This window comes from Perca flavescens, chromosome 16 (assembly GCF_004354835.1).
Source record: "Perca flavescens isolate YP-PL-M2 chromosome 16, PFLA_1.0, whole genome shotgun sequence".
Classification (NCBI taxonomy): Eukaryota; Metazoa; Chordata; class Actinopteri; order Perciformes; family Percidae; genus Perca; species Perca flavescens.
The window spans coordinates 13655832-13716779 of NC_041346.1; the positions used below are offsets into that span (position 1 = coordinate 13655832).

The 60948-nt window shown below is 40.3% G+C and overlaps 5 protein-coding genes across 6 annotated transcripts in view; 2 read left to right on the forward strand and 3 right to left on the reverse strand.

Moving 5' to 3' along the window:
* tnksa (tankyrase, TRF1-interacting ankyrin-related ADP-ribose polymerase a) overlaps nucleotides 1-3555 on the reverse strand; it is a 78121-nt gene extending 74566 nt beyond the window's left edge. Inside the window, exons 1-2 of the mRNA XM_028600948.1 lie at nucleotides 2955-3555; nucleotides 1-86 (exon numbers count right to left, since the gene is read on the reverse strand). The exon at nucleotides 1-86 is cut by the window's left edge and continues 30 nt beyond it. Coding sequence (XP_028456749.1) covers nucleotides 1-86; nucleotides 2955-3468 — 600 coding nt within the window. The 5' untranslated portion in view covers nucleotides 3469-3555. The remainder of the gene's footprint in view (nucleotides 87-2954) is intronic.
* A 4239-nt stretch (nucleotides 3556-7794) lies between these two features.
* LOC114571522 (claudin-23-like) lies at nucleotides 7795-8868 on the forward strand. The gene has a single exon (XM_028602492.1). The coding sequence runs from the start codon at nucleotides 7918-7920 to the stop codon at nucleotides 8746-8748; it is 831 nt and encodes a 276-aa protein (XP_028458293.1). The 5' UTR covers nucleotides 7795-7917; the 3' UTR covers nucleotides 8749-8868.
* Nucleotides 8869-21191: 12323 nt separating this feature from the next.
* Nucleotides 21192-49937, reverse strand: LOC114570638 (low-density lipoprotein receptor-related protein 2). 2 transcript variants are annotated; one of them, XM_028601029.1, is made up of 46 exons: nucleotides 49808-49937; nucleotides 48821-48943; nucleotides 48083-48331; nucleotides 46164-46277; nucleotides 45919-46038; nucleotides 45453-45578; nucleotides 44647-44850; nucleotides 43807-43975; nucleotides 43519-43687; nucleotides 42551-42773; nucleotides 42095-42214; nucleotides 41723-41941; nucleotides 40078-40386; nucleotides 39337-39555; nucleotides 38867-39013; nucleotides 38466-38714; nucleotides 38057-38278; nucleotides 37683-37931; nucleotides 37245-37391; nucleotides 36825-37073; nucleotides 36394-36540; nucleotides 35956-36222; nucleotides 35516-35731; nucleotides 35073-35255; nucleotides 34698-34820; nucleotides 34169-34336; nucleotides 33545-33760; nucleotides 33215-33444; nucleotides 32878-33007; nucleotides 32269-32462; nucleotides 31130-31316; nucleotides 30138-30350; nucleotides 29812-29995; nucleotides 29477-29678; nucleotides 29184-29348; nucleotides 28684-28929; nucleotides 28283-28510; nucleotides 27792-27926; nucleotides 27076-27277; nucleotides 26842-26967; nucleotides 26369-26476; nucleotides 24921-25157; nucleotides 22396-22672; nucleotides 22057-22159; nucleotides 21416-21462; nucleotides 21192-21321 (listed from the first exon to the last, which is right to left on the reverse strand). In XM_028601029.1, exons 1-46 carry the CDS (start codon nucleotides 49863-49865, stop codon nucleotides 21264-21266), a joined length of 8277 nt encoding a protein of 2758 aa, XP_028456830.1. In that variant the 5' UTR covers nucleotides 49866-49937; the 3' UTR covers nucleotides 21192-21263. The 2 variants fall into 2 exon arrangements, with proteins under 2 accessions (XP_028456830.1, XP_028456831.1); XM_028601030.1 differs by lacking the exon at nucleotides 21416-21462 and having other exon boundaries at nucleotides 21199-21321.
* A 3077-nt stretch (nucleotides 49938-53014) lies between these two features.
* On the forward strand, nucleotides 53015-54971 carry LOC114571320 (nodal homolog 2-A-like). The gene is made up of 3 exons (XM_028602220.1): nucleotides 53015-53321; nucleotides 53754-54544; nucleotides 54679-54971. Exons 1-3 carry the CDS (start codon nucleotides 53015-53017, stop codon nucleotides 54829-54831), a joined length of 1251 nt encoding a protein of 416 aa, XP_028458021.1. The 3' UTR covers nucleotides 54832-54971.
* A 2005-nt stretch (nucleotides 54972-56976) lies between these two features.
* LOC114571009 (eukaryotic translation initiation factor 4E-binding protein 1) lies at nucleotides 56977-60645 on the reverse strand. The gene is made up of 3 exons (XM_028601752.1): nucleotides 60310-60645; nucleotides 57444-57638; nucleotides 56977-57332 (listed from the first exon to the last, which is right to left on the reverse strand). The coding sequence occupies exons 1-3, from the start codon at nucleotides 60443-60445 to the stop codon at nucleotides 57307-57309; spliced, it is 357 nt and encodes a 118-aa protein (XP_028457553.1). The 5' UTR covers nucleotides 60446-60645; the 3' UTR covers nucleotides 56977-57306.
* Nucleotides 60646-60948: the final 303 nt, after the last annotated feature.

Sequence of the window (60948 nt, forward strand, 5' to 3'; positions counted from 1 at the left end):
AAGCGGGATCAGACCCCCATCATCCCGTGCGTGCACATTAGCGCCTGTCTGAAGCAGGTGGTCCACCACATCTTTCCGCCCAAAACCTGAGATAAGTTCAGAAAGAGTTGGCAGTGGAGAGAGGGGGGAAGGCGGGCAAAGAAAGAGAACCGAGGAAGAAGGATCAGAGAGATTGGTGTTACACGAATTGTACGGTGATGTCCAGTAGAAACTCTTGCACATAACCCTTTGTGCAGAGTTAAATCAAACTGCAACTTGGACAGAAGATTTGCGAGCAGTTTCCAGATATTGTGAAACTCTGAAGCAGTTATTTATGTTCATAAAAGTGGCTGATAAATTAAGGAGCAGCACAGCTTGAACACAAGGCTGTTGTATTTGTTTCCAGTTAAAAATGAATACTTAAATCCAAACTGTCTTTTGGCTTCTTTTTTCTTCCATTTATTAATGTTGTTCATTTGTTTTGTAAGGCGGTGTAAAGCTCCACGTACAAGTGGAGCTTGTTATGTCTTCACAACAAACGTGCCGTGGGATTCGAGAGAATCTATTCTTGTTAAAGTTGCTGAGGATTAGGAAGGCCTGAGATGTAAAACAGCCAAGCAAGTTTTTCTTCTTTTATCTTTTGTGGCTGCAGTGTGATAAAATAATTCAAAACAGTCAAGCTTGGAGCTGAAGAGAAGATGAGCACTTTTCATATCCATGAACAAGTACAGTGAAGATAAAAATGAAAAAAAGGAAATATTATATTGTCAAGATGATGGAGTCTTTTCTATGTGTCTTGCTTGTGGCAAAAAATGAAGTACAAACTTGGGTTAAACCAAAGGCAATTCATGTTTAGATATGACATTTGTTATGTTCCATTTATAGATAAGTCTCAGTTAAAACCACCTTGGCTGTTTCATCGCAGGCATGTTTGCAAACCTTTTGAAGCAGTTTGAGGAAACTCCGGTGGCCAACAAAAACACTTAATGATAATGGTCATCTGCCACAGACCGTAAACTGCCTGACAGAATATACAGGGTTTATGGGTCTGTTTTTAATATTCTGAACATTAAATGTGCATATACAATTTGCCCGAGGGGTTGTCGGGTATTTTAATTTAAGAAGATCGTAGACTTTAATATTTTTTAATGCAACTTTTTTTTTTTTTTTAATGCTAGTGATATTCTTGTATAAATATAGGGATTTGTCAGTGCTGTATGATGTCTTTCTGTTGGACTTGCATCCATGTCTTAACAGATGAAGCAACTGTCCAATTACTGTACAGATGCAATGCTAATTTTAACTAATAAAGTGAAATGTCAGCCCTTCCCTGATTTAAGGTTATTTTTAGGTATGTTTCTACCTAAATGTTGCACAGATCTTTCCACATTTTCAACAAATGAAAATTGCCAATCATCTTTCCATCTACTATTGTTAAGTGCAGTGTTTCCTCAATGTTGATTTTGTAGTGGCGGCCCACCATGGCAAAATTATTTTTTCAATGGTTTAAAAAAAAATACAAAATGTCTGAAAATATACATACACATGAATCTGACATATTATTATTAAAGATATGTATTTTTCATTTGGCCTATAGATAAGGTAGTCATCCACAGATACAGTTAAGCTTAAGGATTTACTGTGCCACATTTTAACATTAAAACATGATGTATAAATATATGAATATGCCAACATTTTTATTTATTTTAAAAGCTTATATATTAGTATTGTATGCGCCATGAAAAGGTATGTGCAAAGGCTTTAGGCCACCCTACACGTTATTGTAGGTCCAGTTTAATACGCAACTAAATTTTATACAATATATGTAGTAGGGGGTCCCTGCTCCGTCTATCTTTCAGTTAAGGGGTCCTTGGTCTAAAAAACGTTGAAGACCCCTGTTTTAAATTATCCTGCCAATGTAATGCACCTCCCGTTGGCTGCCACTCACATTGCAATTTAACAACAAGTAGAACTATTCAGAGGTTGTTGTTGTTCGGACAGACCTGCCCCCACTGCTAAATCCTAAAGGAAACGCTGAAGTGAATATTTTAAAAGAAAAGAAAAAAGAAACACAATTACAGTTGCAGCGCCAGTAACTCAAAGTGTGGAATTGCTCTGCCCACACTGTACTTAAAGGTGCTCTAAGCAATGTTGGGTGACGTTACTTCTTGTTGACGTTCGAAGTATTTTCAAACAAAATGAGGCTAGCTCGCCCCTCCCTCCTCCTCATCCCGTCCTCTCCCCCTCCCCAAAAATCCTTCTTGTCAGTTATTGGCTGGAACACTGTTTGTTATGTTTGGTGGTGCAGGTTGGTGCAGTTTGTTTTTGTTGCCGTTTGTAGAGCCTGGGCTGTCTACAGAGACTGCATTTTTTTTTTTACAGTGTGTTCATGGGACAGGCAGCTCACAGATTGTGAGAGGTTTGCTGTATGTGACAAAAAAATGTTGTAGCCTAAAAAACGCATGACATCGCTTAGAGCACCTTTAAGTATGTCCTTTTGAACTTTATTTTTTGGGATTCTGGTGTGACTGGCCTGTAGCTTTGGATGGCAGAAGTAAAAAAAAAAATGTTTCTTCTACACTGGTGGAATCTAGACTAGCACGTAAGAGGTCTGCTCAGGTTTTAAACAAAGTTTGAATAAGACAGATTGGAAATTTGTTTTTACAACAGAAATAAACCAATAATGAAATGTACCAATGGTAAATGCACCTGTGAAAAAGTGGGTGCAACAGGGTAACTTAACTGTTATGTTATATGAAAGGCTTTCTGAAAATGTTACTTTTCTTTGCTGGTGCATTTCATATATTTTCTGTTGATATTACTTTTATCATCCTAAAACTGTTTTACAGCTAATGGCTAATGTCAGCCAATGTTTATAAGCTGCGTTCTGGTTACTCCCACACCTTAAATGCACCTCGCCAGCTGCACAGTCTAACAATTTAGTCGGTTTAAACGGTGATTTCCGTTATGTTTACCTGCAGCGAAATGCAGGGGTGTCGATTTGCGTCCTGCCATGTCTTTGGCGTTCACATTCACCGCATTCACGACTTTCTTCACCCGTGAAACATCCCCGTTTCGACAGGCTTCAAACAGCTCCCTGAAAGCCCCGTTTGCACCACCACCACCACTGCCGCTGCTGCTGCTGCTGCTACTGCCGCTGCACGCGTCACCGCTGCCCGAGTCGGGCGTAGAGCCGGGGCTGGTCCCGCTACCCTCGGTGGTGGTCGGGGAGCTAGCACTGCTGCTAGTGCTGCTGCTGCTGCTGCTGGTGGTGAGGGCCAGAGCTGGGGAGGTGGTGGTGGTGGGAGAGGCAGGGGTTGCCTCACCGTCAGCAATGTCCTCGGCTCCGCGGGAAAGCGGGGTGGCATCATCGATGGGTGCAGGCGGAGAGCCAGGCGGGGTGACAGGGAGAGAGGAGCCGCGGGGCGGAGAGGACAGCAAGGAGCTTGGCTGCTGCTGCTGCTGAGATGAGCGACGAAGCGTCGCCATTTTCACAACACAACAGTCCCCACTAGCAACAAAAACACTGCTGACAATTTCCTGCCTAGGGAATTCAAACTTCCGCTCGGGCTTACGGGATGCGATATTACCGAATCCCACTATGGCCACGCCAAGACCCGCCCTTCAAACCCTAACCTTAACCACTCGAGGTGAAATGCCTAACCCCAACCAATCGAGCTTCTTCGTAGGGCGGGTCATGGCGTGGCCATAGTGGGATTCGTAATTTTGCTTACGGGATGGACGTTACAGGACATTACATCTCCAAAACTGTTCAATACTGGGATATCAGGACCATAGACAGTATATCAGGACTAACTTCATCAGTAACAGCATCTTTATGCAGGATTACAGACTAAAATACCATTTAAAATGTGTGGTTTCTTGCCAGGTTAGGGTTAGGGTGTCTGTGAAAATGTTTATATTGCAAAATGTTGTTTTTTTAATTTTTATTTTGGTGATTGAAATAAAATGATTTGGAGGTTAGGTAAAAGTTAAGGGAGGTTTGCATGTTTATTCTTCTTATTGAGTGGTCAGTTGGCCTGGCTGTACACAATATCGCCATCTAGTGGAGACTATTGGTAATAGCTTCAGAATACAGAAGTCAGCCTTTGTTATCTTTTTGCAGTTACATAAATAACATTTTGCAATGATCAGTGGCTAATTTACTGGTTTTTAGCTGTTGTATAATGTATGTAACCTATCTTCAAAAAAATGTTTCAATTGATAAACTAAATAAGCTTAAAGGAATGTATGTTTGATTGATTGACAGGTGACTCAGCCTACTGCCACATTGGTTTGGTCTTTATTGTTCCACCTCAGCTCCACTCAAGCTACACATTTTCATTCAGAAATCTGAGGGGTATATCACAGACTACTGTGTACTGTATGTCAGCATACAATCTATCTGTGGTATCACAGTATTAGTAAATGTGTAGTTTTCCTGAGATGCATGTTTTGTACTGCTTAAAGAAACCTGTGCACCCGTGTGAAGAACCTCCCCAAACATGATGAAAACTCCAGACACATGGCTGGGATTTAAGACAAGAACCTTCTCGCTATAAAGGCTTACAATTGTCACTGGACCACTTTATTCAGTTATAAAAGAAAGTGATTATTCTATGAGTTACTTTAATTGGACACCAGATAGCAGCAGACATGCTCCAAGAAAGTGTTACAGCATTCATCCTAAATCATTAGCATTGTAAGTCAATTTTTTTTAATTGACTTGCTTTGAATTACATTATTGAATTACATTTATTTTTTTCATGAACTTGATTAAACCATCTCCTCTTTGTGACTAGTTCCCTTTATTTACAATAATTAAAGTAAAAAAGCACAATACACAATTCATACTCATACACATCGTTGATAATGAGGGCTCAGGACCAAAAGAACTATGAGAAATCTATTACATTGCATCAGTGTTATGTAGATACCTGACAGCCAGCTCGTTTCCACGAATCATATCCAACATATAATAGCACCTTGTTATTGCATTAAGGAATGAATTGTGACATGGTCTGCAAAACAAATGCCATGACGAATGAAACTGTAGATGTAGATTGCATTAGAAAACATGCAGCATCATTGTGAAAAAAAAAAAAAAAAAACCTGGAACAAAGTTGGCTGTAACTCAGTCATGATATGTAACTTTTTAAAAGGGCAAACCTCCAGGGCTTTATCAATATATACGCAACAAAATGACATGTATACATGTAAAACATGATACAAAGAGTATAACATGTGATTAAAAAATATAGACAATATATAGTTTTCCAAAATTTAAAAGCAAACTCATGACCAATTTTTCAGATACTTGATTTAAAATAAAGGTAAGTAAAAGTTAAGTTTCTTGGAAAAACTTGTAAAACTGTTAAAAAGAGAGCTTTTCCAGATTTGTTTTAACTTTGTGGCTGGAAGGAGTGTTCAAAAAGCCAACATCTCTGCTTGAAGCCAAGAAGGTCAAACTGATTAGTCACTGGAAGTCATCATCGAGCCAATAAGCTACCAGACATATTATATTCATTTGATGCTTTGGCGCACTGTAATGTCTTTTGCATTTTAAAATACATCTAGGTGTGGCTGGGTTGGCTCAGTTGGTGGAGTGAGCGCACATATACATGGAGGTTTATGCCTCGACGCAGAGGTCCAGGGTTCGATGATGCATGTCTTCCTCCTCTCTCTCCCCTTTTTCACCTAGTTGTCCTGTCCATTGAAGGCGGAAAAGCTCAAAAAAATAATTAAAAAAAAATACATTTAGGCCATAGTAGTACTACTAGCAGTAGTGTTGGTGGTAACACCAAAAGGCCATACCGATAAGGAAATATACAGTGATTCACAACAGATCCTCTGTGGTTTCTGCATGCGTCCAAGTCTATAACAAGTAAATGACATGACAGCTGATCACCAGGTGATTCAGTTTGTAGAATTGATAAAACAGGACTGTGGTGTCACGGGATGAGTATGCAAAGTTCCGTCTGGCCGGTTGGTTGACATATTTCTCATACTTCCTTCAACTGCTCTTTGTGTGTCAAAGCTTGAACCTGGCCTATTTTCAGAACCAAAACAAAAGCAAAACAACCCCAACGCCCTCATGCAAAGTTTGAATGTGTACAGTCTACAACCATGTTTTGCTCATGTACATTTCACAGATTTAAAGATAAAGCATAGAGATATGATATATATTATAAAAAATTATGTAATTTTTATGGGGGAAAAAAACACTGGTAACTGCAGCTGCAGCTGCCAGTGTACTCAAGTATAAACTCAATGTCTCTTGCCTTCTCTAAAATAAGCAGTTTTTCATGTTGTCAGTCTTTCAAAATAAAAGTTATTTGGCTTTGGAGGAGGGACTGGCAAAGCGAGACTACTATTTTGGTGACGCCAGGCATAGCAGTATATCACACAAGTGTCACATCAGGGTACAACGCTAATGGGATGTTGATTACCACTAGAAGTTGAGAAGTGGTCAAAACAATTAAACAATGTAGTCTCTGGGCGTATCATCAGCTGTTCTCAGGTTGTTCAGTTCCTTAGAGACTTTAATCACTTTCTATGTTGTTGATAAAGTTGATGGTTTTGTGAGAGTCACACTCTCACCTTGCTTTCAGGGTTTGTACACAACGATCTTGTTCATGTTTGGGGTTTTGAGCATCAATGATATGCATCTCTGATGTTCACCTTCTAAAGAGACCTTATTAGGCATCTGTGAACAATCTTTAATGGGATTAACAGACTGATTTGAGAGGAAACCTCAGAAAGAGTAGTCAGAAAGAGACAGAACGTGAGATTAACCAAGCGATCAATAGAAACAGACAGATGTGCAGCTAGAAATATGTAGAAGGAAACAGGAAGAAAAGACCAACACAAAGAGAGGGAAGGTATTTGAGATTATTCCTGCAGAACTACATTCTTACCAAAAACATTTTCAAACTAAAGCCATCCTAATCTCTGAGTCTGACATAAAGATAATTAATTACCTGCTGGGCAATCTAAATGAGATCTTTGAAATGAAGACCCCCAAAACAAAAAATTGGTACAATTTATTTAAAAGAATTAGTCTTCTTTCCTATTTTCCTGAGCTGAGTCACTAATTAAAAACTATTAAGTCACAGTTTGGACTATAAAGTGACACACAAATCTTAGTGCTTGAGTGTGTGCCTTTACATTCTTATTGTATTGTATTAACTGCATCCCACCCCACACCATTTTATCAATTAGGCCTATATGCTGTGATTTATTTATTCCTGGAAAACAGAAATAATTTCCTATTTGTTTTGTCCTACATGTTTAAAGTTGACCAAGAGCTGAAAATTCCAAATATGTTTTGGTTTATTGATAACAAAAAATGTGGGAGAGCTTTGTTTCAAATATATTGTTTATGTGGTAGCATAGGCCTATACTCTATTATGCATAGGTTTTATTTCATTGGAGTCATATGAGTATCTTTTTTGAGTTAGTTATTGAAATAGTATGGTGACGGCAAAATTGTATTAAGCTACAGAAATCAAAAGTTTAAAAGAAAATGTGGGTGAATTAACAAAGGGGTGTTAATAGAGAACTTATTTTATTTTGAAACTTGAGCAAGCTAGTTCAACAGGCGCGACAAAAAAAAAAAATCTTAGATCTTTTTTTGTTCTTTATCACATATCAGGCATTTGCATGAGAAAAGCCTCGTCGAAACTCCGCTCTCCTCTTGTTGGCTGTTGCGGGTGAAGATGAATACGCTCTCAGCTCTGCTGCGCACGGCACGCCACACCTGTCCTATTTGGGACTTGGAGCAGACAGGTAGGGCTAAAGCCCCGCCCACTGCCAGGTTTCTGTCGGACTTGTTTTTTTAAGAGCAGCTATAAGGGCTTTCAAAACCCAGCCGCCCCAGTCTAAATAACTACACTGTGTGCGGGAGTAAGAACACACACATCCACAGCAGCAGCAACCATGCCGAGGCATGAATCTCAGGAGTGGATCCGGACATCAATGCGCACTCCGGGCATCTTGATCTTTGGGATGGTTTTGGCTCCATGCGGCTTGATCCTGAACCTGATCGCCACCGCGGCCCCGAACTGGAGGACCCTCAAAAACTTCCCCAACAACCCCCCCTCTAACTTCATCCAGCAAGGCATCTGGGACATCTGCTCGGGCTCTACAATCGTCACGGGAGTGACCTGCGGTCTGCAGGACACTTTATATTTCAGGAACCAGATCATCCAGGTCGCTCAGGGGTTGATGGTGGCCTCCCTCATCGTGGCTCTAATCGGACTGTGCGTGGCCATCCCGGGGGTCCGCTGCTGGACCGACAGGCCTAACTGGGTAGTGGCCGGGCTGGGCGGACTGTTGTTCTTGCTCTCAGGCGTCATGACCATCATACCAATCGCCTGGTACACCCACATCATCAATACCGTCACTACGGTCTCCCCTACCATAGCTGTGAGTGTCGGCTACTGCATCATCCTGGGCTACATCGGAGGGATATTTGAAATCCTTGCCGGCATCGTCATGGCCGTCGGGTTCTGCCGTTGCTGCGGAGGAAAGAACCGAGGAGAGAGGCGGATTGAGGAGGTCACGGGGCCCCGGTTCAGCCACCAAAGGCAGCCGCAGAGACGAGTTGAAGTGCCCAGTCTGCACCGGGCCAGGAGCAGCGTCATCAGCAGCGTCCCATACTCAAAGGACTCCATGGATGAGGATGTGTCCTTCCCCCGGGCCAAGAGAAACCCAACCCGGTCAGTCAACCCCTCATACAGCGGCAGACCCTATGATGCCGACCTATAAGCATATGCACCACATCTGGATCTCCATGGAGACACACAAAGATACCCACATGAAGGAAAAACGACTTAAAGACGGACATGAATATTTGCAAAAAGGACTAAGAGTGGGAAATATTCTAGAAAGAAGCAATGGTAATAATAATAATAAAAAACTGTATCTATCTATAATATTCTGGAGTATTATAGTAGCCTAAATATATATATATATATATATATATATAGACATAGGACATATCCCTACTGAGGCTACTCATAAAGTTAAATTATTTTGAGACCATGAAGGAATATTGTAGGAATATTTCAGTGGTACGAAGAGATATTCTATAATTTACTACTAAGTGAAGCAGAATCTCTTTAAAAGCCTCTTTGAGCATTAGTGTGTTTCATCAGGAACAATCGAAGGCATACATCTGTAATAGTGTTAAATGATGTGCAAGTGACAGAGCCAAGGCTGCAGTTTAATGCAGTTACAAATGAGACTCATTATGGCCTTTGCTGGGTTATGATTCATTCTAACATCATGATACAGGGCAGGTGTATGCTTCAAGCATTGCAGTAATGGCAAATATGGGAAAATGGAAGGAAAGTAAAGAATTCTGCATTGTTGTAAGAGTGAAACAGAGAGAAACCCTACATTGTTCATTAATAACCTGAAAAAATGATATTGAGTTGAAGTTAGCGGTCTTTTACATTCTGCAAATGATGATGACCTCTATTTTTTAAATAGTCCTCATCTTTAAGGAAGCTTTTGCATTTGTTCTGTGTACATGGGCAGTTTCCCCCCCAATTATAATGTAAATAGGCCTTTACTGTATTATAATGCACTTTACAGTTATGAGCAATATTGTAGGTCCTTCAAAGATGTCCGACCTCCTGAGGTGATCAATATTGTTGTTACTGCTCTGTGATAAAAATGCTGTTTATTAAATGGGCACTGTTTTCTAACAACAGATGACTGAGTCCTTTTCCTCAACTTAATATTACAAAATTCAGATTTGACTGCAGAAGTGCATGTAAAGAAAATAATAGTTTAATTAAAAGTGTATTTGATAAGTGGAAGTATCTGTGATTATGACAGCAGTGCAGTGAGGTTTAATGTAACTCAGCAGAAAGATTATAATACGGCCTCCAGAGCGAGAATGTTCACATTTTAGACAAGCAAATTAATGTGTTTTAGCATCTGCGACCAGAAGCCATTATGGACACTATTCCAACACACATGCAGACAGGTTACATTTCACTGTGATACTTTGCTTTCTTTGCCTCCCTGTCTGCTCCGTCTGTACCTCATACATACACACACAATGCTGCCCGACTGGTCTGAGAGGTTTCTTTCAGCACCTTGTCTAACAACATTACTACTTCTGTTCAAACTGGCTGAACATCTCAAACAAGGAGACACTGTAGTGAACAATTGTCTCTCTAGAGCCCCTGCTAATTATTTTGTTGTCAAGTTGGCTACAAGAAATCCTGACGCAGTTCTCCAGCAGAACCTGTTGAATGCATTGAAAGGTTAGCAGTTTTTATGCTGCTGCATCAGCTCCTACAGATGGAAAAACAAGAATGGAAACTAGAAAATCTTCAAGTGGAAATACTGTCACTATACTTGTGTTGAATCAACTCGAGAAATTGTACATTTAACGTCCATGTCAGCTGAAATGGAAAATCCTGCTGATTAGGAAATATGAAATATGAGAAGCTTTGGCTTTTGAGTAATACATTCATCTGTACATTGTATACACATTTACCATACTAGTCTTACTTTAATTCTTCACCCATGGTAACAATGAAACACACAAAAAGACAAAAACTTGCATTTGTTGGCTTCTGCATTTGAGCTAATTTCTAAAAGAGGATTTCAAGATGTGTTGTGTTTCACTCTAGTGTCCATTAAATGGCCACATAGAATGCAATGACTCACAAAAAGATGATCAACGATCAATCAGGGTGTGACAAAATATGTAAAATTTTATATACTGCCTCATCTTCCTGGGCTGGTGAGAAAGCTTTATTCTGTCTGTCCACCCACAACAAGCTGATCTTCACAAAAGTTTTATTGCACCATAAACTTCCACAACGTTGGGAGACTCAAGAGATGGATTAAAGAATTGTGCAAACTGATGGGGGGCAGCGCTGAGCTATCATTTTCTTGGTCGCAGTTGATCCACCTAGCCAAATTTTCTTTTGTCTCCCAAGTAGGTACACAATTTTTTTTTAAAGGCCCACATGCTCAAGTTTGTAAAAAAAAAGGCTTTCTGCATAAGGAATTCAGCCAAAATACTCCACAATGACATTATAAGGGTTATTTTATTATACTTTAGAAAGCTTCTTTAGAAAGCGTGATACAGCTCTGTTCACAGACAGAGAGTACTCCACATGGCTATTCTATATCACATAACACCAACTTCTAAAGTACAGTAGCCTACTTCAGTTTATTTTGCTCCACCTGTAAAACAAACATGCAACGTGTGCTTATAATAGAAAAGCACATGTTGACATAGTATCACCCTCATGGCAATTCTTTTATTTTCCTTGTAACTATATTTCCCCTTTTCTCTGATAAAGATCGTTAGTTAGCGTGTCAGTGTTCATGATTGCAAATCAGTAATTTTTCAGTCTCAGTTCCTGCTGAGTTTAGTAAACATTGAAGCTGATACTATGGTGCCACTGGATCCCAGAAAGAGGCTTAACAGGCAGCGATGCATGTTTGGGTCTATGTATAACACACACAGACTGACAGCTGTCTGTAGTGTTAATACCCTATAGCAGAAGAACATTAGTAATGGTTTTAAAAGTGACACACCTGTTACTTTCTATTATTCTTAATAATTGGATTACGTTAAAGATACTTATTACCAAATTGTCAAACACTAATGACACTTAAAGTGATGGTTCGGAGTAATTTCACCTTAGGGTCCTTTGCACCATGACCTCGAGCCAAACACCCCCCCAGAAGCTTTTTTCAGCTGGGTCTAACATTGGGAGAGTTAGCGTAGCAGCGTTATCAGCCGAATAGCTTAGCGCAGGGGCTAATGGACCCACGTTTGTATCTCGTAAATGACCCCACTAATAATGCCCGAAAAGATACCAAACTTCTACACTAGTACAAATAGGTTATGTACTCATAAAACGATGGATTGGAAAGTTTGTAAGTACACCAGAAGTTTATGAACACTTGCCTGCTCTCTTCTGCTCTCTGTTGCTTCTGCTGCTGCTGCTGCTGCAGTAAGACGAGTGCTTAGGGCCGTCTACAAATTACAACACCGAAAAGAGATGCAACAAAAATATTTTTTTAATTTAATTTTTTTTTTTTTTAACGAAGTGCTGTAGTATAACTAGCAGGAGACAAGTAATAACTGAGGTAAGTTTGGAGACATTATTTAATCATTAAATTAATAAATATTTTTGTTGTATCTCTTTTCAGTGTAGTAATTTGTAGACAGCCCTAAGCACTCGTCTAACTGCAGGTAGCAGCAGCAGCAACAGAGAGCAGAAGCCAGCAGGCAAGTGTTCATAAACGTCTGGTGTACTTACAAACTTTCCAATCCATCATTTTATGGGTAGATAACCTATTTGTACTAGTGTAGAAGTTTGGTATCATTTCGGGCATTATTAGTGGGGTCATTTACGAGATACAAACGTGGGTCCATTAGCCCCTGCGCTAATAAGCTATTCAGCTGATAACGCTACTCTACGTTAACTCTCCCAATGTTAGACCCAGGTGAAAAAAGCTTCTGGGGGTGTTTGGCTCGAGGTCATGGTGCAAAGGACCCTAGGGTGAAATTACTCCGAACCATCACTTTAAGCTGTAAACAAACTGATAGTAAACCGCTTAAGTGAGTAAGTATTGAAATAAAGTTGTTCTTGCCTTGTCTATCGTGTTGTATCCTGCAGAGCTGCAAATCATTGCATCAACGTTGCATCTTTACTTTCAAGCGATAACATGCAAAATCATTCCAGAGGATACATTATTAATACAAATCTGTGGCATTTATACAGTGCTTAAATACAACACATAGCTGGAAAAAAAGGTGTATGTGCAGTAAAGGTATTTTTGCCGTGAATTAATTGTAGTAAAGATTGATTCCGACAGTGAGTGGCTTTAACTGTACCAGGTCAAACATAAATGACAGGAGAGGAATTTTAAAATGAAGCAAAACAGGATCAGCGAAGGTGTGTGCAGTGCGTACACATTTAGTTTCGGGTTCTTGACATAGCTCATTCTCCTCTCCTCTTTGTTTTCTCTTGGCACTCAAGACATTTTTTTCTTTCAGGACCAGGGAGGGTCACCTGTAACCTTTAGATGACTCAAGATGGATTGTTGTTTAGTAGAGTTGAAAATCAAAAATGTAGTCATATTTTTGGTTGTTAACAGAGGACTTGGTTAGCTAAAATTGATTACTTTTGTCTCTTGGATAAAATGAGGCGTATATTTCAAAAAACTTGTCAAAAAGGTGATTTTTTTTTTTTATCTTGTCTGACTGATCACTTTCTACAGAGAATGACAAACTGTGCAGCCACTTACAATCAGTGTATGCTCAGTGCGGCCAACACACCTGTTTGTGCACACAATTTTTCATTTCACAGCCTCAAAAATGTGAGAGATTAAAGTGTGTTTCCACACGATTAGACCTTCATAAAAATTTCAGTGTGCATATCAACGCTCAGTATGTCCACGCAGCGTGCCAATACATGTCTGACTGAATTCATTATTGTGTAACCCAACAACACACGAAAGATTATTTGAAAAGTTATGTCACATAAAAGTTAGTAATTTAGTCACTGTACAAAAGAAACAGACACTACAGCAACAACAACAAAAAACACTTAATACTGGCTACATTCCCGAGAGAAACTGAGTTACTCAGTAAGGAGCAATCAAAGTCCTCATGAAAAGTTAAGGACTAGTCAAACATTGTTAAAATCCCTGGCTTAACCGTGTGTGAAATGGATGGCATTTTGGAGTGACAAGTTCAGTCACTATGGGGAAAGTCAAAAATATTCCCAACACACAAAAATGGTTGCATCTAGTGATGCTAATAATTTCTTTTTGGGCGTTGTTCATCAGCACTATGTAACCACAATACTTATTTAAGGCACATTAAATCCTACAAGGTACAATTTCAGTCAGCTTCTTTAATTTGGGCATGATTCAACACGTATGTGTGTGTGTGTGTGCTCATGTAGGATCTGGGGGTGGTAGCTCCTCCTGAGCCTCTCAGTGTTGGGCTGGTGTATCCGGTACCTTCTTCTTAACCTCAACAGTGAGAAAAGGCTGTTCACCGGATGGTTTGGATCTTTAATGATTCTCCTGGCCTTTTTCTTGCAGCGGCTGGTGTAAATATCCTTTAAGCAAGGTAGGGCACTGCCTAGTGTGTGTTCAGCTGATCTAACCTCTCTCTGCAGGGCCTTGCAGTCATGTTCGGTTCTGTTTCCATATCAGGCAGTGATGTTCCCTGTCAGGATGCTCCGTATGACTCAGGAGTAGAAATCCAACAGTATTTGAGGAGATACCCGGAATTTCCTTTAGGCGTCCAAGGTTTAACAGTCACTGCCTTTCCTTTTTTAACCACTTAGTCAGTATGCAGTTCCCACAGCACAGATGTCTTAAGCCCCAACAGTTTAAAGTCTCTGCTGTGTTCACAAGGTAAATACTCAACGCCTCAAATCCAGTTTAAATACCCAGTGTGATACACGTGCCTGTCGAGTCCAAGTCATCAAAGAAGAGTCTGAGTCAAGTCACCAAACCAGAGAACGGCAACCCGAGTCAGTCTCCAGTACTCCATCACTGCCTATTACACAAGAAAGTAGTCAAAAACTTCACCCAACTTCCGAGTCCAATTTCGTAACTCCTCGGGTCCAAGTCATAAGTGCGTGTGACAAGCCGAGTCCGGGTCCAGGACTCGAGTACTCACCGAGTCATCACTCAATCTCTGGACCATTATATGTGGAAATAAAGACACCATATGGCTGTCCACCTCATAACCTCGTTGCAGGTTTTAACATCCGACTGGGACCATTTTTGGGCCAGGGATACAGCATCACTGTCCGACCATTGGTGTGCTGGGATTACAGCCACCTTCTTCTGCCAGTTGTTTCCTTTTGACAACATACAAAAACACACAATTAATTTGTGAACATTTTCTGGTGAACAATAAAATAAACACTCTTCGACAGAAACTAGCCTGGCTCTGTCCAATGTTATCAAATACACTGATTTATTAGAAAAAAAAAATTACTTTATTCAGTTCAACTTTAAACAAACGGGACACAACATGTTAGAAAGCTTTAGAGGTTGCTCTGCATATTTTTTCACTTTACAGCCAGGCTAGCTGGCTTATGCTAAGCTAGGCCAACCCCCCTTTTTAACACACAGACGAGATTGACGTCATTCTCCTCATCTTACTCTTGAAGAAAAAAAAAAAAAAAAAAAAAAGCTATTCCCTTAACAACTAATGGAAAAGCTTTCAACAGAAAAGACACCACTGAAATATTTCAGTACCTCTTCGTCTTATTACGCTTCTGCTTCATCTTGGCGAGGATGAAAGCCAGGATCAGCCCCCCGATGAGGATGGCCAGCACACTCAGGGTCAGCGTCACACTCAAGGCCCCGTTGACCGTGTTCTCGCAGAATTGGCCCCGGTAGCCCAGCTCACAATCGCACACAAAACCGATGCCGCCACCCGGGGGAACCTTACAGGCACCATGGCCACTGCACTTAGTCTCTCCACAGGTCAGCAGGCTGTGGTCAATGCCTCGAGGTTCGGTAGGAGGTAAAGAGGTGGTCATCGTAGAGGAGGGAGGAGGAAACACTGGGCTGTTAAGGAAGGGAGCAATACAAGGAAGGAGAATGGGAGAGGAGAGATGAAAGGAAGGAGGCCACCCTAAAACACACACGACAAACAGACGAAACAGACCGTTGGAGGTCAAATTGTAATTGCAAACCTGCTGTGAGGAGCCTTATGCCTAGTCGTCTGGTTGTATGGTCCTAGCTTGGTTGGACTGAGCTTCTGGAAAAAGGACCATGCTTTGCTGGGGGGGAAAGACGTTTAATAAAAAAAATGAAGGTGATCAGATCTTTTACCATTGGCCAGTGATTCTTCCTGTGTGGAATTCATCACATTTCATGACCATCTTTCTGCGCCTTGCCAAACTTTACTTTGGCACACTTCACCTTTAATAAAGTTTGGGGACTAGTAGTTATCAAGTTACATGTTAATACTGTGCTGCCTTCAGGTCCGACAGAAATTCTTGAATTGCACGATTTGTAAGCAATACAAAATGTGGTAAACATATAGGACAGGGACAGTCTGGATTTTCTACAATCCTCAGTTGGCGAAATGTTCTCATCAGTGAGCATTAAGGTATCAAGTGATTTTAAAAGGGACATACCACGGAAAACTCACTTTTTCAGTACCTGTGCACAGGTATATGGAGCGCCTACTAACCCACCAACTGAGAAATAAGAAAACCCAGTCACTTTTTTTGTGGATTGCCTAGATCAGAAAACATGGGATTCACCGAGCCATTCAGATTTGGCTCCTCTTCCTATGTCACATCCAGGCTCAGTAGAATATACCACCCTCCATCTCAGTAGCTCCCACGGCTTGAGAACTACTGTTGAAAAGGTGCGCCATATTTTTCTAACAAGCCAATCAGAGCAGATGGGGCATTTGGGGAGGGGGGAGGTTTAAAGAGACAGGCGCTAAAACAGAGCAATTCAGACAGAATGAGAAAAAGAATGTGTTTTTTGAATATTAAAGCATATAAAAATGTCCTAGTAGAAACACAAAATACAACTATGAACCTGAAAATGAGCATATGTCTCCTTTAAATTAAAATGGATACCATTCACATTTGTAAAAATCCAGACTTTATCCTAATCATCCCCAAAAACATACTATGTTATACCAAATACTGTATTTTATAACATTTCTATTTTTATACATGTGAATAAACATTGTGGTTAAATAGGAGAGCTCCTCATCAATTTCCACTGCTCACATACAAACTGATCCGCTTGCTGTGTGGCGTCTCGCCCTCCAGTCTCCAGGTGCGTCATCAACAACATTAGGTATACAGAGACTGACTCAGGATATGTTAGAAAACCCAAAGGATGACTCCGGCTGAGCCTCATGACTCCTACTACAGACACATCAACCTTGTCCTAATGACAAAATAAATGCATGTTAAAAGACACAGTATGATTCAACCAAACCTAAAACAACGCATTCATCGGATGGATCTACCAAACAGTGCCATAGGCTATACGTTCTCTAGCATAGGAGGTGCATATGAAGAGTGACATAAAACCTTACTAGATAGACTTAAGACATTATGAACTTCAATTATCTAACTGTTTTTGTCTCGTCTGTGTTGTGTTTTACATATTTCTATACTGATATCGACCTGTGTCTGAAATAAAGTTGAATTGATTTGACTGTAATATAAATACACGTGTGGGAAAAGTCACCTCCAAGCTTTAAGATACAAGACTGACCATTATCCAAAAGGTAAACACATAAATTACAGCAAAATAGCACAGCTACATACTGAAATATGACAAAATGAAAAACATCTACTCACAGAGGAAAAGAATCCAGACGTGTCTTAAAATGCAAGCTGTGGAGTTTGGAGTCTGTGTGTGCGCCAAAGGTCCATGGGTCTTTGAAAAAAGAAAGAAATCTGAAGTTCCTCTTTCAGTGAGGGGAATCTGCAACAAAGGAAGGAGGGAAGAGGAAGAAAGTTGAGACCTGTGAATACCTCTTTTTATTCTTCCACAAGCACGCAGGCACACGAACACACGTCCAATCACGTCCTCCTCCCTCTGCCCTAGCTTTCAATGGGTTGAGTCATACTCTGGCTCACACCAAACATCCTTGACGTTTGTGTAGCAACTTTACATTTCATAAGGAGAGTTATAACAAATAGTATCCTTCAGTTAACCGCTGGCTGAGAACACGCAATGCTCCGGAAAAATAAACCTCATTTGTGTGGCACATTTCAGACGTTGATGTCATAAAATAAACACGTTTGACTCCAAAATTATAGACAAATAGGCCTACGTCTGACGATGAAAAATAAAGATTTGTATTTTAAATTGCATATACTTGCATACATTTTCCTAAAAATTGGAAGGTGAACAAAAACGCACACACCCTTATCCTGAGGACATACTAAATTACAGTAGGTGTGTTTGCCAGCCAAGCTGGGGTTAGGAAGGAGGAGGCAAGTTTAGAACAAGAGCAAACCCTGACATGTCTGTGTAAGATGCAGCATTTCATACCGTAAATCTGTTGTGCAACGGTCAGAAACTGCTTTATAGTGGATTTCTCAAACTTAACAAGCAAGATGGTTTGTTAACACAGAACTATCTGAAGCCGTCACTGAAAAATGTTTGTAAAAGGGTAGGCACTTTTTAAAAAAAAAAAAAAAAAAAATACCTGCCAGGTGATTGGATGAACCATCTATCTGTGGTACCGTCACACACACCTAAACCACGCCCCTAGCTCTTCACAGGACGCTGATTGACTTGGTAAGCTGGTAGACCAGACGCATAACATAAGTCTGACAAGATAGGTGTTCTTGTGATATGGGATCCTGCCATTCTGGCCTGATGTGAGAATCCAGCTGCCATGCAAGGTATGATTTGGTAGGCTTCCTAAGTGAAATAATCCTTTTGGGTACGATAAGAAGTTTGGTGATGCCTCTGATTTTTTTTCTCTTCTGCCATCCCCAAATTTTTTGTGTCAAATGTCTTACCAACTAGTAAATAGACTTCAGCGTGCGCCCCATGTACAGAGGCTAAAGTCCTTGCCGCAGCAGGTTCGATTCTGACCCGTGGCCCTTTCCTGCATGTCATTCCCCTTCTCTGTCTCCCCCTTACCTGTCTGCAGCTGTCCGGTCTAATAAAGGCCTAAAATGGCAGAAAAATCATGTAAGAACCACAAACTAAAAAAAAAAATCCACACACAAACATTAAATGCAGCTCTTAAAAAGGTGGTTTTGACATGTGATTTGAACATTAAGAACATGGTAGCAGCTAACACAGGCTACTCATGAGCCACTACGGTCAAGCAGAGATGAGGAGTGGATTACAGAGGTCTGGTAACCTCACTACTATCTATCTCTACAACCATTCCCCTCCCATTTTTTAATTTGTTGCAGATGCTGAAGTTTTTTTCCTCACATATGCAGATGTAGCCTACTCCCCAACATCAGTAAACAGACTTTAATGTGTTAAGCTCAAAGCACCGCAGTACATAAGTATGGCCACACAGAACTTCTAGTATAACTTGTCAAGCCTGTGTCCTCTGTTCTAGCACTGTCACACTCCAATACTTTATCTGATTAAGAAAACTTCATTGCGTATGTGCTCATTTGTAGTCCATCTCTAAAATATCCTGTACATGTTTGAGAAAAACAGATGTTCAGCAATTTTGACATAATTGTTAAAACCAAAAAGTTTGAATAACAAAAGGGACTTAAGGGCTTACCCGAATGAAGAAAGGAGCTCAGAGCAGAAGCGCTGCTTTGTATTGGACTGGTCCAGGACTTTGATCATAAAACCTCTGCATATACTTTTTCAAGGAAGACCAGGACATGGAGGGATTGCATATCCAGTGGAGGTTTGTAGGGAATCCCTATTTTGGTAAAACATGTTTAATGTGTATAATCAGTATATAAACATGCAATATATTATGTGTAATACACTAATGTGGTTGTTAGCATATGAAAGTGTCAATTTGTCAACTGAACTCCTTCTGGACATCCATAAGTGGAGGCTGGTGTATAAAAACATGAATGAGAATATTAGTAAAACAGTTATAATGAAAACACTTTACATTTATACTTTTTTTTTTTTTAATGCCCTTGTAGCTGCAGAACTACATTACAGTATATAATAAACTGCACTGCTTATAAATTACTATAGACAAAAGCACACACGACAAAAACAAAACCAAAATGTCACAAGGAAGCATTTGATTGAAACTGGTATCAGATTACAAAAGAGCTACCGACTAACATGGACAGCTCTGACATCATTTTGGCAGCACATGTTAACTGAAAGGAGAGCTCTAAGGGTGATCTGCTATAGCACACATACACCACAATGAACATAAAGGCATTAGCAGACAAGCACTGTTATGACAACACTGAAGCAGTGTCACCACCGTACACACACACACACACAGTTGAAGAAACATGAACATCAGAAGCTCCAAACAATGACATATAGGTAAAGACTGAAAGGCATAAAGTGGTGGCTGGGTTAGCTCAGTTGGTAGAGCAGGTGCACATAGAGGTGGATGCCTTGATGCAGAAGGTGCAGGGTCCGAGTCCGACCTGGACGATTTCCTGCATGTCTCTCCCCCCCTCTCTCTCTCCTTTTCACATCTAGCTGTGCTTTCCATTAAAGGATGAAATGCCCAAAAACAAATTAAATAAAAAGGCATGAAGGGATTAACATGTTGACAAGTCAGTCTGCCTTTTGACTCAGGGTTGTGATGGGGAAATACTCTGAGGGGAAAACTCATCAAAAAGCAACATTTACTGGTGGATGCAAAACATGAAAACTAAGAAAGAAATCTTTGACATGTCAATGTACCTAGATTTAAAGATCCCATGGCATGAAAATTTCACTTTGAGGTTTAACATTAATATGCATTCCAAGCCTGCCTATGGTCCCCGAGTGGCTACAAATGGTGATAGGTGTAAACTGAGCACTGGGTATCCTGCTCTGCCTTTGAGAAAATAAAAGCTCAGATGGGCCGATCTGGAATCTTCTCCTTATGAGGTCACAAGGAGCAAGGTTACCACCCTTTTCTCTGCTTTGCCTGCCGAGAATTTGGCCCACTCATGAGAGAGACATCATGGCTTTCAAATGAGCAAAGTGGCAGTGGCCCCCCACCCCCTCAATAGTTAAACACAGAAATGGCACATACTAAGGAAAGCTCGTTGTGAGACTGCTCTAGTGGCTGTAATTCTGCACCAAGGCTGAATTTTGGGAAAGATACTTCAGATACAGTATTAGGGGACCACTAAGGCCTATATAAAAGCATCCAAAGAGCACCATGTCATGGGACCTTTAAGAGGAATGTTCTTGCTTCCTAGTAAACATACACTCTGTAGAACATTGATAAACTGAATTGAAACGGTTTGCCATTTATAGCCTACTGTAACAAATCCCCACTAGTGGCCCTTTCCACATGTTGATCCTGGTTCACTGTGAACTGTAGGTATATCATACCATGCCAATTGACCAGAATGAAATTGCTAGAATTTAGAAAAAAAATTTATAAATTACCAATGTATTGAAATATAACCATAACTTGTTTGGAGTCATTAAAGCTAGGCAGCTGAAAAGCTGATTGCATGTATTTTAGTAAACAAAAAGATCCCCAAGTTGTCTTCGTTCAAGAGAATAAAACAAGCAGAGCCCAGTTTTTGGTTCATTTCTATCTCATTTTTATTGCACCAAAAGACCATCTCCATTAGATTCAGCACCACAGAAATTCATCCACCCACATTACTCGTGGTGTCCGCAGCCTTCAGAGTTGTCATGAAGCCAACCCTGAAAATGTAATGCAACAATCTTCAGCAACTTACAGGGGTTTACTCAATGGCATATTTCAGAGTGCAGAACTTGTTATTTGAGCTGTATTAACTTTAATGCTAGCGGTGGGTTCTTCACATCTACTGGGGACTCGAGCTCCTGGGGAGAAGAAAAGATTTTCCCTTAATTTCTAAACTAATGAAAGCATCTTATATCCAATGTAGGAATTCGACCCATCTGAAAATGTACTTGATATATAAAAAAGGTGTAGAAATCACTAAGCACAAACAAACGTGAGCTAAATTGTTGTCATTAGTATAAAATTACATTATATGATAATCATGTTAGTGAAGACAAGGAAACAAATCTATAATACCACAATTTAAGTCTTTCAACTACTTTAAGTTTTACACAGACTTTTCTAAACTTACATTCAACTGCCTTTTATTTTAAAATACATTTATAAAGCAATTTAAGGGAATTGGATATTGTAAATCAATTTGGAAGTAAGATTGTCAAACTTTTAAGATACACACAAAGAATGAACATTCGCGCTCAAAGAATTGCATGTATACACAAACCATTATAATACGATTCTCATATTGGTGACTAATTGTTTGGGAGTAAACTAAGGCATTTGTAAGTGGTTTTGTATACAAATAAGCTACATTAATGGCTCATATTCTTAAATTCAAAAACATCTCTGCTCATTAATTCAAATACAAACAAACACTCAGTGGCCTGAGGTTTTACCTCCGAGTCCGAATCGAGGACGTAGTGTTCAAAGGGCAGGCCCATGTTGGCCATCAGAGTATCTTTCTCAGTTGATCTGCTTCTGATGGGCACCCAGGCTCTCCTGTTAAATTGATTTAAAAAGCTAAGTGTTAGTTTTCTACATAGGTCGCAGAGTTACAGCACAAAACATTTCTGAAGTGGTGTAGAGGTCAGTCTCTTAATCAATTCCAACCAAACACCACAGTAACTGACAGTCGTTTGTCCACTTGCAAAGTGAAATGTGCTGCAAATACGCAATAATCTGGCTGAATGCATTACAAAGTGAATGGTCAGGGTGCAAAGAACACACACCAATACCTTTTAACGAAAATAAAAGCAGCAGACATCAATGCAGCAATGAGGCAGAGGACACCAAGTACCACAGCCACGTGGCTTTTTCCAGTTTCTGTATCTTGACAGGACTCTCCCTTGTAACCAGCCATGCACTGGCAGCGAGTGACTTTGCCTTCGGTGATGCAGTTGCCATGACCGTTGCAATGTTGGAGATCACAGGATGTAGAGTCTTTAACTGAAAGAACAGAGTTCTTTTCGGTGTTTGATTTGCTGCCAAAAGATGCAGAGTTTGGGTTTGGACCTGAAGAGAAAGTCAATGTTAGCAAAAAGGATACGACATCTTATTAAAAATTTACTGCCATTACTTGCCAAAACGTGTGCTAAAAATGTCCCCACACTACATGCATCTTAATTATACACTTATCGTAACCTCCTGAAGTCTCGTCATCACCGTGTGATCACACACGAGGCTGCCATTGGAGACTTCAGGAAGTTACTGAGTCTGGCCAAGAAATAATCCGGCACAGGACACCGTAAAACCACAAAATGGCATTTTTGTTTTTGGCTGAAAGAAAAAACGGCCGAAAATGAGCTGAAAATACTGCATATGCCGCTCCACCCCTCAGTGCTCATATTTCCCTCTCAGTTGATCTAGAAGTTATCATGGTGCTACCCAGCCAAGGCTAATCATGTCAGCGGTGTGGAATTACTTTTAGTTTCTGATAAGGACATCAAATTTGCGATCTGCAGTGTTTGTACATTTCAAGAGGGGGTATGGTGCCAAAGAACTTTTCCATGTCAGGTTTGATAAACTACCTGAAAACATGACAAATTCAATATGCAGAGTACATATTAAAAAAAAAAACACACACACACACACACACACACACACACACACACACACACACACACCTTAAAAGAACTCCAACTAGCACAACACCATCGGTTGCCGCAGTCTTTGAAAAGGCAAATGATAGTGCCAAAGCACGTGGCATTACAGAGAAAATGGAGTTCAGTGCTTTAGATGACCAGCCATTCTCTGCTGTGGAGGACATTAGATTTCATAGGCTCATGCAAAATATTTAGCCACGTTACACATTGACAAGCACATTCTATTTTGCAGAAAACCAGGAACCTGAAATGTTTGACCGTGTTGCAAAACACGTTCATGAGCTCATGAACGCACACATCCCAGCTCTAAGTTTTACGACATTTGGAGTGTGATCATTTCGAAGTGTGATCATTTTATTGGTTTGTGAGTTTTCAATTCAGATTCATTAAATCCATGAAATCAATTAATTTTTTTTTATAATTAACACAAATATGCCACTACTAATTAAACATACATAATGTCTTATTAGTAAACTTTAGAGGTGCTGGTAGGTGAATATTGTTACTTTGGACAGAGCCAATTTATTTGACCCGTGTAGAATATTAGCTGTGTGCAGTCATTGAGGAACTGGTTCAAGGAAATGTCTGACATAGGTTAAATCTAAGCCTTTAACTATAGGTTAAGCCTTTTTATGGCATAAGAATGCATTGTGTACCAGACCGATAAGCAGAAGAACATGAAAAGACTAGAGGTTGCACTACACAGAGGTGTGTGTGTGTGTGTGTGTGTGTGTGTGAGATAACCGTTTAGATAAACCCCTGTGAGGAGAGTAGAAAGGAGACCGGGAGAGTTTAGATCAGAGTTCATTCGAACAGAGACGCTGGTGGACTGGTCTCTGACTTGATGTCTGTTGCTAGGAAAACAAACTGTTTGTGAACCCACAAATGTGTTCCAACTTTTATGCTGGACTCCGTAAACTTTTCTTAACTGAACTCTTAGTCTCAGATTGATCCTTGTGTTCTGGTAAACAAGTCCGATGAAAGAAGGCGCAGGAATTAATAAATCAGTCAGATTTGACAGGCCTTAGGGCCTTATTTCGGACAAATTCCCACTTCAACTGTGAAGCACCTAGTGACTGTCCATGATAAGTGCTATATAAATAAGCTTTACTTGGCCGTTTCCAGCCTTTATGCTAAAATGAATAAACATACCTTGCAAAATGGTGAACTTTAACTTTCTCACAGGCAATATAGTTCTTAAGAACATGCTATGTTCAGAACTATTTTAAGCCTCCATGACTTTGAGCATCTGGCTAATTTGGAAAGTTAATTTAAAGTACTTCATATGATCATTTTTTCCTCCTTGTTATGTACAGTAGTTAAATATTTTTTTCTTCCAACCTTTGCACAGACAAAACCAAACTACCTTACAGGTAGATCTAAAAGCTCAGATTTAAAAATATGCATCATCACAATATAATTAATAACAGTCATCCTCAATTCATTCATTATTCTGGGTGGGATTGAAATTGCTGTAGTTTGTAAAAAAATAAAATGAACTTAATGCTGAGTTTAACTAAACAAAGTTGGTAATTTACTGAGGAGATCAATGTAAATCAACATGACCGATTCTAATGGGATTTTGATGATGTTCCCTCATCTACCCTGGCAGTTCCTTTTACAGAGTTAAACATTTGAAGATTTGGATGACAACTCACAGTCCTGTTCATCTGACTGGTCTGGACAGTCCACGGGTCCGTCACAGAATTTGCTGCTGCTGATACACTTGCTACCGTCAAAGCACGATTCTTCCCCAGTGGGACAGTTTGAGAGCGGGGCACAGGAGGCAGCATCAATGGCGTAGAAACCCCTGCCACATTTACACGTGCGACCTCCCGGATAGGGCAGGCACAGATGGACACATCCACCGTTGTTGTTGGAGCAGCTATTAGTTCCTGGAGAAAATGGGTGAAATGATTTGCAAATTAAGTACCATAAAACCATTACTGTCTCTGGTAGGAAATCAAAAAGGGACAGTTTTTCACACAATGCATGAGCAAAAACACTTTCATCTAAATGATTTAAGGTATAATTTAAAGTGGATGGGAAGAGCCTTCAAATTATATAGTGGTCCATTGAATTTCAAATTAATGAATCATGTTAGTAACCATTTTATTAAGCGTTTTTGGTATTTCACAGGTCTCAAAAGGGTTAAGAGCATTTGTTTTTTAACTTCCACTATTGGTTGCTCATCTTCATGGAGTTTGTGTAAAATGATGTAAAGACACATTTCTGTTAATCACTCTCATTTGGGGAGTGTCCAATTGTGTGTTGAGCGTATTAAGCATAATGTTTTTCTACTGCTGCACACACAGTAACAGATGGGATCTCACACAGCTTGCCAAGCCCCATCTTTCTGCAGGTATCACATCACCGACATCTATTCAACTCAAACTGAGCCTAAGCAAGTCTTTTCATGCTGCCCTCAGTGTTTGATAACAATTTTTTTCTGCTTCCTACATTCAGAAACTGTCAGAAAATGCAAAGTATTTTAATTTTTTTAAATTCTACACAAGGAAAAAAATGGTGGAAAACTGTCATGTTTTCATCCCCCTTGGCAATTTAAAGAGTTATTTTAGTTTATGTCATTTCATACTACAGAATATTTATCTTGAGGTCTTATTGCTTTATTTGAGTCAGTGATACCTGCTCCGTTTCCCTCTTCAGACTCTTTGCATCCTCAGTTTGTGCTGGAATTCTCTACAGCCCATCTTGCTTAACCTGACATCTAGTGGCCATCAAAGTCTTCCTTATTGGTGCAATTTCTGTTGAGATCACCTGTCTGCAAATCTGCTCGTCAAAGCTTCCTAGTCAACCGTGCAGGTTTCCTTTCACCAGTTACCTGCCTGAAAGCTATTTTTACTGTTTTCTTTTCTTTAATTGTAGGTGTACTGCAATCACATAGGAAAAGTAACTACATTTACATACTGTGAATAGTTTTTTAAAATAGAGAATCAAATTGATTTTGAATTGTGACATTTTCTGAATCATGCACCCCTATTATTTACTGACTACTCTGCATGCCTCCCTGTTTCAAATTGTAACTGTTGACCAAGTCATTGTCTTTTTACTCAAACTGATGTGCTAAAGCTTGATGGACACCTACCAGACTGACTGTCGTTGCTGTAGGCTTTGACTTCCACCACGCTGGTTTTTGTCTCAAACCACAGTTTGTTAGGCTGGAGACCGTCACTGAACCACAGTTTGGTTACATCTACACAAATTGGAAACAAAAGAAACCTGTCAAACATGAAAAACTACTTCGTTTTTACAATGCAGAAAACATATGTTCATTAGTCAGACTGAATAAAGACCTGAAAGAAACCGGTTTGATGAGGAGAAAAGGTGCTGTGATTACAAGTGAATGTTTAAGGATGTAGAAGAGTACAGATTGCAGAGAAGTGGTTGACTGGGGCTGGGGGGGGAGGCCTTTATTCCAGGAGTATGGAATAAAGGCCTGCAGGTTATCTGGTCTTTACATCTAATAAGACCATTCACCTGATAGACTGTGGTACGAGACAAAAGCAGGATGAACGTCTACTTTGCATTTAAAGTAGACTTCTATGCTTCCATCCTTACCATTGTCCAGGGTGACCCAGAGGAGGATGTTCTCAGTATGTGTTAAGGAGATTAGCAGACCTGGCCCTGTGTTGTACTGTTTATATCCTGTTCCATCCACTGAAATAGAGCTGATAACACCTTCACCTGGAGAAAAAGAGTAACCAGACAGGTAAACACAGGCACGCAGAACAAGCCAGCAAAATATGCTCTTAGTAATTCATCAAGTGTTTGAGATTCTTTTTAACTCTTAACCTGTGTCAGCCCAGTATATCATAGTTCCTTGATTGGAAAAGACCAGTGAGGTGGGGACGCTCGACTTCCTCCACAGCACTACTTTGTTACGGCCATCCATCCAGGCGCAGTTCACCTCTATCTGGTTCTTCCCTCCTGCCATGACTATTGCTGTGTAGCAAAGTCGTCCAGAGGGGGGATGCAGTGCAATGGATGTAGTGCCCTGAAAAGGACAAACAAGACCTGGGCTAGTTTATCAGAGGTCCAGGATTTTCTGGCATTTATACAACAAACACTAAAGAGGACACTAAGTCAAGGTAACCTACTATAAAAGCTACTGAGAAAATCAGTAGAATGAATACCTAAAGTAACTGTACAATACTTGGAATTTTGTTAGAGGCAGACACAAGGATATGCTGCATTTGTGAAGCCAGGGTACATGCAAACATTTGCTGACTAATTGGTCTGCAATCATTAAGGAATGCCCCAATCATGTTTTTTTGCCACCAATACGATCATCAATGAACCATATTGGGTGATAAACATCCAATACATCTTTTTGTTGTTTTGTAATAGCAGCTGGTATAGTTGTATTATAGTATGGAGAAGGGAAGAAAAACACAGGCACGGGTAAACCGTGCACAACCTCACAAGATGGCATCCCTGTACCAAAGTGGAAGAGTGTGAATGTCAGAGGTAAAGAAGATTAGTGAGCAGTAAAACTGAGCCTCCTCCACCTTCAGCGATCCCTGCAGCAGTGAGGTGGTGTAGCCATCATGGCGGGACATCACATGGAGATCAGGCCTTGCGATGCTGCTCCAGTAGAGGCTGGAAGTCACCCAGTCAACCGCCAGAGCTGTGACCAAGTCATCCTTGTGGGACAGAGAAGTTTAGTTTGCAGATGTAACATTTCACCAGGGAGTGGCAGTTCAGGTTGTGAACAACCTGAAATGTCAAGTGCAAGGACTCTCATTCAAAAATAAAACTTTCAAACTGATTTACACCATCCCATACTCCCTACCTGAAATACATTTAAGGTCTTTCAAATACTAAAAAAGGCATATGCTTGAGTGAACAGAGCAAATTAAACTTATTTTATATCTGGCTTCCATCATAAACGTATGACAAAAAGCCTGAAACATGCGTAAACAAACTATTTATGGCCTTAAAATACTTTTGACAAGACTTAAGAAATTGCAGTTTCCTTTTAAAAGCCAATGATGCCTACCCTGAGCTTTAGGATTTGTCCAGAGGGTGTAAGTCCCTGTCTCAACTTGGAGCCGCTCAGTTTCAGCACATCCACAGATCCTTGTCCTGCATCAGCCACATATAAAGAAAGCCCCCGGATGGACACGTCCAGTCCCGAAGCCTCAGTTACCCCAGGTAGGGCTAAAGCTCGACTGCCTGGCATTTTCTTTAGAGAGACACCTTCATGACGCATGGAGTACAAGTGAATCTACAAGTAATGGGAGATTTGGGTTAAAAAGAGGAAATGAGTGTAAGCAGGAGAATAAAGAAAAAAAGCCACCAACAAGAAAGGAGAACTTAAATTTCTCAAATTTGTTTTTCAGGAGTATGGAATAAAGGCCTGCAGGTTATCTGGTCTTTACATCTAATAAGACCATTCACCTGATAGACTGTGGTACGAGACAAAAGCAGGATGAACGTTGAATCCACAGGCAGAGAGCAGGTAATCTTGTCCTTGGAAAGAAGCAGGCCCTTTGGGCATCGGCAAACTGCCGTAGGCCCGCTCACAGCTTGAGACCCCAGTGCTCCAGACTTGCTTCTCATCGCAGGGGCCAAGAGGCAGAGGTGGGAGCAGTGTAGCTGGTCACAGGGACTGGATATGGCTGGCTGGGAAAAGGTATGCATCAGCTGGGGAGAGAGGAAACGTATGGATCAAGGCTCATAGCTGTGACTTAATACTATAGGCTTTCTGCCCAAAAACTGCCATTTAGTTGAAAGTATGAAATACTGAAATGAAAAGTTGTATTCTGAAACCAGTTAACTTCTTAGATTGTCATGGATACAGCCAACAGTGATGCATTCATAATATAAATATGTAATGTAAATTAAAAAAATAATTAAGCTCTCCAGGAGTTACAACCACAGCATTAGGAGTTACTCACTTTCAGTCCAAATGGCTGCCCTGGTCTCTTAAGAAGAACCTTTTGGTCTTTGCCGGTGTTCTTGTCAGCAGAGCGGATAGTTCTTCTTTTAGTGTCAGACCAGAAGACTTTGTCATTGAAGACCGCCACAGAGAAAGGGCTTGGGGTTTCAGCTAACTGGAGGATCTAGTGAGAAAAGACTATGACCATTACCGCTTACAGTCAACAACATGACAAAATCATCACTTTATGTAACCCCTATGTAACCCTATGCGAGTCAGTCAAATTTGTTTCCATAAGCCGATCGCGTTTACCTTAACATTGTCGCCATCCAGAGAGGCCGAGCCAATGCAGCGCAGCTTCTCATCGGCCCAGTACACCCTGTCACCCAGGAGGTCATAGGAAAGACTGACTGGCCAGCTCAGGCCTCTGCTTACCACCACCTTCCTCTTTGAACCATCCATCCCAGACTGCTCGATCTGAGGGGTGCTGCCGATCTCTGACCAAAGCATCATCCTGAGAATGTTGATTATACAATGCATGCAATAATGAAACCTAAGATTTAGGAATAAACAGGTTTTAAAAAAAAAAAAAAAAAAAAAAAAAAAATCAGTTTCTCTAGTTGTTTTTAGGCATTACAGCACCTTACCCAATGTGTGGCAGCAGAACCAATGAGCTTGGCTGCTCCAGATCTTCACCCAGGACCACAGTGTAGTCCTGAGATCTCACTGCGTTGTCGCTGAGCTTCACAGTCAGAATCTGGCCCACCAGTCCATCCACCCAGTACAGGTTCTTACCAATCCAGTCCACCGCAATGAAATCTGACTTCACTCCTATAATGACATTTCACTTTCTAAACTCCAAATAATTTAGCTTGATGGCTTAAATGCATTCATTCCATTTAGTTTATAATTTTCTTGAGGTTCCAGACAACACCATGTTACAAAAACTGTAGAGTTCCTGAGACAGACTTACCTTTGATGAGTGTCCCTTTGCTGTCTGAGTTTTTCATGTCAGCCCAACGGATGCTCTGGTAGTCGGGGCTCAGCCAGTAAACTCTCTGTTTAGCCCAGTGATAATCCAGCGAGAAGACTGGTCGATTGGCAGAGGACAGAAGACGCAAGGTGCCGCTATGGACTCCCAGTAGTAAAAGCTCTGACTGCACGGACGCCAAGAGCAAAGGCTCATCTGGAGATGGAAACAGGACCAGTGAATTTTTCCTCTCTTCTCTAGAGGGAATTACATAGGCCATTATTACAGCACAAAAACTGAAGATGAAAGATTTTGTACAAAAAAAAACAAATTTAAAACCCTTTACCCATTTCTGAAGTATACATTCTCCTGCATTTGGTCCGACAAACATGAACTAATCTATAAAAGTACTTTTTTTTTCCTCCAAAGATGCAGATGATTGGTTTGCAGCAATCATGGAAATCACTTACTGACAGCCACTGGCACAAAGGGTCATATCCAAAACCATCATGGAAATTCTTAAGTCACTCCATGGTATAGGGTAAGACTGATTTACTACCCAAGGGCTGCCATTGGATTTAGCCTGATTTAATATGCTATGATTGTAAAATGAACTTTCTTAATATAGGTAGTGTACCATAGTGAAAATTTTGATCGCTGAAACATCCAAGGTTTAACAATCAGCTGCTAAAAAGCATTGCATTCACTTTCCGTAAGAAGGCAACTTGACTGTGGGTACATCTTATGTCCCTTATTTGATAGGTCCTCGGCTGAACCAGAAGTTGTTCTGTCCCTCCTCCGTGAAGGCTGTCTCAAAGCCATTATTTCCACCCTGAGGACCGAGCATTGAGGAAGGAATACAGAGGATACACGCGAGCAGCCTTCCCAGAAGCCATGCAGCTGAAAGGTGGGACAGACTGGGGAGGGAGGCAAGTGGAGGAACTGGGGATGCAATTTAAGCGAAGTGAGAAGGACCCCTTGTCTAGACCTAGTACCTTTGGTCTTGCAGCTTTTTTTGTCAGGCTCCAGGTAGAAGCCAGGAAGGCATTGACAGACGTAGGACCCACGGCTGTTCAGGCAGGTGTGTTTGCATACATCATGTGGCACTGCATTGCACTCGTCAATGTCCACACAAGACACACCACTGGACTGTAGTCTAAAACCTTCAGCACAGTAACACCTCTGCAAAAATGAGGAAAAAAAAAAATAGAGTTTTGGTGAGCCATTTATGCAAATAGTTATAAAAAAAAAAAAAAAAAAAAAAAAAAAACCTTGTTACGTTATCCAGTTCTCTAGCTGTGGCAGGATGATGAAATATGACCCATTAACTTCATAAACACCGTACAAGTTTACAGTCAGTAATTTAATGAATTTGCATCCTTCGGCAGTTCCATTCAAAAAAATTTACACAAGTTAGCATAACACTTACACATACACAGTACACCTAAAAAAAAAAAAAAAAAAAAAAAGACCTCGAAACAAGAACACAAACTGTTGTACAAGTACATGTCCCATAATATCCACTGGATTCAGATCTGTTAGCAGCACACCAATTGCTTGGCAACAGGATAAACTGATATAAAACAATATTTTAGCCTGTTGAGTTTAAATTACATTTGTTAAGCTGCTATATAGTTAAAACTAGAGCAGCTTTATAAAAAAAAAAAAAAAAGCTGCCTTGCCCAAATGAAGGGAATCTAAATCATCTATTGAAGGGCAGATAATTTGTGCCAATAGTATCTTGCTTGCCATTCCATGAAAGCTGAGGATAAAGCAGGGACAAAGCAGTGCCAACAGCTCTGGACAAAAACAACCACACATCGGGCCCTATTTTAACCATTTAAGCGCATGGCATGAAGAGCATGGCGCAGGTATGTTTAGGGCGTGAAATGCTGCGCTATTGACTTTAGACCAGGTTTTTGATAGTCAATGGCACGATCACTTCCCGCTGCCTCAAGACAGCAATATGCCAAGAAATCACTTGAACACACCTCCCTGTAAGACCAGCACACCCATGGGCGCAGGTGCATTTACTATTTAAACAACGTGGGCGCTGGACGGGAAATTCACATTTGAGTCAGGCTTTGCGCTGCGCCGGGTGCAAGATAGGGCCCATCATCTGTTCTGTACTTACGGCTTCGTTTGGGGTGCTGACACAGTGGTGCTCACACCGAGGAGCTGATGGGCTGGAGCAGTTTCGTCGAGCACATCCCTCGCCCTCATCTGAACTATCGGCACAGTTGGTGAAGCGGTTACACACCAGGCGAGGGTCCACACACTCTCCGCTGCCACACTGGTAAAGGTGAGAGGGGCATTTTCTCTGGCTGCCTGTGAAAGCCGATGCATGTGATTAAAATACAATTGGATAGCATTTCCCCTCATATGTAGATTTTTAACCCTCCGGGAAAAAAAAAAAAAAAAACCGATCTTATGCTCACTGAAGCCCTATTGAGATGATATTGAAATAGAATAGGGGATCTTTTCCATAAGTACCAAAGAGTACACCTCAATTTAGTTTCAAACTGAGTAGATCCTTTATACCTAAATAGGCTATAGGGGGTTATAATTGAGTCACTTTATTGGGCATTTCATCTCAGTCATTTTGAAAACAATGAGATTATCCGTGTATTAATCCTGTCCAAAAAGGGCTGAATGCACCCAATGATGTAGGACATAAAGTGTCTGAATCAGATTAAGTCAGGAGCAAAGCAGCTGTGAATAGATGGAGGATAAACATGCTCACATTTGTCCTCATCCATGCCGTTGTGGCAGTCCTTCTTCCCGTCACACCTCCATGACCGAGGGATGCATTGACTGCTGTCTCCACACTGCCACTGGTATTCCCTGCACTTCGCCGTTGATGACATGCAGTTCTGGATACAAATAAGACCAAGTTTCAACCACTACTTTCCAACCTCACTCAAAAAAAGCATTTCTTTATCCTCTTGTATGCTAAGCAAAGCTCCCGTATGAGAAAAATAAATAAAGATGAACGCTCGAGAAGAAAGGAAAATCTCCCTCAAATCTTGCCTCTATTCAATACAGATTTACTTCACCACACTCCAACGGTAGTGCCTTACTTTCTCGTCTGACCCGTCTTTGCAGTCGTCTTCGCCGTCACAGAGCCACTCTTTCTGCAGGCAAACGTGGCTGTTCGGGCATTGGAGCTGTGTCGGGCAGCGTGGGGGTCTGGTGCAACGCACCTCATCAGAGTGGTCACTGCAGTCAGCATATCCATCACATCTCATGGCCTCAGACACACACTGACCGCTAAGACAGCGATACTGGTTAATCGCACAGGCCACCAAACCTGGAAAAAGCAAACCGAAATGTTTTACTTTCATCTTACAAATATTTTACATAAGATAGTTAGTTTGAACCAAGTTTTCTAAATCTCCATCACCACCTACCACATTTTTCTTCATCTGACCCATCAGCACAGTCTCTCTCGCCATCACACAGGAAGGTCTGTGGTATACAGCGAGTGTTGTTATCACAGCGCTGATGGCAGCCCTCAATTAGATTTGAAAAGTCCATTTCATCAGATCGGTCTTGACAGTCGTACTGTCCGTCACACACCTTCTCCGGTGGGATGCATCTATTCCCGTGAGTACACTGGAACTCATCTGGGGAATAGAAGAGAATGCTCCAAAGACAATTACATTAAGAACATTACATTTTTAAGTGTATTACGGAGTGATGTGATCAAACACTTTGATTTCCTGTTCTAAACACCCCAGTTTTCTGATCAAATCTAGCTGTGAACTAAAAAGGAATTCAATTTAAAAATCCATTTCTGAGAGACTCAAAACCTCACTAACCATAAATCACAGTACAGGCCATTAGATAAACATGTTTTTCGAAACATGACAAAAAAAGTATGAATATGAAGTTTATGGTGTTGCTTCGACCATACTAGAAACAGATGGACGAACAGTCCCTTAACATTATGCGTGACTATGTGGACATTTTCCATGCAACTAAAAACAGTTCATTGCTTTAAGGTGCTTTTCAGCTCGTTTTATATAACAAACCTGCTTTGCACTGAGCGGAGCATCCCTCTTCATCCGATCCATCCTGGCAGTCCCTCTCTCCATCACACAGATGGCTGTACATAACACACTCCAAGCCATCTTTACATGGCTTGAAACCTTTGCGGCACCTCAGTGGGGCTGATCTGGCATCGGGAACATTGCTGGAGGCTTGTGCAGAGAGAAAGTTATGCATTTATGAGTTATGAAGACACCCAGATAAGGTTTTGAGAGCTGGGCAAAGAAACCGTCAAGTCAGGGACTTCTATTAACAACTATACAAGTCATGTGAGCTTGCTAGCTGATCCAAATTGAGTGGTTAGTTTGGACCTAATTTTTGCTGAGGTAAGTGGTTACCATGAGTGCTGTTAGGGTGATAGTTTACCTGTGTTTGGGTAAGTTGATTATGCAACTGCTGTAGGTGGTTGCAAGCTGGTTGCTATGACTGGGAAGGCAATTGCTGTGGTATTCTGGGCAGTTGTCATGAAGACCATCTACTGCTTTTACATATAAGGTGTTTTTGTTGACTTACGGGGAGCAGTAGGATCTGCCGATTGACACTGCGTCTCATCTGAGCCATCGGGACAGTGGGCACGACCGTCACACACTTCCATCTTGGAGACGCACACCCTCCGGTCGCTGCATAAGAAGTCGTCTGATGTGCAGACAAAGTCAATTTGAAGAGCAGGGTGGAGTCAATATACCAGTGGAGGTTTAAAATTGCCATTTCAAAGCCACCCACTAAGAAGTATCTTCATTGTGAAAGATAATTCAAACCTTATTTTTACAGTCTGATTTAAACTAGAGTACTTTGAACACTTTCTTTAAAACTATTGCACAGCAAGCATCATGTTTGCCTAAACTATTGCTATCTTTGCCTCATGACTGTTGCTGGACTCAGACATACCTGGGTTTTTGCATTGGGCTATACAGTTATTTTCATCAAATCCATCAGGGCAGTCTCTTTGTCCGTCACACAGCTGATTTTCAGAGATACACAGTGATGAACCTGGACAGAGAACTGAAGGAGTGATGCAAGTTGATACAGGAGTGCGAAGAGGAGACTCCGTTGTTGCAGCAGTAACGGTGTCTGAAAAAGACAAAATGAAGTGTTATAAGTTGTAGCACTCACTGGCAGGATTGTTGGCTAGTTAACCTGAAAGTAAGCCTGAACTAAAAAGGTACACATGCATATAAAAGTAACGTTTGTATTCAATTTGTGCCAATAAGTTACCATTCCCATCGATTAACATTTACTCAGAAACACAGCTTTCAGTTTTTTTGGTCGTAGGAACACATTTGCATCACCACCAGTGGATCAATATTTGAAAACTGGATCTGAAGACTTACCGCAGCCCACCTCATCCGTGCCATTCAGGCAGTCTCTCTCTCCATCGCACAGGAATTTCATTGGGATGCAGCGATTGCCGTCGATGCAGCGATGCTCGCAGCTCTTTGTTTGTTCCCAGCAGTCCAGTTCATCAGACTGGTCCCGACACTGTGACTTGCCATCACACACCTCAGCCTCAGGGATGCACATTTTCCCATGGGAGCACTGAAACTCTCCTAGGGTGGAGTACAAATATGTTTGAATTAAACAGCATTATAGCTAAACTTCAAAGTGCTTATCTATAGTACAGAGTGTTCAGTAGTCCGTCTATTGTGCTCCCCTTCCATTTCTTCTTGCAGCAATAAAATGTAGAGTAGTTTAGTGAAGTTTGTTTAAATAAGATAGCATTTTCTCTGCGTTTATCAGATTTAATTAAACTTAAAAAATGTAAAGTGAAAACCTTTTTTGCAGGTTTCTGAGCATCCCTGTTCATCAGATCCATCCATACAGTCTCTCTCTCCATCACAAAGGTGGCTTAATAAAACACACTCTTTTCCATCAATACATGGTTCTGAGCCCATGCGACACATCAGGATGTTTGTTTGAGATGCAGATGAAGCTACACTCAGACAGTCGACCTCATCGGAGCCATCGTGGCAATGATCGCGACCGTCACAAACCAGGCTCTTTGAGATGCAGCTTCGACGGTCTTTGCAGCGGAAGTCCGCTATGGAGGATATAGGAATACAAAGGACATGAGTGGAATTGTATTAGATTGGTTCTGTATACTTCCAATTTACAGAATGGTTATTGAAGTTGTCAGTGACACAATTGTTGGAAACTTACCTTCAAAGAACCAAATATAATAAATTTGACTGCACCTAATCCGACTACTTACTTTTATAAGGGCATCTTTCTATGCAATTCTCATCAGATCCATCGGGGCAGTCTTCCTTTCCATCACAAATCAGTGCTGGGTTGATGCATAAAGAAGAATCTGGACACAGATATGAAGGCCTGGTGCAGGATGGTTTGGTGAGAGACTCTGTAAAAGGGAGTGACAGGTAAATTGGATTCATCTAAGTGGAAATTTTCTGTAGCAGAGTTAAGGGCAATCTTTGCAGCATCTAAAAAAAAAAAAAAAAAAAGTTAAAAGTTACATTTCAACTCCTGAAACAATCACAGCCATGATTACATTAGGATGAATTGCCAAAATATAAGCCTAAAGTCCAAGATTTCTGGATTATAGCAAAAAAAAAAAAAAAAAAAAAACTTGCTTGCTTCAAACCTATACCACTTTGCAAAAGCAACACTTCACCAAAAACTCACCACATCCTATTTCATCTGATCCATCCAGGCAGTCTCTCTTTCCATCACAAATGTGACTGAAGAGAACACATTCCGTGCCATCTCGACACAGTCTGGAGCCTAGGAGACACTTCAGGATGTTTGCTGGAGCTACTGGCAGAGCTACGCTCGAACAGTCAAACTCATCGGAGCCATCGTGGCAATGATCGCGACCGTCACAAACCAGGCTCTTTGAGATGCAGCTTCGACGGTCTTTGCAGCGGAAGTCCGCTATGGAGGATATAGGAATACAAAGGACATGAGTGGAATTATATTAGATTGGTTTTGTATACTTCCAATTTACAGAATGGATATTGAAGTTGTCAGTGACACAATTGTTGGAAACTTACCTTCAAAGAACCAAATATAATAAATTTGACTGCACCTAATCGGACTACTTACTTTTATAAGGGCATCTTTCTATGCAATTCTCATCAGATCCATCGGGGCAGTCTTCCTTTCCATCACAAATCAGTGTTGGGTTGATGCATAAAGAAGAATCTGGACACAGATATGAAGGCCTGGTGCAGGATGGTTTGGTGAGAGACTCTGTAAAAGGGAGTGACAGGTAAATTGGATTCATCTAAGTGGAAATTTTCTGTAGCAGAGTTAAGGGCAATCTTTGCAGCAAGTTAAAAAAAAGTTAAAAGTTACATTTCAACTCCTGAAACAATCACAGCCATGATTACATTAGGATGAATTGCCAAAATATAAGCCTAAAGTCCAAGATTTCTGGATTATAGCAACAACAACAACAAAAAAAAAAAAAAAAAAAAAAAAAAACTTGCTTGCTTCAAACCTATACCACTTTGCAAAAGCAACACTTCACCAAAAACTCACCACATCCTATTTCATCTGATCCATCCAGGCAGTCTCTCTTTCCATCACAAATGTGACTGAAGAGAACACATTCCGTGCCATCTCGACACAGTCTGGAGCCTAGGAGACACTTCAGGATGTTTGCTGGAGCTACTGGCAGAGCTACGCTCGAACAGTCAAACTCATCTGAGCCATCATGGCAGTGAGAGCGACCATCACAAACCAGGCTCTTTGAGACGCAGCTTCGACGGTCTTTGCAGCGGAAGTCGTCTGGACGGAAATTATGGAAAAACAAATTAAACTCCAAGTTCCAGGACACTTCAAAATAATCCATTAAAAAAACCAAAAACATTTGAGACCAGGGAAATGCATTACATTTCACTTTCAAGACTTACTTTTAGAGGGACATTTATTCACACAGTTCTCTTCATCAAAGCCATCAGGACAGTCTACACGCCCGTCGCAAAACTGGCTCTGAGTAATGCATAGGTGAGCAGCAGAACGGGGACACAGCACAGAGGGGCTGGTGCAGGCTGGCACAGTCGGAGCAGGTTTGGTAGCACCCATGTTTAATGGATAAATATTTGGATTTGATGTTGTCATGGTCATTTCGGCATCTTGAAGATACAGTAGTAATCACATTGTAAAATTAAGTTAAATTGATATTTTTCAAATATATTACATAGCCACAAAATGCCCAATTAATCAAATGTTTTTCTTCATAAGAAGAAACCAATTGCATCATTAATTCCCAATGTAACTGAAATTTTTCCAATAAGTGATATTACATCTTGGGAAACTCACCACATCCCTGTTCATCTGATCCGTCCCGACAGTCCATTTCCCCATCACACACATGGCTGTATAAAACACACACTGAACCATCTTTACATGGTTTTGAGCCCGTGCGACACTTCAGGACATTTGTTCGAGCTGCAGGTAAGGCTATACTCGAACAGTCAACCTCATCTGAGCCATCCTTGCAATGAGGGTGGCGGTCACAAACAAGATTCCTGGAGATACAACTCCTACGGTCCTTGCACTTGAAATCCTCTAAGATTGAAAAAGAAGGCCAAAAATTATTACAAGTTCTAAAAGCTTGAAACCACTGTTACCAATCAATTCAGTGGTGAATTTGTTTACTACTCAGATTTAGAGGTACATTGCCCATTCCAACAAATATGTTAGTTATATTGATACTTTACCTTTAGAGGGACATGTGGTTACACAAAAATCCTCATCATCTCCATCAGGGCAGTCCTTTTTACCATCACATAGCTGGGCATATGAGAGGCAGACTGATGTGCGTCGGCACAGCACAGAGGGTTCACTGCAGACTGGAGTCCCGGGCACTATGAAAAAAAAGAAAGAAAAAAAGTTATAATTGGAATACAGAAAATTAAGTTAAGTATGTCAGAGTTAAAACCTGTGGCTTTCATATAGAATCCTCTACCACAAATTGCAATAAGCCAATGATGATCCACTTTTGACTGAATCAGAAGCTTTTCTATGCTTTTAAAAACTCATGCTGTAAACCGCGAACATGAGCCATAATCACCACAGATTAACCGAAAATAAAACAAAATTCAGGTAAACGCAACATAATGTGGAATAAATAAAAGCATGCATCTGAATACATTGGTTTATCTCCTTTAACAGATTAACTTTGTCTGACCTGTGCGGACGACACCGAGTGCAGCGATTACACTGAACACATGACCTGTCACGGTCATGTCCTGGATGGGGCTCCCATCACGCCGGTCCCAAAGAGTCATGACATCATCAGAGAGGGACAACAGAAAGGGCTCAAAGGCAGCTACGACTGAGCCAGAAATGTTCCATCTTCGGCCAGCTCGGTGGCTTCTTTCCTGCCGCAAATTCATGGTTGTCAAACCTGTAAAAAGTAATCTCCTTCAACAGGCCTGTACTTTGGCAAAATTTACTCTTACAAAAAGTGCGTATGATGGAAATTAGGTCCGATATACCATCCAGCATCACCAGATTCAAAGTAACAATTATGATAAACTGCCTAACCCCAGCAGTCCCTAAAATGAACATAACTGAATTCAAGACTGCAGCATCACAGCAAATGTGATCACTTGATCATTTTTATGTGGAGGATAAAAATGACATCATTAAAATGTGCATGTACTCTAAGGTTTTTTAAAAAGTAATGGGGCACCAGTTGATTTAGATGTAGAAAGTCCATGTACTACAGCAATCCAAAAACCTGACCTTGAACACCGTCTTGTTCTTGGAGAAGTTAAAACTACTCTCTGGACAGATGTACCAATATCTTGTTTCTACAACTTTGCAAACATCAAATCTATTGCACTTACTTTTGAGTAACCGCTGGAGAGATATTTGAGCTTGAAAAACAACATTGTAGGATTGATCTGAGAAGTAACAGACCGACCTGTCCTTTCCGAGTTCCAGAGCAGACTATTAGCCCGGAGGTCGAAAGCGATGTTTCCCCTGAATCCTCCTGCTAAGTGCATTAGCTCTTTGGTTTTGGTTCCCATCATGCTCATGGTGAGAAATATGTCTTCCTCCAGCCAGAGGATGTCACCCCTCAGCCAGTCCAGATGCAGGTCTCGAATCTTCTTTGTCGTTTGGTACAGCTGATGGGAGTACTGATTGTTGGCTGTGGTGGTGCCGATGCGGTTTCGGTCACATGAGACCCAATAAAGGTTCCCTCTCCTCTGGTCTACTTTCATCAGACAAACTAAAAAACAGGGGGGAGTACCGTTGGAAAAGGACACGTGTGTGTGGTTTTTTGCTCAATGGATTATTTGCCATTCATTTTCTGTCAACTGACTAAGTGACAGAGGTGGAAAGTAACAAAATACATTTACTCACATTAATGTATTGAGTAGTTTTGTTATGCATTAATTAGTTTTTAAAATCTGTATTTTAAAATGTACTAGATTACGTTTTGAGTGAAGGACTGTATGACTACACCAGACCAGAGCTCTATCACTCTGCACCAGACCATAGACTGTAATGCACCAGCATTCTTTGTGTGAACATATGCAGCTTCTTCTCTGGTTGCAAGTCGCAATTAAAAAGTAGAAGAACTGCAATGTGTCGGACCCATGGATGTATTGGTCGGACCCAGGGATGCGTCGGCCAGCGGCAAACTGAGCGGGAGACATTAGCATGGACGTAAATCAGCCATTATCGCTCAAAAATGACGCAGAGCGGGTACCAACATCTGAAGTTTTGCTAGTTATGCTACAAAAGCAACAAAGCATCCAGGGATGCAGCAGTCAAGACCAGCTTTATATTATAGAACTGAGTTTAGCCTATTGGTTCGGGCCTCCACATCAGTCCCTGATTCTCATGTGGTCCCTTGGGAAAATGAATTGCCCACCCCTTCCGTAGGACAACGTAGCCAATGTTGGAGACTGGCTAAATTAATTAACATACTACGTTTAATTAGCTCATACGGGCTACTTAGGTGTGTAGAAGCTAGCTGCTAGTCTGGGCTGTGAACATTAGGGACTAACCCAACTATGGAGTCCAAACATGTGATTTGGCCTTGATTTGCATTATAACCAACGATTTATTTTTGTGAAGAAAGGAATGGCCCTCAGAACAAAAACATTTTATGGGATAGTTTGAACTAAAATTGCATGTTATACCTTTCTAAGGGTCTGAAATGTCATGTGACGTGTTATATTACATGTGTATACATTTGTATAGAAGTTTATACATTTGTATAGATTTTTCTTTAATTAAAAATAGTTTGACCCTTTTTTCACCACATGGGAGAGATCTCTTTCCTCCCCCCCCTTTAGTTTTTTTTAATGTAACTAAGCAACTTTTACTTAAAGTACATTTTAAATGAACTACTTATTTCTTTTACTTAAGTATTTTTTTTAGATAGATATTTTTACTTGAGTAATATTTCAAAGTATTGGTACTTTTACTTGAGTAAAATATTTTAGTACTTTTTCCACCTCTGCTAAGTGATAATACGGTGATTGCCCTTTGAGTTCCACTACGAAACATTATTTTCCCATGTCTTTACAAGCCTAGGAAAACTCAAAAGCATTTACCTGGAAAAGGTGTTGGTATCAACTCAGTCTTGACCTGGTTAAGACTGGTGCGCTGGATATGGCCAGTTTGGTTAGCCCAGTATAGCCAGTCTCTGTACCAATCCAGATCAAATGACAGGATGCCGTCGTCAGTGGTAAACAGCTGGGTTTTAGTGGACCTTTGGCCACTGAACTCCACAAGGTTGAGGTTGGTGATGGTAGCATATATAAACCTGGGATCTGTGGGACAAAAAAAAAAAAAAATATAAAAAACATGACAGGATCGGATACAATTTGTTACTTGTCTTCTACCAAAAATGGGGTGGGGGGAAAAAAAAAAAAATAAGGCAATTGTTAAGTAACACGGGCAAAGTAAAGTTACAGTAAACCTACATTCACATGTCCCATCAAACAACAGCACTTTGGAGTTTGGACAAGCACAGGTGAAGCCGACAGGGTTGCCTTTAGTTAGCTGGCAGAGTTGACATCGAGTCTTTCCACATGCAGAAGAACCTGATTGATGACAACCCCGAGACATTTTGAAATGTGAGTGTAAAAGAAGCAGACTAAGAAAGATTTACTTACACTGGTTTGTACTCAAAGACATTATCTACAGTTCACATTAGACTTAATTTTAAAAGCAAATATATTGTTTACATTGATCCTACTCCACAGAGACAAAGTAAGTACAATTTAGTATTGTAAATTCATATTGTAGTCACAATTGATATAACTTGGTGCTAAAGAGGACCATAACGTCAAAAGTCAGTGGGAATTCAGAGGAAGACCTACTGTAATTATTTAACAAGCTTATTGCATTACCATTAAATCTATTGTTCCAAAAAGTACCTTGAGGCTGCTGTAGCTTATGGTAAACAGCTGATATTGGCAGTGTGGCTTCTAAGAGAAATCGCTTTGAGTTTGGTTGGTCCTGTGGAACCTGCCAGAGTCCATTGTCATCCACCCAGTAGAACAAACTTTCAAACACAGCAAGGCTGCGAGGCGGTCCCCTGTTGAACAGTCCTGTGAAGGAATGCCGGCCAGTCCCGTTTACCTTCACCGTCTCTATAGACTGAATTTAAATAAAAAATAAAAATAAAAATAAAAAGTTCATGTTTACAGTATATAAAGCCATTTCTCCACCCTATATTCTACACAGAATCCATCACACAGAATTTTTAAATTACTGAGGTCATAACACCCAACATCAGAAAGTTACAAATATGCCAATAATTCTTAAAATGTAAAAGCTTGTAAAAGTTGTATTATTCATATTTTATTCATTGATTTACTGTTCAACGCTATGGTCTTAAGATACTTATTTTGTTGTATGTTTTTTTTTTTAAATTACTTATTGTTGGCCCAAAGTATCAACATTTAAAGGAATATGCCACCATTTGTTGAGATAGAGTTATTCACCATCTCCTGTATATTTATATAGGTGGACAAATGCATTTTTGTCTCCGTGCAAGCATCGTCTTAGTCCAGCGGCGCAGCCACTAGCTTAGCGTAATGAATGGAATCCTTTGTTGCCGTTAGCAGGTTGTGAATAACCAAGCGGAACCAAACCCACGGCTGCTGCAACAAGGAATGAGCCTCTGCACATGGGGCGCACGCTATACCAGATGAGCTAACCAGGCACCCCAAATTGGAGCCATTGTTATTACTGTAGTAACACCTGTGCTTTTCCTACTATGACAAATCAAAAAAGGTCTGCTGTGAAAAGTCCCACTATGTATCATAATTCTACAACAATGCAGTAACATAATGGAATGCAGTAACTCCAGTGTGTATATTTGTGTCTTTCCTGAACTCACCTTCTTGAAGTCGCTGATCCAGTACAGCCTCCTGGCAGCCACGTCAGCAGTGAGGCTGTGGGGGGACTGAGCAGTGAGCACAGTCAGAGTGCTTCTTTCTGATCCATCCATCCATGACTTCTCTATCGTCACTCTGTCGCCGTGGCCAGCATTGCTCCAGAACATCATGCTGGGAGGCAGAGAGAAGGGAAGTTGAATAGGCACTACCTAGTGAATCATCTTTGGGTTCATTCATGATGGCTGTATTTTTTTTTAATTCATTTAACAATAAAAGTAATAAAGGCATACCTCTCTACAGGTAAAAGCACCAACTCCAATGGACTGATGTTTTTGCTCAGCAGAGTAGTGTAACTTGTCTCATCAGCTGCTTGCATGTAGATTGACTCAGTCTTCTGATTTGTCCAGAACAGGTTTCCATTCAGCCAATCACAGGCTAGACTCTTGATTCCAGGCTCCCCTGTTGGTAATTTGTTTAGAAATAAATTGCTTTGTCTTCTGTAGTTTGGTTCACTTCCAAATTTTGACCAACAGATTTCATAACATCACATCTTTTGCAAAAATATTAAAAAGCCCCAGGTTTGTGTTTTTTATTTATTACATTAACTGGATCATTTTAAAAAGGTCCCATGACATGGTGCTCTTTGGATGCTTTTATATAGACCTTAGTGGTTCCCTAATACTGTATCTGAAGTCTTTCCCAAAATTCAGCCACTAGAGCCAGTTGCACAATGAGCTTTCCTTTTAGTAAGTGCCATTGCTGTGTCTGTAGCTATTGAAGAGGAGAGGGGGAGGAGAAAGGGGAGGTAACCTTGCTCCTTATGACCTCATAAGGAGCAAGATTCCATCGGGAGATCTGAGCTTTCATTTTCACAAAGACAGAGCAGGATACCCAGGACTTATAATATAAGGGCTTACAAAGTTATACAAACAAGAAAATGCAACTTGTGATCACTAGTATGCCAACATTTCTACATTGTGGGTTAAAGCCAAGCAAATCAGTGCGGTGACAGTCTATCCATATCTTATGCTCTCGTTTTAGTCCCTACATAAAACAAGCTATAAAACTTGTCACAATTATAATACACACATCCAGGTGTATCACCATAATACCTCTTTACAAAAACTAACCTATATAGATTGTCCAGCCATGCTCTCCATTGCTTTTGTAAATGCTGCCATGGATGTCAGCCCAGAAGACCCAGCCTTGGGCAACGTCAAAAGTCAAGGCCACTGGGTCAGACACTGGAGTGTGGATAACTTCAAACTGTTGAGACTTCACATTCAATAGGCCGATAGAGCTCCTCTGCACAGTTAGTAATCTGGTAGCATTACCTGCACATATTTGGATTGGAGTAAATGTCACTTTGTGTTAGTTCACCATCACTTATATACAGGTTTAAGAAATTAATTGAGATAAGTGTCAAAAATAGAAAGACAAGTGTAGGAAGTAACAAAATCACATTCATACAAAAAAAAAAAAAAAAAAAAAAAACTATTTGGACAGAAGAAAAAAAAAAAAAAAAAAACCAGACAATACTTAATCTGCCCATTTTGTAATCCTTTTTTCAGCAATATTTCAAGTGAGAATCTATTTTGATGTAACCTGCTCAACTTTTTATCTGAAGTTCAGCCTTTGATCTTGTTGAACTTTTTGCTTTGTCATTAGCTCAGCCACATCAAAGTAGCCCATTAACATGTCAATTATCTCTTGTCCAAGTGCACCACATAATCTTTGTTGTTGGGTTTGATCTTCTCAGGATGAAACTAAATCTAGAGTAGGTTCACATCATAAGCTGATACAAGGTTTATAGTTGCACGATGCGTCAAAATACTGTCTTGTAGTAGTCAATATTACCCTGGCCAAGATGAGGGTAAGTTGGTTCCAAACAAGGTTGAGATTTATGGAGATTGATTATGTGCATCTGCCTCATTACCTGTAGCTAGACACGTGGAGCCTCCACTCAGTTTGAAGCCTTCTCTGCAGTGGCAATAGTAGGATCCAACAGTGTTAGTGCAGTGATGCATACAAGGGGCAAAGGGTTGGGCACATTCATCCAAATCTGGGGGTGAGAGAGGGAGAGAGAGAGCGCGAGCACGAGTTTTAACTTCATACGCATGAGCTGTGCATTAAAAACAGATTTGGAAACCGCTGCAAAAGGAAGCTTCTTTAAACCCTGCATGTTCTTTAATATTTTCTGTTTTTCAATAGAAAAGGAGGTAAATGGTACAAGGTGGTACTGCAAAGAGCAGGACCACTCCACTGTGATGTCCGTTTTGTCTTTAGTTGGGTTTCTGTACCATCCATTTTCAGTGCTTTTGTGAAGTAACCCTTGTTTCAAAATCAATTAGCCCTCAACAATATTTAAAGTGAATAGTGTGTTATTGTAATTCACCACACACCTTCGCAGACTGCACCATTGGGAGAGAGCTTATATCCAACAGGACAGACACACAGAGCTCCCCAGGATTCATCAACACACACATGGCTACAGCCGCCATTGTTTATGGAGCAAAGACGACCTGCAGGAGGTGGCTCAGCATTACAGAAATCCATGCACCAGAAGCATGTCAGAAACATTATGTTTATATTGCTAACCAATAGTTGAGGTAAAGTTGTGACCCAGGTAAATCTGTCCCAAACCTACCGCAGGTTATGGGCTCATCACTACCATCAGAGCAGTGGCTCGTCCCATCACACCTCCCTTCAGCACTCAGACATATTCCCTCAGGACACCGTATGCCGTTCTCATCGCATGAACCTGTAAGGGAACAGACAATCAGTACTTCAAACACTTAACAGTTTCTCATACCTACCCTGAATTAGGGGCTACCTGGTTGGGTCTGCCATCCTGTCACTGACTGATACTGTTAACTAGGGCTGGGCGATATGGACCAAAAGTCATATCCCGATATATTTTGGCTGAATATCGATATACAATATATATCCCGATATTTTTTCCGCAAAGTGAGAGCAAATGTTCAGTCAAAGTCAAATATGACATGTCACATGTAGTTTCATAGAAACGGCTATTTCAGTGAACAGTTGCAAAATCAAATGAATAAATAATAAACAGGTTTCTTCACCTGGTTCAATGCTCAGCTGTTCAAATAATAAAATGTAAACATAAATACTGTATAACAACAGGAGTACCTTTTTTTGAAATCAAAGCTCCATAAGGTTGGTTTTAAATTGTTAAAATTTTTCTTCCACACATTTTCAGCGCTATTTCTACGTGCCATATTTTCTAATATAGGGCTGGGCGCTATAGAGAAAATCAGATATCATGATATTCTTGACCAAATACCTCGATATCGATATTGCGGCGATATATTCTAGAGTTGACAGTTGGTGCTCTCGCAAAATATCTTCACACTTAGATTTTAGATAAATAATCAATAATAGAACAGCTAGAACAGTCTGGTAAGTTCAGAAAAGTACATCACTTCACTGTAATGCAGCCTTTAAAACCAGGAAAAGACACTTATGTCATATCACGATATTACGATATCCAAAATCTAAAACGATATCTAGTCTCATATCACGATAGATATATCGCCCAGCCCTACTGTTAACACATCAATCCATCCTGTGTTAACTCTGCCTCTATGATCAGGTTGGGTTAATGAATTAATCAAATTATAATGTAGTCATCACGGATATCAAATCTGTATAGTAAAATTCTAAATGGCAAAATGAGAAATGAATGATTCCAATGAATATCACTTGACATTTCAGTTTTTACATTAGTGAGCGTATGCATTGCAGATACAAAACATAGTGAACCAACTGTGAAAAATATTACTTAATTAATTTTCACTTCCATCATCCTCATCATCATCTTGTGCCTGTCGTCGGCCATCGTTAGCTAAAGAGACCAAAACAGTTTTTGTACCAGGCTGTAAAGCAGTTTATTCTGTAAATTGGGCATTTTAAAATTGCGTTTATGGGGATTGATTCCCTTTTGGAACCCGCTTCAAGTGGCCACTCAAACAATAGTTGTCGGTGCTTCCGCATTTGCTTTAATTTTCAGCACCAGAGGTTGCTGCTTGGTGCAAACCAACAAAACTTTAAGCTTGTTCAAATAACAGCGAATAACCATACTGCCCAGTGCTACATTTTAAATGACTAACTGTACCAATTGATTAAAAGGTAAACTCACCCAGATTACAAAAAAATAAATATAAAAATATAGATGGATAAAGATAAAAATCATATTCGGTCTGGTGGTATGGAGAAGTGCAGATGGCTTTGGTTTTCATAAAGACAAGTTTCAGTTTTTTAGTTTGTTTTCTTACAAAATGTATTTAGCAAAGCAAATTAGTATATAAAACATTTTGTTAAAAATGAGGATGACTGAAGATATCTCAAAGAATGGTTATCTCAATACCTTGAAAAATAAAAAAATATTTACATTGCTACAGTGGATACAGGAGAATAGATAAAGAAAATACAAGTTTTTGTAATTTGGGTGAACTGGCCTTTTACACATGACTTGTGCCCTGCAGTCACACATACTGACACTCGTTTCCTGCGGCATAGCTTTTAACCCTTCATCTTTCTCACCACAGTCTTCTTCATCAGAATTATCCAGGCAGTCATTCAGTCCATTGCAGCGCATCTCTTTGGGGATACAGATACGGTTTCGACAGGGCCAATCAGAAACCAAACAGCCCTCTGTAGCTGGACAGTTCTCCTCATCAGAGCCGGTTGGACACTGGTGTTGTCCGTCACAGCGGGCTGACGCATCAACACAGCCGACAGAGTCAACACAAGGAAACTGACCCGGCGGGCATTCAGGAGAGCCTGGAAGTGCTGAAGGACAGAAAATAAGTGTTTCTTTCATTCTACTTTATAAACAAAAGTTAATCTTATTTGTTTAAAAGTAGCTTTCGCTTATACTGACAGACCTTTGAATCAACACAACCAGACAAACCACTGGTAACATGACAATCCTTAACCTATGGTTCCACAATAAAACCTTTTGTTAACATGTTAACTAGGACTCAAAAATCAACTGTTTGTACAACTTTGTGCCTTTTGGTTGTCAATATGTTCAAGTTCAATTGTTTACTAAAACATGAACTACAAATGAACCTGCTGAAATTTGTGCTGATTCTATTAAAACGCATGTCCTCTTAAATATGGTGTTAACCATTTCAGACTTGTTTTGTACCCCAAACAATGTGTGGTTGAAATGTAAATTAATGAAAACAAGTATTCATCGACTCAACAATTTGAACAATGTATTAGGGCAAAGTGTGAAGAACAGTTCTTTTGCACAGTGACAGTACGTATACCTACCAACGCAATCCATTTCATCAGATCCATCCAGACAGTCTCCACCTCCATCACACCGCCACACAGCAGGGATACATCTTCCATCATCACACTGCCACTGGCCATTACGGCATTCTAAAGTTTGACCTACAAACCAACATTATGACAATTTGACAAATATGAAGGTTTAGGAAATTCTACAGGCCATCACTGGAGGAGAATGAATTGTAGAATTTGTCTACAATTAGACACCACTTTTTAGATCAGGATTTTGACAAACAAACTAATCACTGGTCCATTTATTTCACTAAGACCTAATTCTGGAAAAGAAAAGCCACAGACAAAACGTAACGTTAGCCAACCGAATTACTACTGAATAAAAGTCTTATGTTAAACTAGTCACAAAAAAGTCATCCTATGGTCCTATTCCATTACATGGTATCTGCAGCAGACATGTTGACATGTCATAGTAGGAAAAGCACAGCTGAAATTGATAACCTTAACGATGGCTCAGTTCCATCAAGTGTCCCAGTAAACTATTTCAGTGAGTCAGCATGCACAATACCAGGGCCTCTCCTAAGTGGAATGCAGCCATCATTAATGGGTTTGAATACACCTGTGCTTTTCCTATTATGACATGTCAACATGTCTGCCGTAAAAAATGGTCTTCAGGCCTCAAAAGGGCAAACATAAGGACTGGTATATTCAGTACTTGCACATGGTCAATTGAATGCTAAAGGAAAGACAACTAAAATAGCATTGGTCTATTTTGATCAAGTCTAGCAAATGTCCAAACTGCAACTTCATCCTTCCACCCCCTTCTACATTTATTTCGCCCTAAACAACCGTTTCAGCCTGAACCCACGGGGTCCAGAGAAGAACGCCATATTGCCTCATTTCTGTTTAGACCGAAAGAAAACGTCAAAACTCCCCCCTGCGTGTTATTTGACATATACACATTTGCTTGAAGTATATCATACAATGCCTTAAAACGTATAAAACCAACTTTACCTAGGGAAAGTCTCAGACTTGCCAGAACAATCGAACAAAAGAACTGGCGTAAGTCCATTCTGCCCGCGCTGCTGATCGGGACCTACGGCGTCACCTGAGAGGAAACGCTTTTATCAGCTTCCACTGCTGCAGGTGCGCGTGCAGCGGTCTTATTACACATCCATGGTGCAATGGTGCAATCAGATCATTCAGCTTCTGTTACCAAAAATAAAATATGTTGTATACAACATAATGCGATGTAAGTTATTATTTATTTATTTAACCCGGTGTTTTTTATGTTCTTTTTTTATATATTTATGTTTGTTTATTTATTCATTATTGGACCTCATTTAAATCAATCAATCAATCAAACAATCAATCAATCAATCAATCAATTTATTTATGTATTTGGCATGTGAAATCATGGTCTTAGGCAGTGTCCTCATTTATGATCCCTGTGGGCTCAGGGTAGAAGCTCCTTCTGTCTTTCTAGCTTTTATAACCACGCATGTTCAAAAGTGTGCCTAATAAAACAAAATTAATTCATTCGACATTTATCTCATTTTATTATGGCGGCCTGCAGTCATGTTTGAGGAATGCTCATCATCACTCACCTCAGATGTAGTTAGTAATGTTTTTGAAAGTTGAAGATCTAGTGGGCGCGAACGCAGACTATAGTGTCTTTCATCTGACGGAGAGCAGCGCTGTACAGCAGCCACGAGTGATGCTGCGAGGGAGAGAGCAGACTGTCATGCCTCTCCTCTTTTAAAGGTGCATCATGGTTTGTTCAGCTACTGATGTTACACCCACTTCCAGGGCTTTACAGTGAGGTGATGTTTGGATAGGTTTGGCTATGTTACGCACGGAACGAATCAAAACGAATCTAAGCTTTGTAGTTCGCCATCAGCTCTTTCTTCTTTCTATTGATGTCAAGTGTGCAGCTTGACTTATGAATGGGGAACGATCAGCTGGCGTGTCTGACGTCAGCAATGTCCCTTTCATGCTGCTGTCAATTATCATAGTAGTTTGTTGGTGTTTCATGCAATCTTTTCATTGAAGCTGCCCGAAAATAGTTGACTCTTGCAACTCACCCAAATATTGATTTGCAGACCAGTAAACAGCTATGTTATACCCCCGTCGAATGCTCTGAGGTGATAAGGCCGTGCGCATTTTGATTAGATTTTGCGCTTTTACGCACGAAAAGTAAACTAACTAAAGTGTTTTCTTTCTCATTTCTAGGTTATGTGAGAATGTTGTTGGTGAGATGGATGAACCACAGCTGTTTATATTTACAATTAGCGTAGTTGGGGATATGAACTCATTCAAAAGTTTTTTTTTTATTGTCTTTCTCATAAATGGGATTCACTTCACGGCTTTAATAGCATCATCGTACGCCCCAGTTGCGGAAGAATGACTCAGATATGATTAACTATTATTGCTTTATTTAATGTAGCTCTACCCCAGTGTCAAAATACTCTGTTACAAGTAAAGGTTCTGCATATAAAACTTGACTTAAGGAGAACTGTAAAACTATTAGCTTTAAAATAAAGTACAAAAGCAAAATGGCCAATTTCAGGATAACACATATATCACTGGATTATATTAATTAATGTTGCAGCTGGGAAAGGTGGGGCTACTTCAATTACTTTATATAATAAGCAGCTTAATCCATACTAATCCTGATTCATCAGTTGATTTGTATTTTGTATTAATAATCTGAATCTACAAATTAACTATAATGTTGTCAAATAAATGTAGTGGAGGAAAGGGCACAATTGGCTTCCAAAATGTAGTGAAGTAGAAGTTTAAAGTAGCATAAAATGGAAATGTACTTAGTTACATTACATGCTCGCGTGATATAATAATTTCATTATTGCATAGGTTTATTTTTTACGCAAAACTCTAAATGTTCAGCACATGTAGTTTAAAAGAAACGTTTCTTTCATGTTGTGACAATAAAGATCTTTCAAAGAACAAGACTAATTTATTCCTAGTGGTATTCTGTGATTATTTTCACACATCAGGCTCATCAAAATGAATGAAAGCTTTGTAGCTCGCCATCAGCTCTTTATTCTTTCTTTTGAGGTCAAGTGTGCAGTTTGACTTATGAATGGGCGACGATCAGCTGGCGCGTCTAAAGCCAACAATGTTCCTTTCAAGCTGCCGTCAATTAGCATGGCCGATGAATCCGATGGTGTTGTATGAATTCTTTCCATTGAAGCTGTTCAAAATTGTTGATTTATAAAACTCACCTGAGGATGAATATGTAATACCCATGTGTAGGAATTACACTGTTGCCATTACCGCTATTACCATTACTAAAATAGTCTCTTTACAGAAGAAACAGAAAAAAAAATCCTGACATTTTGCTTATTTTTCTCATGTAGTATATGATGTTTATTTATTATTGATAATTAATTATTAATTTGGAAATGGAATGGTGAATGAAAATGTTCATATGATCCAATTTCAAACAAAATTTTATAATACATTTTATTATTGTTGTTTGTCTAATTGTCTTTAGGTAAAACGTTATGGCCTTTAGTTTAAACACACATATATTGTTTTTGTTGAATATTTATGGTTATGGTATTTATTAATGTATTTAATATATACATTTATATCTAATTAGCACTGAACATATTAAACTGCGCGTACATGCGCAATAGGTATTAGCCAAGTAGGTTTGTAAGTTTCTGTTTAGGCCTAGTTTTCAAAAATACGAGATGGTAATGTATAAAGTCAATTAAAATTTAACAATGACTAAAATGCATGGGACATATGTCGATTTTCTTCTGCATTATAGGTGTGTCAAATGCTGACCTTAGGCTATAACCCCCCTTTTCTCGCTCTGCAGTAAGTGACTTCTGATTAACTCCCGAGTTGCTTCCCCATTAATCACAGCGCAGTTGTGCAGCTCCTAATCTCCTTAACTAATATTATTGTCATGGCTTCTTATCAAAGGGATCTTTAATATTCAAAACAACAACAATCAGAGTGGTGCGATATTACAGTTTCCACACCTCCGCCACTACAAAGACCAATTGGTTTCGACACACAACGACCTTGTCACATTTAAGTCTTTAAAGTCCCATCAGCCATCTGCGGCCTGACAGATCTGCTCAAAGGACGTTAGGAGAGAGGGGTGTGTTTATAAACCCCAGCATCTCACCTGGCTGGAGCATTTGGAATCTACCTTTGGAACAGACAACACCACACCTGCGAATTATGAAGGGACCAGCAGTGGATTTCTCTTTTGCGCTTCTTCTTCTGGTGGATTTAGTTCTGGGTCTCGGCGCACAGCCCTTTCCCGGGCTGCGTCCTGACGCACTGCTCCGTGGGATGAGCGCCGGCCCCAGACGCATTGTGCAGAGGCAGCAGGCCAGCAGGCTGCCCTTCTACATGATGCAGCTCTACCGGACCATGCTGACCGACGACCGGGATAGGACTCCGGCTGCCAGCGTGAGCCACATGATGACGGAGGACAACCCCGGTCTGCACGACTCCGACTCCGTGATCAGCCTGGTCGCTAAGAGTGAGTATTCAACTATAGAAAAAAATACTTTTATTAAATTAAGTTTGGTATTATGGCGTGGCAGTGCTATTCTTATAATGGCATGTAGTGCACATGGGCTATATATATTTTAAACATAATGAGCACTCTGCCTGTGGTTTCTTTTGACACATACACAATATGTGGATGTGAGTTGATGTATTTCACTCACCTTAATTTAATCATGTGTCTAATCAAACCTGATGAATGTATTTCAGCACTTATGCGACTCCCTATAGTGGGAATAAAAGCTGTGAAGTCATCACACGTTTACAGACGAGACTTTTGTCCTGCTGGCAATTATTTTGCAAGCCCAAAGTCAAATGACAAGTGTGTTCGCCAATTAAGTGCCTTATTCTCTTGTGCAAGTCATGAATACTGTTAACCAATTTGCTTTCCTCTTATTTATTTCAGGCTGCCAGCAGATTGGCAAGAGGTGGTCCGTCACCTTTGACATGTCCTCTATTTCTGCAAGCGAGGATGTCCAACTGGCTGAACTTCGCGTCCGCCTGCCCGCCTTCACAGAATCTTCCCGAGCCTCAGTGGACATCTACCACTCCGACAGGGACCGATGCTCCGGCATGCACTGCCAAGAGAACAAGCTGTTCCTGGGCCGCCTGAGAGCTCATCCCAGTTCCATGGTTTCCCGCTCCTCCTGGAAGGTGTTCAACATGATGGAGATGCTCCGTGGCTGGCTGCAGCGGGACCACTCTGCACAGAGGATGGAGGAGGCTGAGGTGAAGGAGGAGGAAGAGCAGGAGCAGGAGGGAGTCCAACACCCTGCAGCTGACCGGGTCATGATGGTGGTCTTCTCAAGGCAGAACCCAAGCAGCCAGCGAATGCCAACCCTCATCCGCACAGCAGAGCACTCCAAGTACGTGAGCCTGGACCGGGAGCGTGTGACGGCTGGCTCTGGTTCCAGTCCGAGGAGCCGCAGGGCCAAGAGGCACCACCACACCCAGCAGCAGGGACACAGCGTGGCTGGAGCTGGAGCTGGAGCTGCTCCACCCAGCAAGCCCACAGGGGAGGAGGAGGAGGAAAAGGGTCCTCTCTGCAGGAAGGTGGACATGTGGGTGGACTTCGCGAAGCTCGGCTGGAGCGAGTGGATCGTCTATCCCAAACAGTACAACGCCTATCGCTGTGAAGGGAGCTGTCCAACACCAGTAGATGAGACCTTTACCCCAACCAACCATGCGTACATGCAGGTAAGACTGAACTTAAGACAAACTTCTTATATTGTTCAGTATTAGATGCAATTGGGTATACTTTTTAATGATACACTAATACCCTATACATACATGTGTTCTAATCAATCATTTTTCTCTCTTTCTCTCTCCAGAGCCTTCTGAAACTTCACCACTCAGACAAGGTGCCATGTCTGTCCTGCGTGCCAACACGCCTGGCACCGCTTTCCATGTTGTACTTTGAGAATGGGAAGATGATCATGAGGCATCACGAGAACATGGTGGTGGAGGAGTGCGGCTGCCACTGAGCAAAAGACATGAAAACCTTTTGATTAAAAAGGCCAGATACACTAAAGCTACTGAGCTGTATTACACTCAGAAGAGTCTTTAGCCACAGAACTAAACGAGTCAGAGGCACAACGATCCTGTCCACAGGCACTTTACAGAGATGTCCAGTTTGACACTGGGACAGAGGCTGCTGCTGGGCATGAAAGAAGGGAACTACTATACTGTATATCATGGACACAGCTTTCTAAATTATGGAATTTAAAAATCCAGTTATACATTTTGTACAATTTCTTTTTGTACAATATTAGGTGACCTAAATTGTGCCTTGGATTGCAAGTGGATGTGCTATAATTCAGGTCTTTAAGGATGATTTATAGTAAAGGACTGATTCAGTCAAAATGAAACAAGGTCAAGACAAAAGGACAAAATGGCTTCTGACTGACGCACTATAGAAGATTCACAAAAACAGCTATACACAACAGATTTTATGTACAAACTGTTCTTTTTATGATTGTTCTTTTTATTGAGTGTTTTAATGCCATTGAAAGGACAGATGCAAACTGTTAGCGCTTTTAACTTTATTGAGATGTTTGGGTCACATTGACCCACTTGTATGTTTACTATGCACAATAAATTATTTCTTATCAACACACAAAGTGTTTTGCTTTTTTTGAGTGTTTCTACAGGAGTTTACGTTAAGCTGCTCATTTCACTTTACAGGGTTAGAAAAAAACCATAAGACATAATAGACCTCTTTCACAGCAGACATTTTGACTTGTTACAGCAGGAAAAAACCAAAAGGTCATTCATAACATCAATCCCAACTGTGCATGATAGCAAGTTTAGTGAGATACCTAAATGGAACAGAGCCATCGTTGAAGGATAACCTAAATTAAGTATTCTGATAGGTTATTTCCATTGCCTAGGAAAGTTCAAAACATATTTGTGAACATGAGCTACTCTCTCAAAGCCAGAAACCAGAGAAGTCTCAAACTTGTGATGTCATCAAGTCTAGAGCTTTTCTTTTTCATTCCCAAATGACCTTTATTCTACAGTAGTGTTATCGGGTCTAGAACAGAAAATGTACCATGCACATGTACCCCGAAAATTCCCCTGGGTGCTCTCAGTGCCATATATCATCTATTACAAATAACTGACTACGTTTAAATGCGCATACTATTCTGGTTTTGGTCCTTATTCTGAAAAGGACGATATTCCGACTAAGCTGTTTACATGGCTAATGAAAGTGAGTATTCCACTAATATTCCCATTTAGCCGTGCAAGTTTACCAGCGGTGGTGGACATGTTGGACCGTGCGAACACAGCGTCCCTCTTTAATTCGTAATAGTGATGTGTGCGCAAAAACCTGTTGATATCCAAGCCTTTAATAATGTTTAAAAGTAGCTGTGTTTTTCCTTCTTATCGGGTGTGCAGCCTTGCAAACTGGAATAATAGTGGAATATTGATGTGCATTTAAATTGTCTATGGAGCAGTACCAGATGACATGTTGTTTTGACTATTTTAAACTGTAGAAATAACATGTATGTATTTTGAAAAATGACGTAGTTCCCCTTTAATATCATTAGTAATTGCACTAGTGCTAAACCTGCGACAGCACCAACACACACCTGACTATTGCTTTTAGACAGTTGAAAAACTGTAAACGTGTCCTTTAATATAGAATATTGTATATATTATATTTCCAGCAGCCCACACTGCCTGTCCACCACCAAACAGACAAAGTTAGCGGTGAACATAGTGGAGCATTTAGCAGCTAAGAGCCAGATATCTTTCTTAGGACCAAACAGAGCTAAAAGAAGGGTGAATGTTGGACTTACATTCATCAGGTGGACAGAAACATGACTCCATATAAATATTAATGTTGCTCTGTATCTGCTGTGTGTGTATGTTATCAAATTCACCATATCAACTTAAAAAATGTCTACATGTCAGTGTTGGGTTTATAGTTTGTTTCTGCTGCCCCCAGGTGTCAGCGGAAACAAATCAATTATTGCAGATTTATTAATATCAGCTTTCACACAATATTGGCAGTTCTAAGACTGCTACTTTACACGACATGGCTAAACAATAATTTCAGTAATTAATTTGCATACCGTTGGATATTTTAAAGACGTATTTAAAGTCATCAAATGAGTCAAATCACATAAAATATGAATGGTTTAATTTCAACAAGACTTTGACTTACTTGTCAAATATGTCACAGCGCAAACAAAGTCAAGTGTATTCAAAGTAAAGAAACAATTTGATGCATCAGTGTGCGTTGTTTGATAAGAGTACAACAACACAAAACATATTAAGCATTACAAAAAAAAAATGGCATCTTGTTTCCAGAACAAATCTGAAAGTAGATTACACAGCTTAGTAAGACTTGGCTTGTCATTTCAACTGAGAATTTATTTTATCTTAGTAAACAAAAAAAAGTGAAATGAAATGAAAATGTTGGGAATCACTTTTGTCCTTGCGGCTGACTCTCTTCAGATGTCCATTTCAAACTGGGCATCTTCAAGAAAAAGAAAAGGCATTGTAGTTTATTAGAAGGGAAGTAGACAATTAAAGAAACCCATGCAGCTCATTTCTCTCGTTCCCATTTTAAATACACAGATATGTTTACCTGCGCTCTCCTCTGTATGCTGGACGTGCTCTGTGTTATTGCTGGGTGTCTGTTTGGGCTGGTTTGTGTCATTGGTGGAGTTGGGTTTGAGTGGCCTGGTGACTCCTGGGATGTCAGGCAGATTGGGAGGCGTACGAGCAAGAGGAGACGTCCGACACTGCAGGAGGAACTTCCTGTCGTAGATTATTCGGGTACCTGCAGGCAGCAGCAGCAATGGAAACCAAAGTTAATTATTGTCAATATTTTAGCCCTTTATTTTTCATAGGACAGATGAGGACACGAAAAGGGCGAGAGAGGGGAAATTGGCCACTGCGTCGAGGAGTAAACCTCTATATATGGGCGCCTGCTATACCAGATGAGCTACCCAGGCGCCCATTATTGTCAATATTTTGCTGTATGTGATAGGTTTTGTATTTGTGCATACAGATGTTTGAATGTATCTCATCTACTAAGGAGTTTCTAGGGACAAGTAAGTTTTAAGGTGACATGGTCTCACAGAAGACCTAGCTTAGAATGTGTAAATCTATTATGAGTATGGGAACAACTGTCACACAGAGGAATTGGAACCTGGAATGTGGGAATCTATTAGGAGCATGTGCCATAAAAAGGTACAGGTTAAGAGTAAACTGTTCCACTGAAATAGATATCTTGGGCTGTGTGAGCACAAAAAGAGTTTAAAAGGGATCCATTTTTATGTACATGTTGGTCACCCTTGGGCAGACACGTCTGTATGCTCACGGTTGTCTCATTGTCATGAGAGTTTGTTCGCTGTTTGAATAAAGCTGCATTTGATTTGAATTCATCGGACTGGTCGTCATTTTTTGACGTCTCCCAACATCATTTCTGAGTCATCACCCGATAACAATATGGTATGGTAAAATTTCAATTGATCAATATTTGCAGCAGCTGTGTTCATATTGTACATTTAGTTTTGTGGAAAAGTTATATTTTTATTTTGGCTTCTCTACCACAGCACCCTGATATAAAGGCTTGCGTCAGTTTTACTAAAAAAAATAAAATAACCTAAAAATAAGTTAATATAAAATCCATCTGCTGATGAGTACACTTGGTGGTGGTGAAAATAAAATAAAATTCAGCAGCATATATGGACATTAAAGAATTGTAACTACTGGAAAAAGTCTTAAATTCAATTAAATTAACATTAAACATTGACATTAAACACTTGTAACTCGTTTAAACAGGTATACATAACGGAATTCAATCGAAAACAATATAATTCAACAGAATTCAACAGCTACGCTGAATAAAGTAAAAAATAAATACATATTGTATGAACCACCTCCATAGTATGGTGGAATCCTACTTTTTTCTCTGTCAGAGAACTACACACGTCCATACATGCCCATGACCAATGGCCTAGTTTCTGCCATCCACACACCTTGGCCGACCCAATTCTGTTTTATCTGTGTAAATCTGTTCCCATCTCTTAAAGAACACAGTATCAGTTGTTATGGGCATGTGCACGCTGAGTCAACTTTCTCACAACTGAGGGAAAACATTTCCTGCTTTACTTTTCTCTCCATACTGGAGATTTCCCTAGGTGCCAAGCTCACAGATGTTTGAGTGAAATACTAAATAAATGGGCCAAACAACTCAGCGGTTTGATAAGAGTGAGAGTGTTTGTTCTTGGTGCTGAGCCAAAACACATCAATTTATATCTAAACAATTTAGTATTTTTGTAGAAAGCTAAAATTGTGGTTAGTAGGGGAAAGCTTGGTCATTTTGTTTTAGCTTCCATGTATCCATGGAAAAATAGGTGGCATTTACAACACATAAGATAATTATTAGCTAATTTTCTTCCTCTAGTGGAGGCAACAACTAGTAAACATGGTGCTGCAGCTCAACAACAGCCTGCTGTAAATCAAGACTATAAATAGGATATGACCGAGAACGGGCCTATATTTGAGCATACAGTCGTTGATTGTGTAAGTATTCTACAGCTACAGGTTACTCACACTGAATTCACAACTCTGCTATTCATAAGTGACTGATGCCAGAACCAATGAATGCTCATACACATAAGAACTTTCTGAAATAGGTAAAGAGTCTCTGATTCGCAACAGAACATCTTCAGGGGAAGACGGCAGTTGAAGGGAATCATGTCGGTACACTGACTTCACCAGTGTAAACAAAGAAATAAATCTGCATTAAGCCAAATGTAGAGAAGATCAAATGATTGCATGAAAAATTGATTGGCAAAAGTTTAGCTATACAATCATTCCACTGGTCTGTTAATCAGTCTGGCATACTTCAGATTGTCTGCAGGTATACGGACAATGAAAGCATGCAAAACATTCACCCACTTTATATATACACCTACAGTGACATTTATAAAACATGTAGGCTAAGTAACAGTGAAAGGGGCTGTGCAATTTGCAATCTGTGTGCAGAGGACTGCTCTCTAATAAGATTACTTTAACTCTGTTAGCTGGTAGTCATTAGCCTTCAGGAAGCACCAACACTGTCAAACATTAACAGAACTGTGGACAAGACCTATAGCCTGGCTCTCAAAGGAGTTTCCTTTACTATGAACTGTTTTCATGCCACAATAAATACATTTTTTAACCCAATGTTTTGGCAACACAAGATTAACTACATACTGTGAAGGAATATCGGTGAAATATCAGGCAACTTTCTCAGAAATTATCTCCACTCCACTGTCTCCAGAGCTTCTAATTTTCATCCAATTGTCGCTTTAATCTCAATTTACAGACCCTTTTCTTGTCCCGCTGTCTTCTCATTGTTTAAGTGTCCCCTTTAAATCTCCCCTTAATCATTTGTTTAATGATTTCTAATAATATTTAAACTTTGTTGAATCTTTTGACAAGACCCAGTAGATGGTCACCTCCTGGAGTAGTGCTGAACAGAGTTCCTCCGGGAGTCGTAGAGTAGTCCTGGGGCATGTGGGCAGCATCGTGGATGGTGACCCGTCTAACAGCCGGGATATCTCGGCCCCCGGTGGTCTGACCTCCCGCTGACATCTCTCACAACACTGGGTCGGTTTGTGCTACTTTAAACGCCACAGACGGGGAAAGTTGCTTAAAGTGTGAAGGACGTTACGAAGCTACAGAATAGTCAACTTGTGCCTCCGCGTGCTGTGTGGGCACATCCAAAACAACCCAGGGACCTCCTTCAGAACATCACGTGGAGCGGAGAGCTGTGATTGGCTGAAAACAGGGGCGTCACAACACGTGGAGATTGTAGTTCTTCCTGACCTGCAGGCTGCTCTATCGACCACAGATAATACCAATGGATAATACTTCTAACCCTTCCAAGAATAAATCTATGGTGGACAATTATATGTAAACTTTTTTCATGCGATTAAACAATATGTGTAGTCATAGCAAACATACAGTACAACCCAATCAAATTGTGCAGTATATGTAAATTAGTATGATGTTTCCTAAAAGACTATATACTATACTAATTTCAAGGAAAATACAGTGTCCAGGTGATATACTTCCAATGAATAGCTAGAGTGTAA

Coding starts and splice junctions, on each gene's coding strand:
- LOC114571522 (XM_028602492.1), top strand. CDS start 7,918: ATGCCGAGGCATGAATCTCAGGAGTGGATCCGGACATCAATGCGCACT.
- LOC114570638 (XM_028601029.1), bottom strand. CDS start 49,865: ATGGACTTACGCCAGTTCTTTTGTTCGATTGTTCTGGCAAGTCTGAGA. Junction 46,278..48,082: donor TTCTGATGAAGAAGACTGTG/GTGAGAAAGATG, acceptor GTTCCCTTACAG/GTTCATGCGATGAGAACGGC. Junction 27,927..28,282: donor GACAAATCCTAAAGCTCAGG/GTAGGCATCATT, acceptor CTGTCCCACAAG/GATGACTTGGTCACAGCTCT.
- LOC114571320 (XM_028602220.1), top strand. CDS start 53,015: ATGAAGGGACCAGCAGTGGATTTCTCTTTTGCGCTTCTTCTTCTGGTG. Junction 53,322..53,753: donor GATCAGCCTGGTCGCTAAGA/GTGAGTATTCAA, acceptor TATTTATTTCAG/GCTGCCAGCAGATTGGCAAG. Junction 54,545..54,678: donor CCAACCATGCGTACATGCAG/GTAAGACTGAAC, acceptor TTCTCTCTCCAG/AGCCTTCTGAAACTTCACCA.
- LOC114571009 (XM_028601752.1), bottom strand. CDS start 60,445: ATGTCAGCGGGAGGTCAGACCACCGGGGGCCGAGATATCCCGGCTGTT. Junction 57,639..60,309: donor GTTCAGCACTACTCCAGGAG/GTGACCATCTAC, acceptor TGCTGCCTGCAG/GTACCCGAATAATCTACGAC. Junction 57,333..57,443: donor GCATACAGAGGAGAGCGCAG/GTAAACATATCT, acceptor TTTTTCTTGAAG/ATGCCCAGTTTGAAATGGAC.